At 42.5% G+C, this 72,089-nt stretch overlaps 1 pseudogene; it reads right to left on the reverse strand.

Moving 5' to 3' along the window:
• Positions 1-17,212: 17,212 nt before the first annotated feature.
• Positions 17,213-18,705, reverse strand: LOC147418435 (uncharacterized; annotated as a pseudogene).
• Between the last annotated feature and the right edge of the window lie 53,384 nt (positions 18,706-72,089).

Genomic DNA, 72,089 nt, shown 5'->3' on the forward strand with positions numbered 1-72,089 from the left:
GATGAGTGCATAAATAAAGCTATTATATACACAGTAGCTGATGAGGTGACTAAAATTGTGGACCTAGCACAGGATGAGCCTGAGGATGTCAATGAACCTGTGATTGCTACTAACAATATGCTTGCAGATGATGCTATCATGGAAGAGGATGCTATAATTGGTGAATTTTTGTCTAAATTTGAAGGAGATGTTTATGGCAGTATAGAAGAGCTTTTTGATTCGTATACCTCTTCAGAGGGGTTGCTAGATGAGCCTTTACAACTCTATAATGTATTTCTAAGTGAAGATGAGGAAGCAGAGGATGTCAATATGGATGAGTATGAAGATTTCTTAGATCATTCTGATTTTGAACAGATTATTGCCAGCTATTTTACATATACGCTTGTACATGGACTGCATGAGGATATAACTCCTACAGTTTTGATTAATGTTGAGATTTCTAAGAGTGATTTTCTCGAGGATGCTACAGATGAAGATCTATAGGATAAAGCTGTTTTTCATGATCAAGATAAAAACCCAACATGTGAAAATTCGTAGGATGATACAGGTCGAGAGACTCCCAAGGTTTTTCATGATGGCTATGAAGCTAGAGGGGGTAATGATTCTAAATCATCCTTGATACTGCATAAAGTGCACATGGTTTTTCATTTGCTTGGACAATGTGCCAGATGTGGCTGGATTTGGATGTTATTCCTATTGATGCTTATGTCAGGGATGTCTTGGCTACCAGTAAAAGGGAGTCAGATTTCTTTAATGCTTTCTGGTAACGAGCTTAAGTTGCCAACAGTTTATGGGATGTGGGTGTTGCACTATGCTTCAGGTGAAACTATAGTATATTGCGGAGCCCATCAATGCTATGTGATCTCAATGGTGTTTGATCCAGGGGATTCTAAGGATATTCATAAGCAAATTCAATATGGATGGATACTGATCAATATGCATAGTAATTGCGTGCTATTTGAACCAGGGGTAGCATATCTGCACCAAAAATGCTTGATGTTGATTGATACAAGAAATGTATGCTCATGTGGATATTATGTTGCTCCAATGTGTGGACAATTCCTTATTATCCCATTTGATCCTGGGGGTTACTAAAGTGTAAGTTGTAGATGCAGAGGATACCACATGCCTGATGTAATAGGCTGCATGATGCAAGGTTTTGTTTTCTAGATTATGCTAAGTTAGACGAGTGTTTGCTTATGCGTTCAATAAGATTACATGGTTGGCTTCCAACTGACTTCTTTGGACAATTGAGGAAGTATCTTCACATCTTTTGAGTTGGTTCTACTACTAGAACTTGAAGTAAAGGACTTGACGGCCATTCCGTGTGTAGACAGAGTAAGGCATACTTGAGCTTGACAGGGTTCCTTAAGAGAGAGCTTAATGGTCAAGCCGTGTACATCATTGACTGGAGCACTTGAGTCTGGCGGGGTTCACTAAAGAGGTTTTTCACAATTGAATGCTTTGAAGATATAACAAATACGGTTCATAGATTTCTGATGGGAAGCTACCTAATGATTAAGCTAGAAAATTGATGATAGGGTATAAGCCTTATTTTGTTTTTCATAATGTGAGTCTGATGATGGAAAGAGCTTAAGGTACCTAAAACAGATGCAGATTGAAGTGCAGTTGGCACAGACCGGAGGCTGTGCAGGTTCAGAGGGGGTGGATGTCGTGCAACTCCGCTACCATGTAGAGAAACAGAGCAAAGAAATGCAATCTAAGCTTCTTTGAAGCCTACACATTTAATGGTCAATGATCAGGGCTTGTTGATAGACCAAGTTTAATTATTAATGTATGCTAGATGCAACTTAAAAAGGCCAACAGATGCCTTAATGATGCTAAACAGGACTATGCTTGAAGTGAGAACTAATGGGATATTATGATCTAGAAATGTAGTGCTTTAAGTGCTCTACCGGCCTGTCTTTACGGCTTGTCGATTGGAGCTACGGTGAAGAAGTTATGGCAGTTTAAAATTCAAGTTGATTGCATATCCGTATCGGATTGGGCAACTGCAGCTGAGGTGACAAAGATGAAATGAATGCACGGGCCTAAAGTTCTCACTTTGTGGAGCGCATCGATCTTTTCAGATCAAGGATCGAAGTTACGGTTGCCAAGTTATGGGCCGTTGAAGATTCTCCGGGGGCCGATTCCGTGCCAGTCTAGTCGGCTCGGCCGGAGTGCCATCTGTGAATTTTTTAGCTTTATTTAGGTTTTGATATGCAAGAGCAGCAAGTGCTTTAGGAATATCATGTCCGGAATGACGTCTTTTGGAATCCAATGATTGCGGGGAATGCCCAACATGGCTGCGGTAAGGAGCTGGTCTATTTTCATCGAGTACCAAGGATTGTACAAGATGCTGGGCTGCCCAACCGATATGTATGCCAAATGTGACTATGGCCGCCAATGAAGAAGCCTGGCAAAGCCTTGGCCGATATGTATGCCAAATATGGTGCCCTCATAAGGCCTCCCATAAGCCATAACTAAAAGGCCGCCGAAGGAGATAATAAATGGCCGCCCATTAAGTTATGAAGGGATTTTTTTTAAACCCTAATGGGAAGCCAAGGAAAGAAAATGGCGTGAAGCCAAGCGACGGGCAGGCAGCGAGCGCCGACGGGGGAGGGAGCATGTTGTGCTCATGCAGGCCGCAGAGATGCTCAGACGGCGGTGCCCAAGAGACGCGATTTGACCGGCATGCCTACGCGCTCACACTCGGGGCGACTTGGGACGCTTTTGAGGAGGTCGAAATCCGCCATTGCCACGTCAGCAACGCGCGTTCCTACACGGAGACGCCGATGCTACTGCTTAGGAAAGGAAGAGAGCTATTAATAGGAGTTTTTTTTGCATGCGAGAGATAGCAAGGAATCAACGAAGGGCAAGGCGGGAAGAGCTCGATCTCTCTCGCTCTCGTCCTCGAGGCGAGCAAGCTTTCCTCTCTCCCTCTCAAGCTTGAACGAAGCAAGCAAAGCAAGGTGATCTCTCTCTCTCTCTCTCTCTCTCTCTCTCTCTCTCCAATTCAAGCAAGGAGTTTCCTCTCCCTCTCTCGGCCATAAGCAGCAAGGGCACACGAATCAACGAGTGGAGGAGGCCATAAACAAGGAGAACTTGAAGCGAGGGAAAGGATACTTGGCAAGAGCAGGTAAAAAGATCTCGGTAAGGGAAAGGGTACTTGGCAAGAGCAGGTAAGAAGATCTCGGTAAGGGAAAGGGTACTTGAAAAGAGCAGATGTCGGAGCCTGGCAAGCATTCAAGGAGTCTAGGGTTAAGTAATAAGATAAGGGAGCGGTAAGGCAACCAGGAGAGAGGAAAACATTGCTCTACCATAATTGGGAATTACAAGGGCATCAAGAAGGGAATTTCACCGGATATGTACGTCGTGATCCGCTTCAAATGGCTCTAATGACAGGCATAAGTGAGAAATTTACAATCATCATCTAGTTTGAGAGCATTAAACTCTCCTAACACCATCAGTGCCGTTAACGGCAAACATTTGTAATCGAATTTCACTTCGGCTAATCATTAGCAGCTTAAAACATTGTGGTTGTCAAATTTTAAGCATTTAAGGTGTTTTCAGAGTCTTTTGCTTTGTGTTTTGCATCTAGTCTCTCGCACCTCCCACAGCCAAAGGCCCGGTGCCTGCCCAGCTCACGTTTCGAACACATATCCCCCGATAGCGTGACCATTGTCTAAGTAGCTAGTTTCTTGTACACATTTCCAACTCATTATCATTGAATGCATCTTGTCAATTTATCATAATCAAGTTATGTTTTGAGTCTACACTCTCTGACTCTCTCTCTCTCTCTCTCTCTCTCTCTCTAATTACTAGTGTAATTAAGCAAAGCTATCACCATGAATGCTAGTCTTGTGGATCCACCCTAGCCCAACAATTTGAGTTTACAGTGCCATTGTTCAGAAAACGTATGCCTCAACTTAGCCTTGGGCCGATTGAAAAATAAAAACACTCAGTTGAAAGGAGAGGGAGAAGGAGAAAATCCACTTTGAAAATTGAAGAAAATAGAGTTAAATTGCAAAAAATGCCGGTTAGTTTGGAAAATTTCCTCAAAAGGAATTTTGTATGTTTATGAAAGTAGTTTTTTCCAAACACTAGTTTTAGGGAGCATTCACACGTAGTAGAGAGTGGGGGGTAGATTGACGTCAGCTCTTTTGTCAGTATTATTCTAACGAAGCCTTCGCTAATCCAACTCTATCGACAATGACAATGTTAACCATGGCAAGCTTCATTTGCAGCTACAAGACATAGGTGCAGGTGCACACCCCCTCCAGCGGTGCGTTCAAAAGTTTCCTTACACAAGTTCAAAGCAAGGTTGTAGATAAAAGTGTCAATTAGTGGACAAAGAGAGACCGATTCATACGGAGTCCTCTGGACTTGTTTCAACACTAGCGGCCAATTGTGGAGTGGTGAGAGGTACAAACATTGGTTGCCAAAAAATGTTTTTGGTGAACATTGTGAAATTTTAAATCTCAAGTGAATTGAGATATTTTTTTGTAAGATTTTTGTAAGCTTTTGACTCAATGGTCACAATTGTCAGTGGGACCGTGGCACCCTGCCTCCTATTGCTACAACACGTCGCTTTTGCGAAAGGTAAGCCCGACTCACGACACGATGAGCTTGCCCTTAAGAAAACTGGGAAATTTACACAAGTTAGGGTGTTATTACCGGCAAAAGCTTCTAATTTTGACCTGACAACAGGGAGAATTTCAAGTTTGTCCTTATTTTCACAGGTTATGAGAAATGTACTTTTCTAGCATGGTACAGTAGCAGTAACAGTTATAATCGTCTATGCAAACTTGATCCTAAGCATGCATACTACTTAACATGTGTGGACAATAAAGAAAAAGAGAGTCTTATAAGACAAAAACGTTGTTCAGTTTCAACATTTGTACATTTGCTTACTCTAGGGAAGCATTGTAAGCATTGACAAGGTTTAGGTTATCCTTTAATTGTATGCCTTGCATCCATCTAGCATCTTCAAAAGTATAGTTCTTAAACTTAATAAGATATCATCGGATAATCTTATCGCCTCTCAATACCTTGTCTTCATGTCGGAGGATGGACTCGGGCTGGAGCACCTCTTCTTGGTCCTCAATCTCCAATGGGTCTTCAATAGGTTGTTCTTGAGGTGGCTCTCCTTTGTCAGGCTTTAGTAGGCTCACATGAAAAGCATTGTGTATGAGCCAATGATTGGGCTACTTGAGTTGATACGCCATCTCATTGATTGGTCTAAGAATTTGGAATGGACCGTAGTCCCTTTTTGCTAACTTAGCATAGTACTTTTGGTGTCCCGTAGGATTCTTGCCCATCGTGTGTCTTAATTGATCCTTCGGAAATTTAAGCAAGACCCAATCATTTTATTTAAAGGCTTGGGCTCTTCTGTGCTTATCAACAGCAGCCTTTTGCCTTTGCTATGAGATAGAGATAGCATCCTTAATCTTTTGGAAAGATACTTGTAGGTCTTGGCTATACTCATCTGCAACAAATATCTTCTCGTGTACCTTAAGTAGCAGGGGACTTTTGCATCTTCCTTCAATTACCTCAAAAGGTGCTTTTCTTGTGGAGGTATGTACAATATTATTGTAGGCATACTCCACTAAGGGTAAGTACTTCTCCCATTGGGACCTTTGATCTACTTCTGTTACATAGGATTTTAGTAGATCAAGAATTTTTAGGTTAGCTATTTCACTTTGGCCATCCATTTGCAGGTGATAGGCTGAAGAGAAGTTTAGCCTTGTCCCTAAATTCTTGAAGAGACCCTTCCAGAAATTACTGGTCATTCTAGGATCTCTATCTGACACTATAGACATTGGCAAGCCATGGTACTTGAAAATTTATGATGTGAAGAGCGTTTCCATTTGATGGGCTTTGATAGTCTTTTTGACAGGTATAAAATAATCTTTTTTGTTGAACCTGTCTACTATCATCCATATTCTCGTATTCCCATGGATAGACTTAGGCAATCCAAAGATAAAATCCATGGATATGTTCTCCCATGATGAATTAGGGATTGGCAAAGGTTGAAGCAATCCAGGTTCCTTCCCTCTATCAAAATTCGTCTTTTGGCATACCACACATTTAGAAACATACTCTTGTATGTTTCCTTTCATGGCAGGACAATAGAAATATGTTTCAATCCCTTTTAAGGTAGACTGAATCCCTCTATGCCCCGCATAAGGAGGACTTTCTCACGTAGTGAGTTGGTAACGCATAGTCTAATACCATAGAGAAGATAACCATCTTGTAGGGTAAATGGTTCTTCTTTATTCCCTAGTGCAAGGGCTGAAATCACATCTCTAAAATCGGGATCAATAGCATACTCATCTATCATAGAAGATAGATCATTGTGAGTTGCTATGGAAACCGCATTCACTCTTGGCCGTCTTGAGAGTGCATCAACTACTTGATTATGCTTTCCAGCAATGTGAGCAATATGAAAATGAAATTGCGAAAGGAAATTTTCCCACCTCATTTGTTTTTCGGAGAGCTTGGCCTGCGTCATGAAGTACTTAAGGCTTTGGTGATCTATCCGCAGAATGAACGGAGTCCCCAATAAATAGTGCTTCCACGAGTCTAAGTCATGTAGAACTGCGAGAAGTTCCTTTTCATATATGCCTAGAGCTTGCTCCACAGGGTCAAGCCTTCGACTTTCATAGGCTATGGCGTGCCCTTCTTGGAGAAAAACAGTTCCAAGGCAACAGCACAAGCGTCACATTGGACCTCAAATGGCTTTGAGAGATCCGATAGCGTAAGCATAGGTTGAGAGATAAGCTTTTCTTTAAGCTTTTCAAAAGCATTGTTCTCCTTGTCAGACCATGTATACCTACCGTGTTTCTTTATTAGGTCATGTAATGGTTCAGCAATTTGTGATAACTTTTCTATGAAGCGTCTATAGTATGCACACATACCTATAAAGCTTCTTAGTTCATGGTATTTTTAATATCCATTTCACACCAAATTTTATAGGGCACTCTTTCCAAGGCATGTGCAAACTATCTGTACCAAAAAATTCAAGTTTGGGAAAGTTGGGGGTCATGGAGCACAATCCATGTTCAAAAGCAAAAATTTATGTGATTGCAGCATTGAGTAGACGCTTTCACCAACATGCTTTTGCATTATTTTGATTTTAAATTGGAAGTGGGGGTCAAGGATCACGATACATGTTCCACCCCAAATCCAAACTATGATTGCATAGTTGAATTCACTAGGGACTTGAGACTCCCCCATGCAATTGTTTGTGAAATTGGACCTGGTTTGCCCTCCCTAATGTGCTTTGACAATTTTCTAAACTCCCATCCCGAATCTGATTGGTTCTGTTGTTTTGGGTGTTTGTTTGCTCCTTTGATCATTTACGAATATTCATGTACTGGTAGGATCATACCTATGAAATCTATAGTAGAGTGGGTGTGGCCGTAGCAAGCAAAAACCCAATAGGTAGCTCTAGATCACGAAGGATCTCTCTCTGTTTTGGGTGTTTGTTTGCTCATTTGATCATTTACAAATATTCATGTACTAGTAAGATCATACCTATGAAATCTATAGTAGAGTGTGTGTCTGGTGTGGCCGTAGCAAGCAAAAACCCAATAGATAGCTCTAGATCACAAAGTATCTCTCTCTCTCTCTCTCTCTCTCTCTCTCTCTCTCTCTCTCTCTCTAAATGGTTTTCTGCAAATGAGACTTGATTTGCCCAATTTTCATATATGTGCTTGGCTTGTCCCAAGTGCATTGTGCATGCTTACCTTACTTGCCCACCTTTTGCATGTCATACCACTTGCAGCTTAGATGGCTTGTCATTTGGACACCCAGCCATTAGTTGGTCGTGGTTTTGTAATTCTGGTCGTTTTAAGTTGGCCCAAATTTCTTCAGATGCACAAAGCTCTTGATTTTAGGTTTTTTGTTTGCTTTCAAAACTTGAATCTAAATTTTTTGGCTTTTTTAATTAATTTTTAATCTTTATTAGGTTAAAAAGGCAAGAAAAATACTCAAAAATGATTATAATTTGACCAAAAATTTTGTTAAAATTATTCCTCACACTGGTATGTACATACTCTCACTCTAGGAATCTCACCCGTCGAAATTTATCAATATGGCTCCATACTATGCTTGATAAGAGAAAACTTTTGCTAAAATTCGACAAAAAGAAAATATTCAAGCATCAAAATACACCTTATACACTATACACATAATCTCTTAACATCTTGTAGCCTGATATATTGCACTATATTTCTCTAGCTATGGTTACTCTCCCCTTCCCATTCAAAGTTGCCCTAGACGAAGGTTTGTGCGATGTGCATGGGCGCAAACAACGTGTCTATGCAACGCCGTGAAATGTGGCCCTATTATGCTTATGGAAGAGATGCATTGGGTAACACAGTGTTGTGTAAGATGTGGGTATTGAACCAATGGCTCAGTGGATTTTGCTGGCGAGAGATCATCAATGTCGCGTATTCCAAACAAAACTTGTTGAAGGTGAACCGCACACTCTTTGATGGTTGGTTTGGTGAGTACCATTTGTTGGTCCGTTATTTGTTTTGGCTTGGCTTTAGGCACCCACTTGAAGATAGGATTATGAGACGGTAAATATGGTTGACTTGTTAATGTTTTTGGCATCCATTCCCATGTTGGTGTTGTGAAAGTCACTGGCTTGTCCAACTGATATTTGGGAATCCATTTGTATTTTGGTGAGCTCGATGAAGCATTGAGGTGCTGTTTGAATTCCGGCCACCATTTTAATTTTGATTGATGTTCTTTGGCAATTTGAAAACTTGTCTCTATTGAGTATGAAGGTTGATTGTTAATCAATGCTTTGGGTATCCATATCTATTGTGGTTTTTTTGTCATGATTGTCCCTTTGTCCCAAACTTGCATAACCAATTGTGCATAAGGTTGTCCACAAATGCTTGTAGATTGTGGAAATCGATGATATGATTGTGGTTGTCATATCATCAATTTTTTGGACTGATCTGTATATTCCACATATAATCTGTTGGTGCGAAGGGCGTAACATAAGATATGCCCTTGAGATTGTACTTCAAAGTGCCGTCCTGCCACTTGAAAATTGCTTTGTAAGTGTGCATCCATGAAACTCCCAAGATGATTTTCTCATTTAGGTCCATATAAGCCATGATGTGGAATTGATGTGGATAGTGGTTACTATCAATGTTAATGGAGACATTGGCTTGTCCCAAACTAACCATTGTCCCTTTTGTTGGGTATGCAAGCCCGAGTTTAGTGGTGTCTAAGCCTGTGGGAACAAGTCTCATAATACTTGCAGTTATAGACCATCGGTTTAGTGGAGTTTGCATGATACAAGTTTGTGGCTATATATGTAATCGAATTATTATCAATATAGAGAGTTATTTTTCTGCTGAGCATCGGCTTCTCTCTCTCTTTCTTGTTCTGCAAGGTCTTCTCTGCACTCGCCATGCCCCCAAGGTTGCATCCCCCATAGCCCATCTCCTATCCAGCTGGTATCAAATCTTGTGCTCTCGGCCTCGGCAAGCTTGAGTCAACATAGCGTGTGCAAGAACAACTGCTTGCAGCAAGGCAAAGCTGCCTGTTGACTTGGGCCAATTTGGGCATAACCTGCATCAATAGGGTTGCCTTGGCATACTGAGGAAACTTTGACACAGGATTGTCTGTTAAATGTCCCTCTACAGCCCACTACGAAGCAAAACCTCCATCTCGGTGCTGTGTGCTACAGAGTTCTCCATTATTTTCCCTTTTCACACTTTATAAGTGGCCATTATTTTTTAGCCTTGCTCCTTAGAGGGTCTTTAAACCCCGATACTCGATTTGCAGAATATAGGCCAAGCCTTTGAAGCCGGCATATGTTAGCAGCATAGCTCTAAAAGCCGGTAGAGCACAACATCGTATCAAAAGGTGTTCTTGGTATTATCGCATTTCTTCTAATAGCATATGAATATGCTCGTTTTTTGAGCTACATAAGCAACACGAAGACAAAGACAAAGCCAGTGCAATAACAAACAATGACCACCCTCGTTACCAAGTTTCTTGAAGGCTTTAATATGGCATCAAAAGTTGACAAGTTTAATGGATCCGTCTTCCACACTTGAAAAATCAAAGTGATCGGCTATTTGATGCGGAAAAATCTGTGGAACGTCATCAAGCCTCTGTCAAAACTGACGAATCTGACACATCGGTTGCAGTTACCAAAGCGTTATCTTCCGAGCAACAACGCAAGGACGAGCAGGCATTAGGTATTATTCTGACATCTCTCAAAGATGATTTTATTCATTATCTGGATGATATGAAATTTACAAATGTTGCTTGGATGGAACTAGAGAAAGTGTTTGGTCCTAAAGCCAAATACTCCAAAATGAGCCTTAAAATGGAGTTGTATTCTCTTTCAATGCGTGATGATGAGAATATTGAAGCTTTAGCTAACAGACTCAAAAGCATTAGAACTAAGCTAATTTATGTTAAAGCTCCTGTCCCAGATGAAGATCTTATAGTCATTTTTCTGAATAGCCTACGTACAGAATTTCGTCAAATTGTCACTATTTTAAAGGAGAAGGATCCTCTGCCTTCTTTGGATGGTATTGTTAATTCATTGCAGGAAGAAGAGAAATGAATACCACGAATTAGCTCTTTCGTACTGATTGCATATGCAGCTCATGGTTGCACGTCAACAAAAAATTCAACCAGGCCTACTACCAGCACTAGACCTTGTGCGATATGTGGATGCAACAATCATCAAACCAAGGATTGTTTCATCAAAAATCCTTGCACCCATTGTGGAAAGACTAATCATCCTCCAAAAAAATGCTTTAAGAAGAATAAGCGACAGATCAATGTGGTTGAAGGTGATGAAGATGGTGAAACACCTATGCTTCTCGTAGAAAGCGATGTCGTGTAGTTTTTAAGTTTGTCTTTATATTTCCTTTATGTCAGTCATTTATCAATAATTGTACGGGTTATAGACACTACCACAAATAAAAGTGGTAAGACCACCCTTTGTTGTTTGGTCGAGTTCTGGTATGTCTCACACTAATGGTTGTTTGAGGGAAGTGCACACACACACCTATGTTATTGTCAAGGGGGGGAATTCTACTCATGGTTTCAGTTGATTGGACTCTGCCATGGTCTGTATCAAGTCCATAGTCAGTGGTTTGGGCTTGAGGGGGGGGGGGGGTTGTTGTGTATGCAAGCCCGGGTTCAGTGGTTTCTAAGACTGTGGGAACGAGTCTCATAATACATGCAGCTATAGACCACCGATTTAGTGGAGTTTGGTTCAGTGGAGTTTGCATGATACAAGTTTGTGGTTATATATGTAATCGATTTTTAATCAATATAGAGAGTTATTTTTCTGCTAAGCATCGACTTCTCTCTCTCTCTTGTTCTGCAAGGTCTTCTCTACACTCGCCATGCCCCAAAGAGGCTACGCCCAATCCCCCATAGCCCATCTCCTATCACCTTTGTTAGTTGCCTATAGCTCAATCTTCATCGGTTTGATCATGGAGTTTGATAATTTAAGATATGTTGAATATTGCATTGCATTAATACGCGCCCCAGTCTTGAGGGGCTCACCTCTTAGACATGTAAGTTACCATGTGAGTTCAAATGAATGGGTTTTTAAATTGTCAAAATGTTAAAATTTTAACAAGATTATATTAGCAAAAGGAGTTTTTTAAATTGATTTTGGAGGAAAACCCGCAAGTTTTTGAAGAAAACGGGGTCATTTTATTACCTTAAGCATGTAAGTAAAGGGTTTTTTTTAAAATTGAAAGGTGCCACATTCTGTGGCATTTTGTATGCTATGCAATATGCCCATAAAGTTGAGTGTAGTTTCTGATCCCAATTTGCTCTTGATTCGTTGACAATTTTTGTGAGCACCGTATATATGATTTTGTTTGTGCTCTCACCTTTCCCATTTTCTTGTGGATGATACGGCACTAATTGAGAATGAAGCACCACAAACTCTTGCAATAGATACTCAACCATATCGTTGAGGAAATGAGTCCCTCGATCACTCACTATTTCAATCGGAAGCCCATATGTTGTAAAAATGTTCTCATACAAGAACTGCATTGTTATTCAGACATCGTTATTTTGCATTGCCTTGGATTCTATCCATTTTGTTAAATAATATGTGGCCACTATGATGTATTGAGCATGCGTTCAATATGCCGGTGGTGAGATAGGTCCAACAAAGTCTATCCCCCATTTGGTAAAATCCCTTGCCCCCATCATTGGTCTCAATGTAATTTCCTCTTGTCACAAAGGCACTTTTGTCCGTTGGCAATCCTCACATTGTTTGACATAATGCTATGCATCCATGTAGATAGTAGGCCACCATATTCTTGCAAGCAGTATCACTTTTGTGGTTTTGTCGACCAAAAAGTGTTCTCCTCCTGGTCTGGCATGTGCTTGCTCAAGAATCCATAAGTACTCGTGTTTCACCACAAAGATTCTCAAATTTTCATCTACCCCCCTTGGATAAAGGTTATTTTCAATAGTAACATAGTTCCCTGCTTCTCTCTAGATCAAGCGTAGTCTGGCTTTGCTTAGGTTTGCTGGCAAACCTCCCTGCTCGAGGTAATCAACAATGTATTTTCCCACTTGGGTGCTTCTGTTATCATGAAGAGTGTATCATGTTTGATTGGATTCTGAATGGCACAATTATCACATGAACTAACATAGTCAAGGACACTTTTTTATATATTAGGCCAATAAACCCCAAATCTCATCAGTCTTTGCCATATGTTTGTGTTTTTCCATTGTGAAACCCAGTCGTTGGTACGTAATCTTGTTTCAAGCAAAATTCTTTCTTTAATGACTCTATACATAGCATAAGTATCCCGTCGTTCCCCTGCTTATATAGCCGCCCAGCTATTAGCACTATCGAGTATGTTTGCTCAATGATTAATAGTTGTGTTTCAATCTGCAAAGATCTAATGGTAAGCAATGGTATCACATGGTCACTCCACCTTGGTATCATCTAGATGTTGAAAACGTAAGAATCTAGCAAGTCATCATCAGCCCCTAGAGGTGCTGCGTTGTGTATCAAACGTGATAGATGGTATGCCCTCTGATGACTAGTCCCTTTCTTGACCACTATGATGGAGTCAAACTCTAGCAATATTATAAACCATCAAACTATACGGTCAATATTGCATGGTTTGTTCACTAAATAAAATAGTGACTGATAATCCACAAAAAATGTTAATTTGTTTTCAAGAAGGTAATGTCTAAACTTTTTGACTGCATAGATCATTCCCAAGCCTTCTCTTTCTGTGGTCGTGTAATTTTGTTCCACACTATTGAGTCGTCTACTAGAGTAACAGATTGGAAAATCCATTTTGCTCTCTCCAAGTTGAGCTTAGATGCATATGATAGCATCGGCCAAAGCATCTACATGAATGCGAAAAATCTTGTTCCAATTAGGAGCTTTCAAAATCGGAGCCGAAACAAGTAATTGCTTCAATTGTTGAAACACTTCCTCACATTCCTCATTCCACTCAAATTCTGCGATGAGAGCATAGAGAGATTTTGCAACAATCACGTACATGTAAATAAACCTTCGATAATAGCCACAATGGCCCATAAAGGCTTGTACCTCTTTAATTTTAGTGGGTCTTGGAAGAGAAGCAGTCACTTGTATTTTCTCAAGATCTTTCGAAATGCAATTTTTGGACACGATATGCCCCAAAATCTTACATTGTCTTACCATGAAAACATATTAATCAGGATTAAGGAAAAGGAAATGAGTTATGCACTTCTCAAAGATCTTTTTTAAGTGTTCGACATGTTCATTTTTTTGGAGAGAATGCACACACAATTCATCCATATAAATCTCTAAGAATTGCCTTAGATATTCCTTGAATGCATGACTCATCATTCTTTGGAATGTTGCAGGTGCATTGGCCAGGCCGAATGGCATCACACAATAAGCAAATATGCCCCATTCTATGGAAAAATCCATTTTGTGTTGATTGTCTGGCTTAATGGTGAGCTAATTGTAGCCCAAAAAGCCATCAAGAAAGATATAATCTTCCTTGCCTGCCACTCTCTCAATCACATGATATGTGATTGGTAAGGGATAGTTATCTCTAATCATGGAAACATTTACCTATTTAAGATTTACACACACTTGAAATTTACCATTCTTTTTGGGCACTACCACAATTGACAATACCCACTTTGTGCTCTCTATCTCATAGATAAAATCCACTTCTTTAAGTTTATCTATCTCCTCTTTGTTTGTGTTGCTTAGCATTGATCTTAAGGGATATCGTATGCTAGCATATTCTAGGATCTACTCCCTTAAGATCTAGTACGACCAAGAAAACACAGTTCTATATTTCTTGAGATTAGCTATCAAAAGCTTCTCTTCTTCTTTGATTAGATTTGTGGCTATGTAAGTCAGTCTCCGTTCTTCCGCAAGCTCAACAAGATCAATTCTCTTTGCATTCTCAAGCCCATCATACAAAGCTCCTGGTCTTTTAGGCTCTCGCATTGGTTGTTCAATCAAAATGCGTCGGTCTTGAATTGTGTATTTTTTGTAGTGAGAGGGTGCATCAATATTTTCAGTGTTAGAATCCCCCTCACATTTCATTCCACTGGTCAAAACCTGCTATAGTGTTCGTTTTAACGTTTGGTACTCGCTTTTTTGCTCGGTTTTGGACATCTTGGTTGATGTTTTAGCCATGTCCTTTTTTTTCTTTTTTCTCTCCTTCTTTGAACTTGCTCAAAAGGTTGTTAACTTTAAGCGTATTCTAGCTATTTTGTCCTGAACATAGTCATGTGCTCCCGCGAGCATGAGATATTGCATTTTGGTCATCAACTTTGACATTGGTTTCTTGAATGTGTTTTTTTGTTTTTTCATTCGTCTCAGTTGATATTTCTGTTGTCTTCTCATTTTTTGGTTAGGAAACTAGTAGAAGTTATTAAGCCACGAAAAAGCTCGTCTCTTCGACATTGCTCCCAAAACCATTGATCCTCAATTCATGGAATTCATCCTCATCATTGTCACAGATATCTCGAATAGAAACTTCATCCACTATGAGTTTTCAATCAATTGTTTCTATTGTTTCTTTTTCCTCATCCTCTCGTGCTAAGATAGCCCTTACCGTATGGAAGTGCATTATGTCGTAAATTCAAATTCAATTTTTTGTTTTTTTTGTATATTGTTTCAAAAGACAATTGATGTTTCATTGTTTTATGTAGGTAAAAAATAAAGGTGCTCATTTGAACCACCCAATTTTGGGTGGCCCAAATGAGCACCTTTATTTGTGAATAGGCGTTTAGCGGTAATATATGCGATAATAGAAGCGACAAGGCACACGGTAATAGTAGTGTGTATATATCCGCAACTATTACCGCGTATATTGCTGCTTAACCGCTACCGCGCCTTTTGCTGTTGGTATTGCCGCATACACAATATATTCTCTTTCTATTTTCCTTTGTTTTTCCACGGCAATGCTAGCGGTTGTGGAATGCTCCTCTTATAGTGATTTATACACAAATGCACTTGGAGCTTGAGACTACTCTTGTAGAAACCATATGTCTTAGAACAGTTAGAACTAATTTCCTTCATATGGAAATATCGGGAATCCTCAAACTCAAATGTGCCGCTGACTGTCAGTTGTTTGTATATCCGATGAAACTCTACAAGTAAATGTCTTACAGAAGCTAGCCACACTTGCAACGTGAAGTCGTGGTTAAAAATTGGCTTGATTTCTTGGTCCCATTGCAAAAAGGTCTATTCGCTAAAGAAAGTGGAAGAGCTTGTCCTTGGGTGCCTCATTAGAGCAAGACAACTCCTCCTCTATCTTGATCTAGAAGGGTTCCATTTATGGAAGGAGGCAAAAAAATCTTCAAAGGTGAGGGTGGGAGTAAGAAATCTCTAGCTCTAGGAATGGGGAGTACAAAGAGGGAAAATAAGAATATCATATTTATAGACGTCGTAAGAACTCCATGATGTCATTTCAAAGACCCTAATGATTGCATTAATATCGATGCATTAAAGTGACACAAACCCCGATGCAAGCTCAACCACACCATATGACACATACCATTTGGGTGAGTATCGTAGTTATATAAATCACCTTGAGTGCACAATCTTCAACTCGCCTCTATCTACACATTGCAAGTATGGAGGACAAGAAGAAGGGAAAAGCAAATATCTCTTAATAGAGGGAAATATTGTTGAGTCACAACGCAAAATGGAAGTGCCTACAATCGAGCTGTCTCTATTTCACATTGTCGTGCAACATTTCTTTTGTCGGCCTTATTATTTATATACATAAGGATAAGGGGCTCACTTACTCTATTCCCATAGAGTGAAGCTCCACCCATATCGTGTGTGCATCTCTTTTCTTTCCCACCCTCTCATATGCTATTCTCACCCCCACATCGTCGGTACTATAAAAGTAAGGGAACTGCTATGTAGAATCCTCCCTCAATCCTCCTCCCTACCTCCCTATTTATAGGTCCTTGGCCTTGTAGGATTCCCTACCATTTAATAGTCAACACTTGGCCTGGGTCCATGACCCCCCAGAGTTTCCCTTGGTATGACGTTTCTCCCCCCTTGGAGAGGCGTTTTCAGTCTCAAGAACAAAAGTGGAAAGATCTTCTAAAAAACACTAATGTTTTCCACACCTCTTAGAGTTCTAGCTCACTATGGGAGAATGCTGCTATTACCGCACAACATTACTGCATAAGAGGAGAGAGAAAGGTTCAAGAAAGAGAGAGATTGTATGCTGCAGCCCCACCGGCGTGTTTTCCGACTTTTCCGCGAGTATTACCGCATGTATTATCGCACATATAGCCGTGTAGATTACCACAATAAAAAAAGAATCCACGCGGCCGGCTGCCCCCATTCCCCTCCCACTTTTCCCTTTCTATAAATCCTATTCTATTTTGTTACTTTTCAGAAATTGGTACCCCCTATTTGCATGGAGTGTAAGAAATCCCATTCTCATTGGGATTTTTAGTACCTCTCTTCTCTTTGCTTTCCTCATCTATTGGTATGATTCTCCTACTCTACTCATGTGTACTCCATGAGATTCTATATCAAAAAATATTTTGTTTCCACCTCAAAATCTTATGTCAACTATGCATTCATATGAAATGGCAAGCGAACGATGATCAAAATTGTATTGTCTTGCGTTCATAAACAAATAGCCCTTTTGTACAGCATAAGTAGAGAAAGAAGACAAAATCCAAAAGATATTGATTAATTTTCATCCTCTAAGAGATCTCTACAAGTGCTTACATCCATGTCCAACCCCATGGTAGCTAAATCAACAAATAAATCTATTGATTCATCCTCTACAGCCTCTCCTATTGAATCATCATCATCCTCTCCATCCTCGTCCTCCTCCTCACTATGGTTGGTTATTGGGAATGGTTGGTTCTCCTCGACCTCAACTGCATCATCGTCATTGGCGTCTTCTTGAGATGGTATGGTGGGATCTTCCAAAGTCTCTATGTTTGTATCTGCAAAGATTTATCTGCTCCATGGTGTGACTGGAATAACATACCAAAGTCGTCTTCGATACATACAAGGCACATAAAACACCTGTAGGTCACAGAGCAAACAACAACATGAATGTAGTTTTATATGTATCATACAATGTTTTAGTGAGTTGCACATGGACTTTACCTGCTCACAACTACTAGGTTGCACCAAGTTGTCGGTCTTCCCGCAATGAAATTGCCCGGAGTCTACCATATAGAGCCCATTCTCATGTCTCTTAACCTCACCCGCAAACCATCGGCAGTCAAAGAGATATTTGTGAAATGTTCTGAAATCCACTTTGATTATCCTCTCTATTGTTCCACATTCCCTCACCTCTTGTGTTGTTGTGTCAAAGTTGCCCATAACTCCACTATCGTGAGTGGTTCGACGCTCGTCTATCTTGCGGGTTCAAAAATGACGTCCTTCGGACCACATAGAGTTGAATGTGAAGGCCTGCAAAAACCAATCAGGATAGATGAGAGAGAGAGAGAGAGAGAGAGAGAGAGAGAGAGAGAGATGACACACATACACACACACATACCCACACACACATTCACTCGCACACTCGCACACACTAAACACATTGAGTATATTACCCTTGGTAGACATCCTCGCGCGTACTCCCATTCTTTAGGGCTTATTTGTTCTCCTTGTGCCTTGGCCTTGGTCATGGCATTGTGTATCCACCCAACTGGAATTAGATCAGGGTATTTGGCAAGCTCTTTAGGAAAGGGAGGTGCTCGCCTACCGCCATGCGACCTCTTTCATGCTTCCCTCTCCCTTTCTCTCGTTGTACGCACCTCCATATACATATCCACCCATTTGTCCATGATGGGAGCATTGAGTAGACAATGGTTGTTGACTATGGCTTGAAATTCCCTATCCAAAATCAAGAGAAAACCTTTCCCACTTGGAATGTTTGCGTGTTTTTTTGGAACCTTGTCCTCCGTCTTTAAACGAGGCAATGTTGGGTCTATTGTGAAAAGATATCAAGAGACATACACAAAAGCCTCTTGTACAATCCAACCCTTTGCCATGCTTGCCTGAACACATGAAACCATTAGTGATTAAAGTAACCAATAAAAATCGTTGTGAATACAATCCAATCCTAATAAGGTTTAAGGGTTAAGATTGATGAATACCTGTGGTTGTGATCATAGCCTTACAAAGTCTTTCAAGGTCTTTAGGAACCTCTCAAGAAAGAACATCCACCTGGAGTGAACCACACCACAAATGGCTATCTCCTCAACAAGATGGAGCAATAGGTGAGCTTGGCTAACAAGGATAGAACGTGGGAATGCATCCTCAATAGCACAAGTTGCTTCAATCGCTAGAAGTCAAGCTGTTGGAATGGCTGAAACTTCAATTTCTTTGGAACTCACAAACCTATAACCAAAAAACCCTTCATAATCTTCATAGTAAGTTAGTCTTCAAAGTAAAGTTTAGGAGGGAGGATCAAATGTGCTATACCTGACAACTTCTCCCACCTTGAATATTGCAGCCTTTACCTTCGTGTCCGCAAATCCACTAATGCTAATTGGAAGCACAAACTATTGCACAAACAAAAAGACTTATTAGTATCCAGAACCCTAAACCACATACACTCATACTCACATACACACACATACACACACACACACATTACCTGGAGAATCTTGTGCAAATCATGGGATTTGAGCCCATACAGTTGTGTGGATCCTCCTTTCTTAGTTTTAGTGAAGACACCCTTGAGCGAACGCATATAACCTGTTGGAGTACGGACGGATGCAATGACTTGTTTCATCCGCTCTTGATCCACCCTTGATAGAATCCAAGGTGCCTTTGGAAGAACCATCTTCCCCCGAGGCCCCATGCGAGGTGTGGCCAAAGGAGGGAACCTCCTTATGGCCCTCATGTCCTCTCTAGCCCCCAATGAATCTTTCTTGCCTACTATGTGATCCCATATAGCTTGCCCAACATTTTTGAACACATTCATTGGATCCAATAGGTGTTGGATTTTCAATGAAGCCCAATAGGGTAGTGATAAGAAAATCACTCTCATAACCCCATCGGTGGAGCAATTTGTCATATGCCATGTAAGAAGCTCACTTGTTCCTTTGGTGCTGAACATGTGCTTGATGCGGGGAATGAGGGGGAAATGATGAACAACCTTGTGAGGTATTGTGGTTACTTGCATTCCCTCTTTGTACCTTGATTCTCCACACTCGGGGCAAGCATCAAGCCTTGCATGTTCATTGCGGAATAGCACGCAATCATTGACACATGCATGTATGCGATCATAGTCCATCCCAAGCCCTATCACCACCTGTCGTGCCTTCCTTCGATTTTCTGGAAGAGATGATCGCCTTTAGGCATCATCTTACCTAATAGCCTATGACATAATTAAAGAACACTCGTTATTGCATATAACCACGAAAAAAACTCACAACTAACACTTATTACACTTAAACGTACCTCAATAGTGCATTGACCCCTGCATTGCTCCATCCAAACATTGCTTGAATATTCAAGATCTCAAGAGATGCTCGTAATATGGAGTAGGAGCATCCCTCGTAAAGAGCGGTGTGTGCTGCCTCTAGCAATGAATCTTTGGTTTTTTGGTCGGCTTCTTCACATGCACACTCAGGCTCACACTCATTCGCCGCCTCACGTGCAAGAAGATCCTGAACCATATTGTGCAAATGATCTTCCTCCACCTCCATGTGGGGCGGGGTGCTGGGGAGATCCCCATATGTGGTGGATGTAGGATGCGCATGCGCTCGTGTGGACCCACCCACATCGGACGGCGGGTGTGACCACCCTCCCATGACTTCTTCCTGGAGGAATCGCTCTTCCGTCGTCCTCCCGCCTCCACCCCGGATCACACTCCAATGGGGAGCGACATCAATGGATGCCAATGTTAAGTATGGAGCCTGATTTACCCTTGTAATTTTCTGTGGTAAAAGCGCACATTGTAAGGCCCCCATTATGAGGAGAAGCCATCGTGCATGAAGGAAAATCACTCACCGGAAACCAAAATTTTCACGGACAAGAATCAGGGGTAACTTTAGAGGCTTTTTTTTTCGCCGGAATATTATGGCCGGACGGTGGCCGGAAAGTGGTCGGAAAACAATCGGTCGGTTGGCCGGTGGCCGGTAGTCAATGGCCGATGGCCGGTGGTCGGTGGTCGGAAGTGGATGGCCGGTGGCCGAATTCAAAAGCGGACTTGTCTTCTCAAGGGCGGCCACACATGGGCGGATTGGAGGGTCCGATTTGGACTTATTTGCACAAGGGCGGCTACACATGGCTGTCTCTCATAAGAGAGGGCAGCCCTTTTGGCCTATAAAAGGAGGCCATTTCTACACACATTTTATAGTGTGAAGTTGATGCAACAAGGTGAGTGTGAGGTGGTGAGAGTGAAGCAAGTCGGGAGCTCTATCAAGGGTTTAATCCCTTTGTAAACTATTTCTTCTTTTGAAGTGCTAAAGCCATTGAGTGGTTGCTTTCCCGTGGACGTAGCCCACATTGGGTGAACCACGTATATCGTGTGTACTCTCTCTCTCTCTCTCTCTCTCTCTCTCTCTCTCTCTCTCTCTCTCTCTCTCTCTCTCTCTCTCTCTCTCTACTCTATAATCTCTTGTGTGTAAAATATATCTCTCTCCATTAAGTAATCTACTCAAAAAAAATTTTAGCTACGTCTTATTTCCTAACAGCTAAAACCCTCGGATTGCTAGTTTCCATTCGAGCGCGTTTTTTCGGATCGTCCCATAGTCCATAATCATCCACGTGAGCCAAGCATATACACCGAAGCCGTGCATCGCACGCTTACATCGCGTACATGGACATGATAGTCGCTCGCTCAACGATCGAGTTTGTTCCGCGCCAACCGGTGGACCCACGTCATCCCAATCGACCTGCACACACGACCACACACTAAATAAGAAAAAATAAAATAAGAAAAAGAAGAATCAAGAATGTTGGTACTGACATGACTGACACTCATTAAGGATAGAGGGGACTCTAAGGTAAAGAGGTGGGTACAAGAGGTCATCCAGTCGGCATAGCCTTAATGGCTCATCAGAGCTTTTTGCGATAATATACGTGGTAATACGCACGAAAACAGAAGCGGTAATAAACACGGTAAAATTTACAGAAAGTTTTTTATATAAAGGGGGCACCTACGTACCCCGCGAAATTGAATGCCAAAAATTCAAAAGCGAGCTCCTTCTCTGCGCCGGCCTGTTTCCCTCTCCATCTGCAAGCTCTCTCTCCTTCTCCCTCTCCATCTCTCCTTCTCCCTCTCCATCTCCAAGCTCTATTACTCTCTTCATCTCCATCCCCACCATATCCACATGATCGAGGTCACGACTGTGAGTGCTCGAACTCTCTCTCTTTCTTCTCGTTCTTCTACACACACACACACACACACACACACACACACACATGCACGCACACACAATGCATACACATTGCACACACACACACACACACACACACACACACACACACACAATGCATACACACACATGCACTAACATGCACACACACATTGTACACACACGCACACACAGACACAATTTTTTGCACAATCACACATTAATGCAAGCATTGGTATGTGCATGCTTTTTACACACACTAATGCTTGCATTAGTATGTGCATGCATTACAAGCACACACTAATGCTTGCATTAGTGTGTGCATGCATTATACACACACACTAATGCTTCCATTAGTGTGTGATTGTGCACAAATTAATGTGTTTTCACACACTATTTTGTGCACAATCACACACTAATGCCCGCATTAGTGTGTGCATGCATTACAAGCACACACTAATGCAAGCATGAGTGTGTGCATGCATTATACACACACACACACACACTAATGCAAGCATTAGTGTGTACATGCATTAGTGTGTTTCCACACACTAATTTGTGCCCAATCACACACTAATGCAAGCGTTAGTGTGTGCATACCTCTCTAGCACACACTAATGCTTGCATTAGTGTGTGCTTGTACACAAACTAGTGTGTCTACACACTAATGCATGCACAAGCACACACTATTGTGAGCATTGGTGTGTGAAAAAATTGCACACACTAATGCTTGCATTAGTGTGTGCTTGTGCACTAATTAGTGTGTGAAAACACACTAATGCATGCACACACACACTAATGCTTGCGTTAGTGTGTGCTTGTGCACTAATTAGTGTGTGAAAACACACTAATGCATGCACACACACACTAATGCGAGCATTAGTGTGTGCATGTGCTACAAGCACACACTAATGCTTGCATTAGTGTGTGTGTGCATGCATTGGTGTGTTTTCACACACTAATTTGTGCATAAGCACACACTAATGTAAGCATTAGTGTGTGCATGCGTTACAAGCACACACTAACGCTTGCATTAGTGTGTGCTTGGACATGCATTAGTGTGTTTTCACACTAATGCTTTCCCAAGCACACACTAATGTAAGCATTAGTGTGCATGCGTTACAAGCATACCAAAACATACCTCCATGTGGGTGTGCGATGATATTGATTGAGACCCCAATGGTCACCGAGAAGCCCAACGGTAGATTAAGGGCCAACACACACACACACTAGATTAATCTCTTTTCCACACACTAACGCACAAACACAATGGAATAATTAGAAGCACACACACACACACACTCTAAATGGATGCAAAAAAAAAAAGCACACAAACCATGTCTTAAATAGGAGATAAAAGGAATCCTATGCAAGGAAGAATCCTATACAAGGAGGAATCCTATGCAATAAAGAATCTCACTTTCACTAGAATCCAATGTTAATTAGGGTCCCTTTTTTTGTGAAATTGTAGGATATGTCATCCTCTTCCACGCTCGGCTATCGAGCCGTAGAGGACTTTCTCGTCGACGGCCTCTCTTACAAGGACGCTTGTTCCGCTTACTACTCGCAGTCTTCCTCCCACCAACCACAATCATCCTTCAGCTTTCGATGGTTCCAAGATGCAGTACATGACCCCGAACTCGAGAGGGCATACCGCGCCCAAGCAGAGTGGCTATCCTCGTAGTAGAGTCTTCTAGGGCGGTACACACCCGCACAGTTGGCTGCCTATGGGCTCTCACCGCTTGCGACACCGGGCTCCTGCACTCCCTACATGCAGAGTGTGCCTCCCACAGCGCCTCCCTCCACCTTACCCTCGACTTTTCCGTCACCCGAACCTCCCTCCACCTTGCATTCGCAGCGATCCACGCCCGCACCCTCGAGTTATCCGTCGCCTACACCACCCAACGGTTCTGGCTCGGGCCAGCGCTCTTCACGTGGCCAACGCTCTTCCCGTAGTGGTGGCTCAGGCTCTCCTCGAGGTAGTGGCTCATGCTGCTTTGGTGGTGGAGGGAGCAGTGCTACATATTCACCTCCTCTTACACCCCGACCTCCTCACTCACCCCTTGGAGCTCCACATGAGGATGAGGACCGCGATGCGCCCGCCCCGGACGCTCGTGGCTACTACTATTATATACATCGAGGGGGGAGGTGGATCTAGGTTCCTCTTTGGGGAGGACATTTTGAGGGCACCTTAACCAGCTGATCCACTCGACATACCAAGATTGCTTTAAATCTTTCAAAGATCAGGACCCAGCCGACTTGATGTACATTCACACGACATTGCTCATGCGGTTCCCTAATCCGGAAGTGGAAGAGTTCTCCAGGCAGTGGCTCGAGGAGCACGTCAAAAATTTCTTGAAAAATAAGAAGTCCAGTGTGCGGAGGGCGTCAAAGAGAACATTTGAATCTGAGGGTCACAACTATCGCCTTGGAAATGTTCACGACGAGGAGTGGGAGAAATCCCAGGGCGAGCTAGAGGATGAGAGAGTGGCAGGTGCTAGGACGCACACTCGGCAGGTGGAGGCGAGGACGCAGCAAACACCCACGCATTACAGCTCGGGCGAAAAAGTAGCATGGAAAGATAAATTTGTGAGTGCGCGTAATTTCATTTGAATTGATTTAATTTGTGGTAATAAGGTTAGGTTTGTGATATTTTTTAATTGATATATAGCAAAATATTACTCTGACCCGCCCAAGCCAAGAGATCCAGAGACCCACTCCGAATATCAGCTGGATGTATGAAAACAACAAAATCAATCGTGACGAATTTGAAAATGCATGTCGTACACTACAGCCTGTAAGTGTGAACTTTTTTAAAATATGAGTGCATGTAGAATTATGTATCCATTTGTATTAATTAAAGATTTTGTTGTTTTTTTTCTTTTCCAGAGTCAGGGAATCCCTCGTGAGGTCCCAGGATCCGAGTAGCTCAATCCTCCGAATGTTTTTGGGCCCGTCTTCTTTTGGCCACAGTTGTATAGCCCCCATGCATCGCCTATTTGGGCAATTTTGTAATATCCAATATAATTAAACACTTGATTTTGGTCCAAAGTCTTCTTTTGGCCATAGTTGTATAGCCGCCATGCATCGTCCATTTGGGCAATTTTGTAATTAACAATTTCTCCAATATAATTAAACATTTGATTTTGGCCCAAAGTTTTTGTGCAATGAAATTGTTTTTTTTTAATTTATTAAATGTATAGGAAAAAAAAGGCAAATGACCATTTGGATGGGTCCTACCAAGGACCATCCAAATGGTCATCTGCTTTTCTTTTAAAATACTCACGCGTGCGGTAATTCTTGCTGTAATCTTTTGTGCGGTAATGCTTGCGGTAACTCCTGCGGAAATAAGCGCGGAAATATAGCCGGGCCGATTACCGCGCGCATTTCTGAAGGACCATTACCACGAGCATTGACTCTAGCATTACCGCCTCCAAGATTTTTTGACTTGAACTTTCCTTTGTTTTTGTGCGTCTATCTGAGTGGTAATGTGCTCCAAATGTCATAGTGGCTTTTCGTGTGACAAGTACATAGTTCAGTAGGAGATTCCATGAAACCAAGAGAAACATCTCTTAAATCCTTGTTGCTTAAGAGGGAATTGGGGATAACCGGTTGTCATCAAATTTAAGCTTCTTTTGGATTTTTGGCAAACTCCCATAGGATTGGTCCCTTGCACACATGTAAGCCTTGCTCTTAACTACCATCTAACTACACTAGATTGTTGTTGCCAAGTTGGTTGCCAAAGCCTTGCAACCACTTTTGTCTGCCTGCTTGCGACCCAAAACATCCTCTACTAGTCGTCATCACTCCAACCTCGCTCGCATGATGCCTCCTACAGAGCTTGGTCGCTACCTCTCTTTCATTGCAGACTCCTTTGAAAATGAGTGGCCTTCAATAAAGTGATGGTCGTTGATCGTCCATCAAGTGTCAAGGACCATTCAGTTTAAGAGTGAGATCATCCCCAAAAGAAGTAGTGAGTTCTCGCCTTGCTCATTAGTGGTCAGTTGATTGCCAACCGAGATATATATATATATATATATATAAGTTTCTTTAAACCTGGATCTCTAAAAACCTCACATAAAAACTCCCAAAATTTTATTCCTTAATCCACAATTCTTGCAAGACGATAAATTTTTGTTTTTCTTATTTTTAATAAAGAGAAGTAGTCGACAACTAGCTTATTATCTCTATTGAAAATCCTCAAATACGTCATTGAAGAGTGCTTCTGAAAACTTTATGCTTATTCCAAAGAAAAACAGAATCAATAGAAAGGCTTTCACTTTCAAAAAAATTGATGACACTAAAGATACTAGTACTGCTTTGGCATTGGTTTGGCATGGGCTAGTCAATTAAATAATTATTTTCATAATGGAGACTTTTTTCAAATATGTGAAATGGTCAAATGTGCATCAAATCAAATCACTAGTAGAACTACACTTTGATGGAATACAGCCAAACAACATTATAGACGATCACGGACTTGGTCTCATTTAAAAAGCTATATCTACCCAATTTTTTCCACACAATACAAAGCTAAAGGAGGACACCAATGTGATTTAATTAGTTAGGGTAAAAATGAAGATGTGCATGCCTTTAGTGATCGTTTTTAGAATTGGCTCATTCAACTACAAGCCAGTGAACATGTTATCTGTAAACAATGAAAGCATAAATACATATCAAGGTAGCACTTTCAATTGGTGTCGAGGTCTCCCTAATCTCAAAAAATTTTAAAAAAATTAAAAACATCTTAAGTGCATAAGTGAAGGGTGAGATTAGGAAATGAAAATACCCATGCAAATGGAAAGTCAAAAGACTTTTTGTGTCCTTGCTCGACATAAGCGTTTCTTATAGCAGGGTCCCAGTATGCTCTAAGGGTATTAGTAGAATTATGAAAATGTTACTTAAATGTGATCATGCAATGTTTTTTTTTTTTAAAAAAAATTCCGAGAAAAAGATCCTTCTATTAGTTACTGAAACCGCCCATAGGACTACAACCACCTCTTCAAGAGAGGGCTACAACAACCATGGTGGGAGACTCTCCCAATGAAAAAACCCAGAATATGTACAATGGGGCTAAATCAAGAAATCGGGGGAGGGAAGAGCCACACAGGTGGTCGGTAGTGCCATCGGAGTACTCCCTGGACTATGGTGTAGAATGGCCCAGGGCGCCAGAGTCGAAGGAAAGCCTCCTGGCGCTCCCACATGCAGTCGGAGGTGCCCTGTAGTCCCTCAAGCTATCCTCTTAGAGTACGAATCAACTCTAGCCAGAAGTCATGAACAGTCTCTGCTGGTGGCACAGGCCGAACCTCAAAGATGCGGAAACAGCGGGCCCGCCAGATGAACCAGAGTGTCAGTCCGCTGATGAGCCCCCAACACTTCTCTCTCTCACTGCACCACTCCTATGGAGTAAGCTCTGTAACAGGCTGGAGTGTAGGTCGCCCCTCCTGCATCACAATCATCCTGCTGGTGGAAGATAACTCAAATTGCAGTGCCCGACCCATGAGGGTGGACCAAGCCGCTGCCTCCCAAGTGTATTGTCGAGCCGTGGAGAGAGCAGGCATCAGCCGAAGAACTCGTAGCCACACCTGCTGGGCTGAGGGACAGTCCCAAAGACAGTGACGCTAACTCTCCACCAAGTGGTCACAAGCTGCACATGCGGCCGAGAGACCACTATGCACTAGCCAACTCCCTACTGCTATAGCTGTGTGTGCCACCAGCCACTGAAACAAGGTGACTCGCCTCGTCTATCTAGAGTCCCACAACCTCTCCCAAAAGGCTTCCAAGAACTCAACTGTAAGACCCTCCTCCTGCCAATGAGGTGCTGCAGCGGGGAGGGCCTCTCTCTGTGCTGCCAGTATATGACGTCCTAGTCGAACAGTGTACTGAAAGAACGGGACTCCTGGGTGGTCTGTAGAAGAGACAGGGTCCCTCCATAGCCACTCACCAGGATCCCACTGTACTCGTGCCAGTGGACAACACTACCAAGCCCACAGCCTCTAGTGTCCAGTCTCAAGAGCTGCTGGGTCAGGGTCAATGACGCAAGTCCTCCCACACATGCCCACTACTCGGATCCTCTGAAAACAGCACTCTGCTACTTGCAGGGCCTCTACTGCAACTCGCTGTAGTCGTCCCCCACCCTGAAGCTTAAAGAACAGGGATGGGACAGTCTCTGAGCAGGCCCTGACTGAGATGAGAACCTCCAGTTGTGTGAAGGCTCCCATCCACCGTGGTGCTACTGGCTCGAGAGGCGTGAGCCACTCAGTTGGAACTGACTCTGTGATGTCCTGACACATGCTCTGCACCTCTCTCATGCCATGCAGCTGGAGCCCCCGCACCTCCTCTGACAAACCTGTGAACTCTAGCCAGTCACCCAGAGAGCGTGATGGGCCTACTACCATGGGACCCCATGAAACATGAGGCCGACTACCAACCAAGTGGCCTCTCTGAGTGCTAATCATGGGGTTCCAGACAAGGGGCTGGCGTAAGCGCTCCTCCGTGCACGTCGGCTGTCTCTGCTCCAGGCCACGTCGTAAGAGCTCCCAGGATCGAAGCAAGCTCATAGCAAAGCGGTCCTCCAGTCTCCTGCTCAAACCAACTCTGCGCATCTCTTTAAAGATCCATCTGGTCGAAGGTTGCCAAGGGCCTCCGGACTGAGGCACCCTAGCACTAAGCCGCTGTAGCAAGAACTCCTTCCAGGGCTCCTCGCCTGGAAGAAGTCCTCTGGCGATGAACTTCCCAAGAAGGGCTCTGCTCTGCTCTACTGTGCTAGATCAATGATCCCAAGCCGTCCCTGTGAACAAGGAAGAGTGATGACCTGCCAAGCCACCTTGGCTCGGGAAATCTGAGTGTCAAAGGAAGTTCTTGATCAGCCTCTCTACCTGGCTAATACAAGAACTCGAGAAGATCCAGCAGTGAAGGAGTGCGAGCGGAAGTGCGACGCAAGAGAGAGTGCGAGAAGAAGAGCACGACGATATGGTGAACTCGCTCTACTGTAATGTGTAGAGCATAGTGAGTTCTTATTAGGTTTTTACAAAAGAATATGTGTACATACCTGGCGGCCCGCCCACTTACCTGGGCGACCACATTGGGCTTTATACCCCAAAAACCTCCCACTTAAAGTCCAATGTGGTACTTTAAGTGTGAGAGAAGCTACTATACAAGCTAATATACAAGAGATGTAGAGAAGTGATGTACTACCCTACACCTAACTGCTTGCGAAAATGCGCAAAGCTCTCTGAGGGAAGTCCTTTTGTAAGTAGATCAGCAAGATTTTCTGTGGTGTGAACTTTGACAAGCTGAAGTTGCTTATCCTCGAGCATTTCCCTGATGAAATGATACTTCACATCCACATGCTTTGTCTTTGAGTGATAAACTGGATTGCGAGCCAATTGTATAGCACTTTGACTATCACAATATAACACAGGCATCTCTTCTTTGATTCCCAAATCTGTTACTAGTCGATTAAGCCAAATTGATTCTTTGCATGCCTCTGATGCTGCAACATATTCAGCCTCTGTAGTAGACTGAGTAACACAATCTTGTAATCTAGAACGCCATGATACTGCTCCACCAGCCAATGTAAAGACATACCCTGACGTAGACCTTCGGTTGTCTAAGTCACCTGCATAATCTGAGTCTGTAAAACCCTTTACACTTAGCTCCTGACTCCCATAGCATATACCCATACTCTTTGTAGCTTTCAGGTATCTCAATATTCCTTTCACTGCCTCCCAATGTTTCTTGCCTGGGTTTGACATGTATCGACTTACTACTCCCACTGCAAATGTAATGTCTGGGCGAGTAGCAATCATTGCATACATCAAACTACCCATTGCAGACGCATATGGAATCTTATCCATTTCAGCCTGTTCTTCCTCAGACACAGGACAATCTTGTTTGCTAAGTTTCACATATGGTGGCAATGGAACACTCAGTGCCTTTCCCTTCTCCATATTGAAACGTTGCAAAACCTTGTCAATATACTCTGTTTGAGATAACCAAATCAACTTCTTTGATCTGTCTCTCTCAATGCGCATACTAAGTATATGACTTGCCTCACCCATGTCTTTCATGTCAAACGAATTTTGCCATCTTTGACTTCAAAGCTGAAATTTCTTCCAAGTGCTTGCCAACAATCAACATGTCATCCACATACAAAATAAGGATCGGCCAACTACCATCCTTAGCCTTCTTTGTATATAGACAGTGATCGAACTCACTACGTTTGTAGCCTTGAGAAAGCATAAACTTGTGGAATTTATGGTACCATGCCCTCGGTGATTGTTTTAAGCCATAAAGACTCTTTAACAACTGGCATACCCAATCTTCCTTGCCTTTCTCAACAAAACCTTCTGGCTGCTGCATGTAAATTTCCACATCTAAATCACCATGCAAGAACGCTGTCTTGACATCCATTTGGTGCAACACAAAATCTAATATGGCAACCAATGCAAGAAAGCATCTCAATGTAGTCATCTTGACCACCGGAGAGAAGACTTCATCAAAGTCAATGCCTTGTTCTTGCTTAAAGCCCTTGGCAACAAGCCTTGCTTTGTACTTTGGCTGACTATCATGAGCGGTGATCTTATACCTGTAAACCCATTTACAAGGTAGAGCCTTTTTTCCCTGTGGTAATTTAACTAGCTTCCATGTCTTGTTTTTATGCAGAGCTGTCATCTCTGACTGCATGGCCAATTGCCGATTCCTGGAGTCCTTCATTTTCACTGCTTCCTTGTAACATGATCTACGCACAATAGGTGGCTCAGGCTCAGCCACAACCTGTGGTTCCACTCTATCCTGTCCTTGCTCCTCTTGAGCCCTGACATTTTGTCTTGCACGTGCAAGTCCATCTTCTTGGAAGACAACTCTTCTAATCTCCTCAACCCTCTCTGGTTTAGAATGATATTTGGATTCATTAAAGTGAACATCATTGCTGCGGACAACCTTTCTGGATTCGGGATCCCAAAGTCTGTACCCCATCTCACCAGAATTACCATAGCCTAGAAAGATGCACTTTCTACTCTTTGGCTCAGGTTTGTTCCTAAATTACTTTGGAACGTGAGTATATGCCCCAGAGCCAAAGACTCTGAGATGCTTGTATGAGGGCATTTTGCCTGACCATACCATCTCTGGCACTGAATCCTTCTGCAAAACCTTGCTAGGAGATCTATGTACAAGATGAACAACTGTTGATATAGCTTCAGCCCAAAACCCATTTGGCAGCTGTGCATTAGACAACATACTTCTGACCTTCTCTTGTATGGTCCTATTCATCCTCTCAGCAACACCATTTTGAGGAGGATTGTAAGGAGCAGTAAGTTCACGTTTTATACCTTTTGACTCACAAAAGTCCTGAAAGGCCTTTGAAACATACTCTCCACCATTGTCAGTGCGTAAGCATTTAAGCTTCATGCCACTCTGATTCTCCACAAGTGTCACAAACGTTTTGAAAACACTAAACGCTTCATCCTTGTGCTTGAGAAAGTAAACCCATACTTTCCTCGAGTAATCATCTATAAATGTCATAAAGTAAGAAGATCCCCCTAGAGATAGCTTAGGCATAGGTCCACACAAATCACTATGAACAAGTGCCAACTGTGTATCTCTTCTACTGCTTCTATGCTTATGTGGCTGCTGTGTTTGCTTACCATACAGACAATGTTCACAGAATTCAAAATCATTAAATGAAAAGCCAGGCAAATAACCAGAACGAGACAAGATTTCCATTCCCTTCTTGGACATATGTCCTAACCGGCTATGCCACAAAGAAACGTTCGGCTGCTCGGTTACATTGATTACATTTTTAGAGACATTTGATACATAAATCATGTAAAGTCCTCCAGACTTTACTCCATGTGCTACTGTCATAGAACCCTTGGATATCTTCCACATGTTCTGTCCAAAAGTGGTGACGTAGCCAGCATCATCAAGTAAACCTGTGCTGATCAAGCTCTTTGTAATTGCGGGAACATGTCTCACATTCTTCAGCGTGAAAGAAGAGCCATTTTGAAACTTCAATTGAACATATCCAACACCTAAGATCTCACATGTCTGCCCAATGCCTAGCCGAACATGATCTTTAGTGGTCACATAAGAGGTAAACCACTCCTTGTTTGGAGACACATGAAGTGATGCCCCTGAGTCTATAATCCAGTCACTCAGTGCATTTCCATCAGATGCTGTAAGAAGAGCTGAGTCCATTGTATTCTTCAAGAAGTAGATGTCTCCTGACACTAGACTGTCATCCTCTGCAACAGTGTTTGTCACATTTATTTCTTGAATCTTCACTGAGGACTTGTTCTTCTCACCATGGTCTTCAGCTTTCTCTTTGCCTTTTTCTGCTTTCCATTCTCTGCAGTCTCTTTTCATGTGACCCTTCTTGCCACAATGGTAGCATTCTATGTCACTCTTGCCTTTAGCACTGCGGGACTTGCTACGAGACTGATTCCTCTTTCCACCTTTGTACTTTTCTTTGGTCCTTCCCCTGACAACTAAGGCTGTTCCTTTGCCTTTGTCCATTGTCTTTCTATTGGTTTCTTCAGTAAGCAGACTTCCTTCTACACCTGCTATGTTCAAACCATCTGGAGGTGCAGAATTACTCAAAGCTGTGAAAAAAGTGTCCCAACTTTCCGGCAATGTGATCAACAGGAACATAGCTCTAACAGGTTCATCAAACTTGACACCTTGAGCTGACAACTGACTATAGATTGTGTTGAATTCATTCAGATGATTGGACATAGGTGTCCCTTCTTTCATCTTCAAGTCAACAAGCTTCTTAAGCCAGTATACCTGTGAAGCTGCACTCTGCTTCTCATAAAGATCACTCAGCTTTAACCATGCTTGATAAGCCGACATCTCGTCTGCTACATTGAAGTAAACGCTTTCTGCCAAAGTCAGCATAATGGTAGAAAGTGCCAATTCATCCATTTCGCTCCATTCATCTTCGTCCATATCTTCTGGTTTTATCCCCTTGAGATTTATAGGTTTTATCTGCTTCTTTTGTACCAGCACGTGCCAAATCTGCTTCTTCCACAATGGGAAATTGGTTCCATCCAGCTTCTTGATATTGTAAAGAGCAGTGTCCTGTGATCCAGCCATAGCTACGCTTCACAGTAGTTTACTTTCCTGGGAAAAATTCGGCAGAGTTTCCCTTGTAAACTGACCTCTGAACCAATATCAACCTGTCAAATGAACCAAGAAAGCTTCAGATTCTGCAGAAATTTTGGCAGAGGCTCCTTTGTAAAATGGCTCTGGTGTACTAAAAACAGACCAAAAAAGAGCTCAAAAAACCACTGTCTCTCTAACACTGTAAGCTGTGGGTAAACCTGTCCTGCACCTGTACTGTCTCTGACTGCCCTATCACTGTCCTGTAAGCATAGACTGCGACAATGCCTCAACGGCAGTAAAGCAAAGATGCAATCCCAACTGTCTAACTCACAGTCAATACATCCTAGCTGCCTATCTAAGGGTGCTCGAGGGATCGCTCCAAGACCTGTATCACTGAAAGGATCTCAACATTCGAGAATCCCCCAGCTCAATAAAACCTCACTCGACCCTCAGCAAAGGCTGCAGTAAATCTGACAGTACATAGACTTCCCACAAAGTCATACATCCACAAATTTCCCACTGTATGCTGTAACCGCTGCGGCGGTTGTTTTCTGCGTGACTCACAGCCAGCAAACCCTCAACAGACATACATCATCTCTGACAATACATCCCATGTGGAAGTACGTGCAATGTCAGGATGAAATCTGGAATATCAAGCAGCAAACACAAGCTACCTGATGAACTAGTGGATGTCGCCTATAGTCTGTGTGTAGATGCGCCCGTGTCGTATATGACACGCTTCCAAGAACTGTGAGCCGTCCTTCGATGTGTAGACAGCCACAAATCAACACTCAGGGAGTGTCGATATCCTCCGCACCAACAGTCATAGGCCGAAAACCCCAAATTTGTAGAGTCGGATATGCACCCGCTGAGACCACGTAGTCGAAAATGGCCTGCGCAGAACTTTGTCGAAGCCGAACGGTGACCGAGATGACCTCAGAATGATTTGGGGCCGTGTCTTTTCCTGTCGAATTTCACTCCAATCTGAGCTGGTGACTCTAGCCTCCTGCAGTGCTGCCCCGAGCCTCGATCTGAGCTCTGATACCAATTGAAGGAGTACGAGCGGAAGTGCGACGCGAGAGAGAGTGCGAGAAGAAGAGCACGACGATATGGTGAACTCGCTCTACTGTAATGTGTAGAGCATAGTGAGTTCTTATTAGGTTTTTACAAAAGAATATGTGTACATACCTGGCGGCCCGCCCACTTACTTGGGCGACCACATTGGGCTTTATACCCCAACAAGCAGGAAGTGATGTACCACATAGTCGCCAACAACACCTGGTTGGCAACTACTACTCTGCCAGCCAAAGAAAGACGTGCGGAGCTCCAATGTAACAACTTTCTCCTGATAGACAGTAGAAGGGGAGCAATCTGCTGCTTGGGAGACAAGTCCAAACCAACCTGACAACCCAAGTACCAAACTGCAGTCCCTGGGGGAATCCATCTGAAACCCACTCCTGGCATCCAAGCTAGCACAGGAACACTACCAACCGAGAAATCCACTGTCTTTCTCCAGTTGATCAGTGCCCCCTACGCACAATAGAAGGTCTCCAAAGACTACTCACATCTGTGAAGGTTGGCCTCCTGGCCATCTAAGTACAAGGCTGAGTCGTTGGCAAACTCAGCGTCTAGTAGCTCCTCTCCCCGAATAGGGAGTGCTAAGCCCCGTAGACCAACCTGCAGTGACACCAAAAACCTGCTCATCGCCTCCACATAGAACAGAAAGAGGAAGGGGGCAAGAGGACAGCCTTGTGTGACCGAGCGTGTAAGCATGAAGCGATCACCTCTAGCTCCTGCCAAAAGTACCTGACTATGAGCCTGTCTATACAAGGCTGACACCCCTCTAATCCAAGCATCTGAGAAGCCCATCCTGCGTTGAGTGCCCTCTAGAAAGTCCCAGTCAACTTTGTCGTATGCCTTCTCAAAATCGAGAAGAAGAATCACGAGGTCCTCACCACGGAGTTGTGCCAAGGCAGAAGCCTCCCAAAAAGTAAAGATGTTGTCAAGGATATTGCGTTCCTTGACAAAACCTGTCTGGGTCCCATGTATAAGGCTCTTGAGAAGTGGCTGAATCCTCAAACTCAGAGCCTTGGAAAGAATTTTGTAGGCTGAGTTGAGGATGGTGATGGGGTGCCACTTTCGAATCTCATCCAAGGAGCCACCCTCCTTGGGAATGAGGTAGATCAGGCCCTCACTCATGCTGTCAGGCATCACTCCTGTGTGCCAAATGTACTGAAAAGCACTACAGAGATCTGGGCCAAGCAGATCCAAGTACTCCAAGAAAAAGCTAGGAGTGAACCCATCCTCACCTGGACAGTTACCACGGGGGAGGTCCCTGAGAGCCGTGTGCATCTCCTCAAGCTGAAGTGGTAGCTCTAGCCTCTGACCCGTCTCCTCAGTCACAAGACAAGGCTTCTGTGCCCAAACCTGCTCTCTGCATGCATCGTGATGCTCTGACTGGGGCTCTGCCAATAGTAACTCACGGTAGAAGTCAGTAGCACCTGTACGCATATCCTTGGGCTCAGAAGCAACTGACCCATCGGGCCTCCTCAACTGACTGACCTTGGCATGCAAATGTCGAGGTCCTACCACCTCAAAGAAAGCACCAGTCACTCTGTCGCCCACCTCAGTCCACTGAGATGCCTGTCGGTGGAAAGCAAACTCATGTCATCTCTCCTCTGTGCTAGCAAGCTCCTGTCGAGCCTGTTGCAACTGCTCCTCCAACCAAGGTCTGTCTGGATGTTGCTCCTGCATCCTCTGTAACGAAGCAATGCCCCATCTGAGACGTTGCTCCGCCTCTCTCGCTATAGCCCTGTGAGCTAGAGACTCATGAAGAAAAAAATGGCTAATCTGAGCTAGGCCTGAGGCCACTCTGTCAGCAGGAGAATCCTGCATGTCCATGCCCTGTGTCCAGAGAGCCTCTACCCTCTCTCTGAGTGCTGAGTCCAACAAGACCCTCTCTGGGATGCGAAGCATCGTGCTCCCACTCCTCTGTCTGTCTGCCACTGTGAGGATCACTGGTGCATGGTCCGAGAAGGAGGTCCATGCCAGGATGTCCACTGACCCTCGCAAGTCACTGAAGTGGTCACTAGTGTAGAAGAGATCTATCCGCGATAGATTCACTCCTCCCACTCTGCGGTCCGATCGAGAGAAGGAAAGACTGTATGGCGGCCTTACAAAACCAGAGTGTTGCCACGCATTCGAGACCCTCAGAGTCATAAAAAACCGCTCCCAAGCTGCCATCTCAACTCCATGCACAGTAGCATGGCTGCCACCAATCCTATCAGAAGGGTCCTCCAACATGTTGAAGTCCCCTCCTATGCACCAATGTTCTGCCTGCGGGCAGAGACTCAACAATCTGTGACCAAAACTCTGCACGAGCACTTGCCACATTGGACGCATAGATGTTCAGGAAACCCACGAGGCCACCCTGAACCTTGCATAGTAATCCACTGAGATCTGCCTGGCACAATAATCCCTCTGCCCACAATGGCCTGCCTGTAGAGACTCCACAATAGTCATACATATCCAAACCTGGATGCCTCCAGGTCCAAAAGCACCTGACCAAAAGGTCTCATAGCGACCACGCAAAATCTGACCACAACGCTGAATGCGGCTCTCACAAAGATGATGCTCCTGCAGGATAAGAATGTCAATCTCACCACCCACAAGGAATCTCTGCAACTCCTGACGAAGCCGACCCCTCTGTCGCTGAAATTGGGGCCCTCCTAATCCCTGCACATTCCATGAGATGATCCTCATGGATTCAGTGAGAGAAAACAGATGTTGCAGCAGCAGCAGCCAACCTCGCTATCATTGAGGCTGGTTTGGATGGGGAGTAATCCGCATCTGAACGACCTCTAGACAAGCGCGTAAGGAGTGACTGTCCCGCCCAGGCCCAAGCCGAGCGTGCAGCCCTAAGGGCTACATCCTCTGTCCAAGAATCCTCATGCACAAAGACATAACATGGGGACACTGAGTGTCAGCAAACAAGTGTATCACAATGTGCCTACAGCCTGCTGCATTTGGAGGTGTCGTGCTGAACTTGGCAAGAGGCCAAAGTGTCTGTACCAGATCTGTCACTGCTATGTCCCCTGTGTGATGTGAGAACTCAATAGCCTGAGTCTGGAGCCAGTCCAGGACTGTGTGCTGGGTCCACTCTGTGGTATCCCTACCACACAATGGGAAGGAGAAACCCACCGCTGTGTCCAAGGCCTCACTGCCTCTAGCTGCAAGAAAGAGGACGTGGACCCGAAAGCTGGCCTCCTCCAAGTCGGAAGAGGAATCACCCAGAAACCTAGTGAAGCTGTAATCGAAGAAGTCCCAGCGTCCGTGAATGTCGAAGCTAGTCAAACCTCTGGGGATCGCTGCAAAGGGAGAAGTGAGCACCAGAAAAGGCGGTCTCAAGTGGGGCTGTCCCTCACGAGCCATGCGGTAGCGAAAGCACTACCAAGCGAACGCCTCGCGGCAGAAGCGTGGCCAGTACCCTGTGTCTGAGAAGGAGTGGCGGAGGGGTCCGGGGGTCGGGGGGCGAAGGTGGAGGTGGGAAGGGGGGGGGGGGGAAGAGGCGGGACAGCAGCAGCTGGGGGGGGAGGAGGCGGTGGTGGAGGAACAGAAGAGGACGGGGCCTCTTCAGGCAGGTCCTGTTGAAGGGGGTCGAAACGGTTCCCAATCGGAACCCAGTGCTGCTGAGCTGCAGTAGGTCGGCCACCAGAGGGAGCAGTGGGGTGAGCTCTCCCTTGACGACAATGGCCAGGCACTTGCTGCCAACCATCAGCAGTGGCTGGTCACAAGTCTCTGACGAAGTACCAGCTTGTGTATCCTGTGTACCTGGTTGCTTGGCCTGCTCAGCCTTGGGTGGCTGCGCATGCGCTGTGGGTTGAGGTCTCCTACGAGGACAGGCCTTTTCCATATGGCCCATTTGTCTGCAAATGAAACATTGGTTCGGGAGACCCGAATACTCCACACTCTGGCTAATTCATCCCCCACTCATCCTAGGCAACAATACCACCTTGGGGAGGGAGTGTGTGTCACGAACAAGAACCCGCACAGTAGGTAAGCCTGCGGCCTTGGCCACAACTGAAGCTCTCGTGCGTGGAGACTCCAAAACTGTCCTGAACATGGAACCAATTCTGGGTAGGAGGGGATGGTACTCTCCCCTCAAGCCAGGAAAGCAAACCGAAATCAGCAAGTCTGCCTCCTCCTCGAGCACATCTGTAGTAGGGTCGAAACCGTGATGCCAACGTCGGAAGTAGGCTCGAGCTGCTTTGATGACGAGTGGGCTCATCATGATCACTTTGGTCGCCATGTCCGCAGCCTTAAACTCGACCTGGCAATACCCTCTCCCAAGGATCGTGACATCTGTAATCTTGCCCACATCGGAGAAAAGACGGGCCTGTAGTAAATCCCGAACTTCGCCCCGATTGGGCCGAGTGCCAACGATTTTACAGATAACCAAAGTGGCTTGCAAGCGTTCCACTTCGGCCATCAAGCTCGCTTGCTCTTCTGGCGAAAGAGCAAGTCGAAGGGTCGGCTCCGCGGTGTCGGGCAAGGGGGCTTCTATGGAGTCCCTTTGAGGTGGAGCAGAGGCCGCCATTCTGTGTCTGCTGCTGAAAAGACATGGGCGTAGGTGTCAAGGCGAATACCAGCAGGCGGAAAAAACAGCCTACAGGTGAGAACGCTTTGAGTCAATGAGACGTGAGGGGTGGGGGTGGCAGCGCGATGCGATTGGGGGGGGGGGGAGTGCGTTGCAGGAAGAAAACTATAGCGGGCAGCAAGGGCTGATGGTGGGCACAAAAGGCGTGGCTGGCGCGATAGGGAGGACAGCGCAAGGGGAAGGCGGGTGGAGTGCTGGCAGCGCGCGCGCAGTAGGGAGTGCTGGCAGCTGTGTGGGGGGGGGGGGGGGGGGGGTCGCAAGCGATGGCGAAGGGGGGGGGGGGGGGGGGGGGGGGGGCGACAGGTGCAAATGTAGAGGGAGAGTGCGGCAACAGCAGCGAGCTCTTTTTTTTTTTTGAATTTAGTGGGATGTAGGAGCAAACCCCTTAAGATGCGTAAAAGGACTAATCCTCTTTGTTGCCTTGGCTTTGGGAAGGGTACTCTCCAATGAAAATTCACGCTTGAGCTCTTGGAGGATGCACGATCCAAATCATATGTGCCAATTTTCCAATTTTTAGAGAGATTCTCCAAAAATCTCTTCTTAGTAAAGGTGAAGTGGGACTACTACATAAAATAAATATTGCTGATTCTATTAGCATAGTGGGACTTGGCTCTTAGTGTCCTTGCAATACATAAGTAGTGTTTTTTTTTTTGGAAGCCATTACGAATACCTTATTATAATAGGTGATCGCCTGCTGGCTGCCAGTAAGAAGAAGCTTCGATCAGCGTCGCCTAGCTACTACTACGCAGCCGAGACAAGCTGAATAAGTTGTGAATAGTCTCTGTGAGAAGAGCCTCCCTCGGTAAAGGCACGCCATGCTTCCCTTTTCACAACAGCTGCTCTCTCTCTTATTCGGTCGCCCTGCTCCGATCCCTTGTGCAAGAGGCACGTAACCAGCTTCTCCACCTTCGCCCTGTCCACGGCCTGCCCACCCCACTCTCGCAAGGGCAAGCCCACCTTCCAGCTCTCCACAATGAGCTGCGAATTTCCCTTCTGATCAAGCATATAGGGCTAGGTAAGCATGGGCACCCCCATGGTGATGGCCTCAAGCACAGAGTTCCAGCCACCGTGAGTGAGGAAGGCGCCCACAGAGGGATGGGAGAGCACCAACATCTGTGGGGCCCATGGCGTGAAGAAAGCCCTCTCTTTAGTTCTCTCTACAAACCCAGCTGACGGCAGGCCGGTCCCCCCCGCCTCCCCAGCTCCCATCACCAGGTCTGCCCTCAATGCCCTTCCCCTTCATCATACACCTTCTGGTTGTACTCTGTATTCACAAAGGTTACAAGGCAGCCATGAGAGCTACTTGCCAGCGCCTTAGCTAGCTGCAACATGGGGTTGGTGTGGCCTTCAGCCGGGAAGGGCACAACAACGACAAGCATTGGACGGTCGGCAGGAATGCACATTCCACCAGACATTTTTCACGTCATGCTCTGCAGAAATCGAAGGCTTTCTATAGCTTTGAGTTGTGGCACTCATTCATAAATGCTTCCAAATGACGCGCTCCTCACTTCGTTCCACGCAATGTGCGTGGGGGCACATACACTTTTTTAGTATTGTTTTAGCTTTAAGAGCCTCGTCCCACCTAGCTCTTCTGGGGGTTGCAGCGGCAGGCATTTGTCATGCTCTGTAGGTGCATCTGCTAGCCACACGATGCAACACAAGATTACTGAATTCGTGAAAATTTACCTTCTTTCTCCGGTTCAAAGGGTCATCGCCTCTATTTCTAGCTCCAAATTAGCGCACACTACTCTTTTGACCTGCAATACCTTGTCGGCAATCCCATGCACACATGATGCGTTATAAAAAATCAGTTCTGAGCTGCTTTTTTTACGGCACCTTGGTCGTGACCCTGTAAGAGCTACAAGTGCTGAGCGAGATAGCTTCTTCGAGTATTTGTAGCGCCTTGAGCCGCTATAGAAGCCAGGTGGCTCTAAATTTATGGCGAAACACAACTATTTCAAGAAAGCGCACACGAGTTAAGAGCCTCGTCCCACACAGCGCTTGTGGGGGTTGGGGAGGGTTGTGCCAATCATGCGCTGTAGGTGTTGATTGCCGTCACACCAAATTTGTATTTTGGAAGAAATCTTTGTTTGTGCGTTGGTTAATTGGTTGCAACTCGTGTATATACTATTTTTTTCATCCGATATCAACGCCCAAGTCATGATAAGGTACTAAAACCAACGATTACCCATTGGCGAGGCTAAGCACTGTAAAATCTCGTTTTAAATCGGAAACTTGCAATTGTAGCGCATTGGTCGATCCCCTCTAGATGCTACAAGCATCAGGTGGGACCATACTGCTTAGTGGTTGCAGAACGACGAGCCCCCCCCCCCCCCCCCCCCCCCCCCCCCCCCCCCCCCAAAGCATTGGGTGGGACGGGGCTCTAAGGCCCTTGACTCTTAAGCTAGTGGTGAGGGTTCAAATATCGGTTGGGAAAGTGAGGGCATCCCGAAATTAGGGCCCCCGTGGACAGCATGAAAGGCCTAGGAGAGTGTGATACCGGATCCACCGCCCTACCACCCTATGTATAGATCGGCTCCTAGCCCTAGCCATAATATGGATCTCCAGTCCACACTGGTCCAGTCCAAGCCCCTGGCGGCTCAGGTCCATGACCCCCTAGGCTTAGGATCCTTGTCCTGACATTACTCTCCTCTTGGAGAAGCGTTTTCATCCTCGAAAACACAAGTGGTAGTATCTTCGTAAGAACACTGATATTTTCCATGTTGGCATCCCATACGCGAGCCAACTGATACTTGATGCAGTGAGGAGGTTCAATGAAACCAAGAGCAACATCTTGATTTTCAACATTGTTGTCCTTTTGCAAGCACTTGGGTCTAAATGGTAACTCCATTTATAACTCACTTGAGTACTGTAAAGGAGTAACCACAACCAAGAGTTGTCCAAAGGCATAACCAGTTTTCAGGTCTTCTGAAGGTACTGGAATAATGGAAGAAAACCTTGGCGCAACTTTCCATGAAGTTGTGAGCCAGATTTCCAACTCGCATGAGTATCTTAAAAAGCTCATAGCTACTAAGAAGTAGAATAGGGTGTGTCCTTATGTCAGACTGATGAACATTTTGGAACACACAGAACTACATGTTCACCCCTAATGAAGGTTACATGCCAACATACTTTGTCAGCACACCTATTAAGTCCTTGACTTATGAAACGATTGAAACGGTGTCCAACCCCACCACAACAGGTGTTCAAAGTTGAAAACCTTAGTTAAGAAAATTCTAGAATAGGGAGAGAATTGCCCATTCAGAATGCGTTGTGCTAACGTATGCTCTTAGCAGATCCTTTAGCAAAAAATACTTGTAAGATGCCCATCCAACATAGGATGAATAGCAGCAGTAAGAGTGAGGTGCTTTCCCCCAACCACTTACAGAGAGTCTTCCACGACTGGCGATAAACCATGACTCAAACATTGAGTATCCAGCCATATACTCGTTATGGAATGGAGACAACCAACTAGGTGAAAGCGGGTTGGAGTGGAATAAACTCTTAGAGTTTAGACCAAACAACCACAGACACCCATACTGAGCCATTACCTTGTATGGCAGGGTATAAACTCATACTAAATCTGCAAGAGAGATTGCATTGGCAGTGCAAAAGTGTGCAGAAAGAATAATATCCATGAATTTGCATGCCGCTCTGAATAAATTTGTGTTAAACACTAGGGCCCATAACACCTAGTGTGCATGCATTTAACACAAACATATCTGAACCGCAATTCTATGACGAGACTTTCCACGATACTTATGTGAAAGTCTTGCAACAAAAGCTGGACCACAACAGAATGTGACAACCCAGTCACACCTAGGTACCAACCATGAGACATTCTCATGAACGTAGCATACTTGGCTATATGTATAAACGACCCTCCATTAAGGTGGTTTCACAACACTTGTAATCGCAACAAGTCTATATTTAGTAATTTAGTACCCGACAATTTCTCGCCACTGAAATTGTTCCTGATACTGTGTGCTTCAAATGGTATAATGAACGGATGCGACCAACACCTAGGGACTTCGTCGCGACACATCATTAGGAATTGGGCACCAATGTTAGTCCCAGAAACTCATATTCGCCACTTGTGGAATATGTCTCAAATAAGGATGTCCGAAAAAGTGACATCCAACAAGTACAAACTGTACTTGTGTGTGGAGGTAACTGCAAACACTCCACGACAAGAGTGAGAGGGACCCTCATTATCATTGCTCCACACTAGCTAAACCGAACTCCTTGAGTTCCTAGACCATGTTGTATCCCATGTGACAACATGTGCCAAATCGAACCCGACAAGTGGGTCCATAACATCATAATGTATAGTAGACACTATGGCCCAAAATACTTTGTTCCGACACGCCCTTGGCATGGCTCTGAAACATTCAAGCGTATTTATACTACTTGAAATACCAAAGAAACATTGCACTGGAAACCTTGGATGTTGCCTTTGCAATCCAAACCCGTTGGTTAGAATCTACGTAGTCAAACCACTTGGTAAGACCCTTTGTAGAAACTGCTCAATTAGCAGGTAACGATAACCAGCATAGTCAACCGTGTACAGAATGATTGAAATCAACTAGAAAAGTTAAATTTGTCTGCTACCACGTGGTAGATTGTGGAATTCTTTCCTTGAAAATGTAATGGGAATAGATAAAATTGTGATCCTCAATGTCGATGGAGTGATTTAGTAATCATCTGCTGGGTCTTACCCCAAAACTGTATGTCCATAGACAAGCCGTAGTGCTATAGAGGGAGCCGGAGACCACACAAGTGAAATGCCTAGAAATTCCTTGGATTAGGCCATCCTTTTTTTACCTCTAGCTTTGATGGATCCATTTGGATGCCATCTTGAGAGATAATGTGACCTAAATACTGAATCTCTTGTAAGAAAAACTCACTTTTCTTTCGATTAATATAAAGTTTATTCTCTCATAAGACTTGAAATATTACTGGAGGTGTTGCTTGTGTTCGTCTAGTGAATTAGAGTAGATGATGATATCATCAAAGAACACTCCAATAAAGGTTTGGTGAGGCCTGAATAGCTTCTCCATCAAGTAGTTAAATGTGGCTGGTGCATTGGTCAAGCCAAAAGGCATGACAATGTACTTGTAAAGACCAAACATAGTGCAAAATGCGGTCTTTACAATGTCTTGATCAACTATCCTTATTTGATGGTAGCCACTTTTTAGGTCAATCCTACTGAAGTAGGTCGACCCTTGTAGTTTATCAAATAGGTCTTCTACCCATGGAACGGGAAACGTATTTTTGATAGTGATCCTATTTAGTGCTCTATAGTCGACACACATACGATATGTGCCGTCTTTCTTTTGCACTAATAACACGGGTGAACAAAAATGGAGATGAGCTAGGCCTAACCATGCCTTTCTCAACTAATTCATGCATTATTAGGCGGTGAACTTCCTGGAAGAAGTTCAATTGCATGGTCATCATTACCTCGTTTAGGAGGTAGTTCACAAGGGATGTCATCAATAAAAACATCTTGAAAGCCCTTGAGAAAATTGGATAACTCTAATTCCTTGTGATTATTTATATTTTCTTTTGCGAAAGCATTAGGTTCATTTTGAGGATCTTTAACAAAAATCATGTACACGGAAATAGAGCTCTTTATTGACTTATTGAAAGCTTGCATATGTACAATGGGTATGGTGTTACCCAACTCCTTAGCATCTATGTACATATCTTTTTACCTGAACCTAAAGTAGATTTGCATTTCAGGGAATTTAACATTGGCATCCATGCGATCAAACCATGGTGCCCCTAGGATTACATCCCCGTGCTTGAGAGGAGAGATAAAGAAGTCCTCTTTGTGCACATAGCTTTGGACATGGAGCCTCAATTTCCCAATTAAGGGAGTGACTGAATCTTCTTGCCCCTTGAAAGCACCATCGGTGGGTAGGACGTCGCCCATCTCATAGGCTTGGATGCCTAGCTTGGCGGCCAACTCTGTGGATATGAAATTGTGAGTAGAACCAGGGTCAAAGAGAATAAAAGCATCATGTTCTCTTACCTTTCCCCAAGCATGGCATAGAGGATATCCTTTGTGTTGAGAATTCTCTTCTTGGATTTGGACCAAGGTAGCTCTAGGAGGCACATTTCATGTATTCTTGTGGGGGCAAGCACGATAAACATACCCTTGCTCCCCGCACTTGAAACAAAGGTTAACTTTACCATAACACGCTCTTCAGGAGAGAGTTTATTTTTGCCCTTAGAGACTCCCTTCTCCTTAGCTTTGTTGCTGCTGGCGTTGCCTTTAGGAGACTTTTGGACATTGTCCTTCCCCTTAGGCTCATTGTTACGATCCTTGTTCTTTGCGGGCTTAAGATTTCTCTTAGCCCCTATTTGGAAATTGATTCGTGAAGCCACCATGGTATGGTGTATGACCATAGATATGGTGCGTGGAATTTGGGAGTTGACATACTCCGTCATATCTTCACTTAAGCCTGCACAAAATTGTTATTTTTGCTCTCCAAAATCCATCTTTTTGCCTTTTCTTTCACCTCTTCTGGCAGCTTGAGGCTTTGCATCATCTTCAGATAGTCTTTGACTTCAGGTTTAGCATTCGTAGGGGCTTGTACAAGGTCATGAACCTGTTGATATTGGTTATCATGTGCATCTTGATATGCATATGCGAGCTTGGTCTCATGCAACTGTTTGAGCACTATGGGATTTTTCGTCTTTTGACTTTGATTCATGGAGATGAACTGAAACTTTTGTCCCTGATGATCTTCATAGAAGAATTTTTTTGCAGATTTTGATGGGATCTGGGTCAGTAAAAAACCTCCAACAACCATATGATCTTCCAATGGTTTTGGCTTGGAAGGAGTTTGTTGGCTAGAAGTTCTTGGGCTTCTAGTGTAGTATTTCCTAGTACTAGAGCTGAGCTTGATGAATTTACAGCTCCCCCCTTCCTAGGGTGATCACTATAGCCTACTTCATTGTAAGAGTTCAAAATTGTTTGGCTCCGATTGAGTCTCACCTTTTGGGATTGCTAAGGTACACTTTGGGTAGCACTGTTGATGTTTGGTATCTGTAAACCTTCTACATAGTTTCCTATGTATCTTCGTGAAACATGACAAATTATTCCCCAAGCCAAGCTGTAGATAGCATTATCTTTGCCCTGATATTGTCTATCCTATGGGTCTCCTATGATATGAGCTTCTGTGCTTTCAGGACCAAAGGAATCATAGATGCTAGACTCTCGTCTATATCTACGACTGTTTTGGTCAAAGTATATGTTTATTTGGTCACAACATCGAAGCTTGATTTTTGATGGAGGAGAGTTTGGCTCTGAACAGATTTTTGGGTTCACTCGGGTAATATCCTTCAGCTCTAGAGAGGATGGGCTATAATAGATTCTTTCCTCTAAAATGAACCATCCTTTCTGATCTATCACTGGACGCACTTCTATGAGCTGGTATGTGGGCCGTTCAAACACTGGTTGATCCTTTTTGTACACTTGCCCTTTTTGGTCTTCATAGTGTGCATATGAATGATGTGTACCATACAATGCTAACATCATTCTGTTTGATGTGTCCCTTTGACTGGTGAATGATTGCACACTTGTGGCAGTGGATGCAAAATCATTTGCAAACCTAGCAGTCTTTCCAAAATTCGGTGATATCTCGACACCTTGACTAAATTCATGCAAGAATTTGTTGTTCAAAGGATCAATTTTAAGCTTTTTAGGTATTTGTGCATCTTTATGCTCATTTTGAACTTGTAGTGTTTTTACTGGTGCTTCTAATGGTAATGCAAAATCATTCGATTGCATTAAAACTGACAAGTTAGATGCACTTACATTGAGATTTGCATTTCCAATTTGCTTTGTATCTTGCTTGTCCGTTGATGTATCCTTGTTGTCAGGATTTCTTGGGCAATCTTCATAAAAATGTCCACCTTTTTGTCCAAAATATGAGAAATACGCCATGACTGGTGGTATTTCAACTGGCTTTGTCGTGTCAAGCTCTAGCTGAGAAGTTTCAGCTTCTATGTTGGCCAAGTTGTTGGCACATTCTTTCAAAACACTGAGGATCAAGCTATAGATTGCTCCATCTTGACCTTTGTACTGTCTTTGGCTTGGTTCTCCCATTAGACTGGCTTCTATTGGCTGATCTATTGGATCTTGCAATTCTGGTTCTCGATTATAGATCTGACTACTGTAGTCGATGTACAATGATCCTGATTGCATATGCACTAATGTATGTTTTGCGGACTTATGAAATTTTTTGGATAAACACCTGGGTTGATTTTTTGCACCTCTATCTGCACTTCATCTTTGAGCTTGCAATACCTGGCTCCACTGAAGTCTGTGAGCATCTGGGAATTCTCTGAATCTAATTTAACTTTGATCATTAGGATCTTGGCTCCTGTGCTTCTTTTGCTGTTCATCAAGTATCTATGGCCTTTTGAATCTGTATACAAGACTTTATCTCCATTGTAGCCATAAAGCTGTAAAATCTACTCTATTGCACTTGTACCTGTGTTACCACTACTACTGGCTTGCTCTGTTGTACTTGAACTCTCAGCTCAAGATGAGTCCATGTCGACTGGTTCTGTAAAAACTGTTTCCTAGCAATTTTTGGTATTGATTAGCAAAAAAGAAAATCTGCTCGGGTTTGATAAGACTGCTTTTGCCAAAGTACTTTTGGCAGTTGATTTCTCTTAGAATCATAAGAGTTGATTAACTCTAGCTCGAAAGTGTCAGAATTGATTGCAACCTTTGAAATGATGAAAATCTAGGCCTTGAATAACCTAACGTGCAGATTAGATTGTTATCCGTTTTTTCCACTTGACTTGAATTCAGCTCTTGTCAAGCTCCCAGTTCTTTGGCTGCAACCTGGTTCTTCAATCTGAGCTAAGTGAGTCAACAAATGAGATTTCCAAATTCTATCCTTGCAAGGAGCTAAAGGAGTAATCTGCAACTTGAAATTGAGTTAACAGGTACCAGTTTGGATCTGATGGAACCCAAAATTGACCAGTGGCCTCATATTATGTTGTTCTAGCAATGTACAAGCTCAAAAGTCCAAAATATTGTTTCTAGGACTCAAAAGTAAATAATCAAGAATTTGGCTTTAGTCTCAATTTTATGATCCAAATTTCACCAAATTTGATTTGTGGAGTCTACTTGATGTGCTTGACCCTGTGGTATATTCAGTTGTGCAAAATTTCTCAATTTTGGAGCAAATGTAAATAATCGCGATTATTTACTCCAGGGATTTTTTTAAATAATAATAATAATGTGTTTTTTTTTCGAAAGTCAATAATCGCGATTATTTACTTTTGGAAATTTTTACATATTTTTGGTCAATTGAGCATGTACACTTGTTTAACACATCAATATAAGCCTAAGAGTCAATTTTCAATGAATTTGAACAAGATTTACCAAGTCACACTCAAGTTCTCGACATTCAGTACAGATTTCAATTTTTATCAAGGTTTTGGTCTGTTTTGTGATCCAAACTTCATGAGCCTTCACAAAAGATGTTTGCAATCATGCTTAGAATCTATGGTATCGACCTTGGTCATTTTTGAGCCAAAAGTAAATAATTGCGATTATTTACTTTTGACCTAAAATGAAAACGTTTTTCAACTTTTTCAGTGGGCAGTCTTTTTATGCTCTATTTTGAGCTTCTGAGTCAAGTTAAAACTTAATCTGAACAAGATTCATCAAGTTAAACACAATTTCTCGACAATCAGTACGGATTTCAGTTTTTGGTATGTTTTGTGATCCAAACTTCATGAGCCTTCACGAAAGATATTTGTAATCATGCACATAGAGTCTCTGGTATCAACCTTGATCAGTTTTGAGCCAAAAGTAAATAATCAAGACTATTTACTTTTGACCTAAAATGAACAATTTTTTCAACTTTTTCACTGGACAGTCTTTTTATGATCTGTTTTGAGCCTCTAAGTCAAGTTAAAACTTAATTTGAATAAGATTTGTTCAAGTTATCAACAGTTTTCTGTCCGTGATCCAAGAATCTGGCTTAAGTCTAACTTTTGTAATCCAAATTTCATCAAAATTGATTTGTGTGGTCTACTTGGTATGCTTGACCTTGTGGTATACTCAAATATGCAAAATTTTTCCTTTTTGAAGCAGATGTAAATAATCGTGATTATTTACTCTAGCTATATTTTTGCAATTTTTTGTCCCAACTTTGACACAGATCTGTTAAGCACCTCAACTTAAGGTCTCTAGACAAGTTTCATCAAGTTTTGACAAATTTTGGTCAAATGGTCATCAGTTTTCTGTCCGCAGACTGACTTTGTAAATTTGGTCACAATTTTCAATCCAATGATCCAAATCTTACCAAATTTGGTTTGTGGGCTTATTACAACATGGTAAAACTAGTGGTATGTTGACTTGGTCAAAAAAGTTGAAAAATGGGGCAGATATAAATAATCACGATTATGTATAAATGACAACTTTTTGCATTTTTTTGGTCAAGTGATCATGTACACATGTTATCACATCAATATAAGCCTATGACTCAAATTTCATCAAGTTTGGATAATTTTTTCCCCAATTTACACTGAAGTTTCAAAAAGTCAATACAAACTTTAGTTTTTACCGAGTTTTTTCCAGTTTGGTGATTCAAATCTTTTGTGCCTTTACAAAAGTTTCTTGTACACATGTAATGAGTCATTAGTATGAACCTTGGTCAAATCTGAGCTGAAAGTTAATAATCGCGATTATTTACTTTAGGCCCAAAACTGACACTTTTTTGAACTTTTTCACTGGACAGTCTTTTCATGATCTATTTGGAGCCTATAAATCAAGTCAAAACCTAATTTGGCCTAAAATGTCAAGAAAAAGTAAATCTGAGTTTTGGCCAACTCTTGAAATTTTTACCTCAAAGTGTCCTTGAGCTTACCCACTCGTTCATAGAACTTTTAGGCTTACTCTCCAGTCGGATTGAGTGGTTTGGAGTCTTTTCGTGCTATTTCTAGCCATAGACCTGAAATTATGCAACTTCCAATAACAACTCACAATGATTCTCATGCAATGGGGTTGTGGAAAGTGTCCACAAACACTTGTTTTCTTGTTTTTTATGGTTTCTTGAGCATTGATCTTAAGACTTGTCTCACCTTTCAATCATTCTCCAAATCCTAATCTAAATCTACAATCCTACAATCCTAATGGCACTCGGCAAGTACAACTTACCTCCAAGCTACCTCTACACAGTAAAAGACGACAATCTTAGGCTATGCAGTTTCTAAAAGAGAAAGTTTCACTCTAGGTGAACCTAGAGGAAGTTAATGGACAACTACACAAGACGCTCGTGTTTTCCCTAGTTTATGTCTCTTAGATCCCCGAAAACGGCGCCAAATGTGGGATGCATGTCTAACCTCACCACCCTATCTTATTGAAGTATTAGTAAGAACCACGATTAAATTGTCAATCCATGAGACGAAGCTGACTCGACTAGTGCATAGAGGCTACAAGAGGTTGTCAATCTCTCGGAAAACAACTAACAACTTGCATCTAACTCAAGCTACACTCAAGTGACTGAAATCACCAAAAGCCAATCGCTCATCGACAAACAAATCACATCCGTTATAGCATCAAATGACATCTAAACATAACGAAACTTCTAGGACAAGTTTAGAAGACCTAAGCACACATGCTTACGGTCTCAAACTTCACTTTAGGTCAAGTGCCAAAATCGCAATTATTAACAACAATGGATTTTTGACCTAGTCGTTTTCGACCTAGAATTCATCTAAATGCTTAGCAATGATGCCCCAATACCCCGTCTATGCTTAGTTTTTGATTTGAAAGTGTAAATTCCTTGTTATGATGAAATTATGCCATGAGTCGACGATGCCAAAAGCTACGAATTACTGTGAAGTGCTTACAACAATGCGTAGAGCTCTTACCTGCGATTACAATGCAACAAACGCGACTGCAATGTGATAACCGGGTAGGGAGTAGGAATCGCGATAAGGAGAGGAGTGAGTGCCGCTAGCTCAGGCTATGTATTTCCTTATTTAAAATTTAATCAAAACTTTACAAAGTTGGCTTTTATACCTTAGCCAAGGTCTAAAATGTGTAATGTTCGGCGCCCAAGACCTTTGAGACTCCACACTCATTGTATCTGCAACCCAGGTACACTAAGTGACCTATTCTTTACATCTTGGAACTCTTATTGAGCCCGTAACATGCTACAATTATCACAATGGCTAAATAAATCGGGAAATAACAATACATGGCCATTTTGGAAAAATGTGAAAAGTGTGTAACTCCATGAAGATCTTCATTGCTTCTTCATATTCATCTTCGATGTGCATTCATAAGGCTTCGATCTTTAGCAGCTCCTGTTAACTGACGTCGGCTCAGTTAACCAAACTCTTATAGGTTTCCATGTTAGTGGGGCTTCACCGTTTTCCTGTAGGCTAGACCACCATTGCCTAGTAAACATTTGAAAATGCATAGCTACATGGCATAGCTTAGAGGACTCTGTGAAGACCTCATCTCCAAATGCCTCATCAAATTGTTGAATGAAGGCCAAGATTTTGTCCGTAGCACCAAAGGTGCTATCGTAGGTAAGGAAAGAGATGTTCTTTCCTCCCTCTTTGAACTTTTTGAGTTTGGACAACCTCTTCCATGCAGCATAGGATTTCCTATGGCTTCTTCTTTTTGGTGGTTCAAGCACCATCACTTTCTTCAGAAGAGGAAGAATTTGAGGAGGATGGAAAAGAGGGTGGCCTCGTTCTCGCCTTTTTCTTACCTTGGTCTTCCTTGTTTGCACCATCACTTTCTTCATAAGAGGAAGAGGATGAAGAAGATGGAGAAGAGGGTGACCTCTTTCTCACCTTCTACTTCTCATGTTTTCTGTCCTCCCTCTTTGAATTATGGTGTGGAGAAGTATGCGATGGTCTTCTCCATTTAGGGGGTGTTAGAGAGCATTTTTCCCGCCGTCTTCGTGGAGCCATCTCCACCGAGGTGGAAAGAGACTCACTTATTTCTCATTCTTTTGGGTGGGGACTCTTGAGTTCTCCTTTGGGAAGGAGATGCGTCATCAAGTAGTAGATTTTTGAGCCCTTCGTACGGATCCTCTTCTTCTTCCCGAATCGGAGAGAGGCCTCTTTTGAAAATCTCACAAGGAGGCTTCCTAGGTACTCTCTCTTTATGGTGGAGAGTTTGCAGAATCCCATGAGCACAAAGCTGCCGTTGTACTTCACTTTGGAGGGATGGATTGCCCATGGCTTGTTGAAGATTAGAAACAAGGTAGTTAACAAGCATTGGGGCATCATTAGTAGCCTGTTTATTAGCAAAATCAAAGCTATCAACATTAATTTCACTCTCTTTACTATTGTCAGCCATTCTAACAACTTTTAGGTGTACTTTGGTACTTCAAGCCCTAGGTGCTACTTCTCTTTACCCCTTTAGAAAATCACTCAAGCTCTTGTACCCGTGGCTTGAATATCATTAATTGCAAGGAATAGAAGAGAGGGTCTTTCAACACCAAAACAGTACCGGCTATTGTCAAGCTTCTAATAGCTCAATAGTAGAACTCCACTATTAAGACCATAGCTCTCCATGGTGATGCCCCGTTATCTGCACGAAGCAGGCGCTCTGCATGGTTGAAAAATCCCTAGTATACTAACTCAATTGCAATTAACAATACCAACCATTTATAGTTAGCTTGAAGACCTCCCTTCTTGAGCAAGAAAAGAGAAACCTTGTGCTCTGATACCAATGTAACATTTAATGGGCTAGTAATTTGTGTGTAACGGAAAATAGCATAAACATAGTGAGCATTTCATTAGAATAGATTCTTAATGAGAATAACAAGAGTGCTTGTATGGAGAGAGCAACAAAAAGCATAACAACTAGTTAGATAGGCATGAAAAATACTTCAAAAGAGAGAGAAATTAAGCTATTGACAACAGTTGAGGACCGGATTTACATGGAGCCGGTCCCCCCTCCAAAAGGCTTTGTATTATAGGTATCCCCCATCAAGGGAGACATTTTACAATACAATACTTTGTGTTCCTTCAATAACTTTCTTGTGCAATGAAGATGGAAGCTTAAAACACCATGCACACACTTATAAAATACAACATCAATGCCCTCATGGTCTCAGACCCAAGACCTCACACATCTTCAAAGATGGTGAGAGCTAGTCGGGTATGAGAGTAGATTGAGAGGAAGAAGGAGTATTCTTACGAGAAAGAAGTATATCTCCTCACATAATCACTCATAAAAGCTTAGCATAGCTTAGTAATTAGCATGGTAGAGGAGATGAACATGCATTGAAGCTTGGCTCTTGGTTGGATTTTCATCACAAAGCCAAGAGTTGTTGGTGTAGGCCTCCCTTCTCTCACAAGCTTGGAGTAGATGATGAGATTTCCATTAAAACTTGAGAAGGAGAGAGAGTCTTCTTTGCTTCACACATGAGATTGTGTGAGTGTGTGTGTGATAATGCCTTGCCAAAACCAACCCCCTCTCTCTCTTGGTCGACCCCTCTTACATTTTACTCATGCTGGCATCCCATTGGACCTTACAAAGCTTAGCCAATGATAATTGAGAAGCATAAGTGATAACCTTGTGAAATGTGTCCCCCTTTCCCCTTTTGTGAGAGCTTTAGGTAATTAAATAATGCAATTAAACTCTCATTGGACCCCTTTGTCTTCTGGCCAATAGGAATTAGGCAAGCCATTGGGCTGATGAATGCTCATTGGACCCCTTGGGAGACTGTCAAATAGTCTTCTAGAGAGCTTAATTTCTATTGGTTCTTTTATCAAGTGTTTTTAAATGAATTAAACTAAATGTACTCTAGCCTAATTCTCATCGGTCCACCTCTATGACCATCCAATAGGATTTCAATGCACCTTGGGGGAAACTGGGCTAGGGAGTTGACATGTGTCCCCTATTCCCTTTGTGTAAAGGGAGCCTGAGAGGTTGTGGGTGTGATTCTCTCTCACCCCCTACTAAAGGGCTCGCCCCCTCCTCTTTAAGAGTCTTTGAAGAATTTTTGTACACTACCAAGTATCCAATTTTCCTAAGCAATGACTATTGGACTTAACCTTTGAATTTTAGAACCTAAGCATTTTGGAAGTCCTTTTTTTTGTGTGGCAAAACTCCCAATTGTCAGTGGATAGTATTAAGAACATCAAAAATATACACCAACCTCGAGCTCAGACCAAGCCTTGAGGGTCATAGGATTACAAGTTTTCTGCTTGACAGAGAGACCACAACTACTCCTAGGCTTTACTTATTACAAGATGTCATGTATTGTTCCAGGCCAGTCCTCTGAGGCTTTTTTTCCTCTGATCATGTGGATCGTCACTCTACTCTCTTGTATGATTTCACAAAAGCTTGCCACCACAGCCAGATCCCGCTCAAACACGCGGCGGTTCCTTGCTTGCCAAATATGGTGAAAGAAGTAGTACCTGATTATTTGAGTGCAGACAAGAAGAGTAGGACTTCCCAACCTGCTACTACCAAAGAACATATCATTCTTGAAGAACTTAATTTTCCATGTCCTTTGAATCCACTTGCATATTTTCCTAGCCATGCCACTGATTGCCTGACATCCCATGAAAAGGTGGGCTAGGTATTCACTAGATATTCTGCACCCGGAGCACCAATCGTCACCCGATTCCTCTTTCTTGTATCTTCACACCCTTCGGCAGAGCACCCCATATCACTTTCCATAGAAATATAAATATCTTCATATACTGAGGCCACCTTGGCTTCTAGATGTTCTCCATGACTCCCTCCCATCTTTTTTCCGTCCAGTGCCTCTTCCATAATTTGTTGAGGGGGCTACACCAATTAGCCTCGTGCATTAATGCATGGTAAGTGCCTTTAGAATGTGGTTTCCAAAAGAGGCTACTCCCGGGCCATCTCCAAGCGTGCCATTCAAAGTTGGATGCACAAATTAGCATCACCACCTTATCAAGATCTTTCATCACGCTGTAGACTAGTAAGATCTCAAAGCCATTCATTTGAAATTGAGTGCCTAAAGAGTCAGCAGTTTTCCAACACTTTCTTTTGCCATCCCAAAATTGCTCAAGTCGAACGAGCCCCTTATTATTCACATTCCTGGCCATTTCTATCCAATAGGCGCTTTGCGACGGCCCCAATATTTTAGAGAGCCAAGGGAACCAGTGCAAAATGGAGTTCTTAAAGTATCTGGTTGCTTATCCCCATTCCAAAACCTCAGCTGCACTTTTTCACTTCCTCATTAGCTCCCCTGAGAATCCACCAGGTCTAAGATAAGACCACTTCGGGGCGAGAAGTTTGTCGTGCATCACAACCACCTTCCACTTTCCCCCTTTCGATCCCAGTTTTACTGCATCAAGCATCTCCTTGGTCATGATAGGCCAAGCTTGGTCCTGTTTAGCCAATGATACCATAAATTTGGCACAAAGGGCCTCAGCATGGGATACAAGGTTAAGAATTTCGAGCCCTCCTTGGTCTACCGGGAAAGAAACTACCTCCCATCTAGCCCACTGCCATGGCCGGGAGGTTTTCGTGTTGTTCTTCCAAAGAAACCTTTTCACTAGTTTTAAGAATTCTTTCCAGTTACACTTAGCCATCTTGAGCACGAGGCTGAGGAAAGCAATATACGGGATCATAAAAGCATTAATCACTCTAATCCGGCTTTGGAAGGGGAGGAGAACAAACTCCCATCTTCTCATTTTCAAGCTTATTTTTTCAAATACCCGTTGAAATCTTTGCCTGTGGGTTACGTCCACCCCTATGGGGGCTCCCAGTTGTCTGAATACACTCCCTTTTGAGATAATCTCTCATGTCCAGACTGCAGGGTCAAAAGTGTCATTCTCTAACAAGGAGATAAGCCTTGACTTCACTACTTCAAGAATAGGAGCGAATCATCTTTGAACATTTTGGCCAGTAGGCTAGTCGTTGCCCAGTAATGCCAGACCTTGAATCTCTCCCCACGCAGCACTGGCTTCGAGCATCGTAATGAGAGGATGCGACCCGATTGCAAAAATCAAGGGGGCCATGGGACATCCTTGCTTAATAGACCTTTTAACCTCAAAAGAGCCCACAATTTTGGCATTAAACAGGAGCTCTGATTGGCAGCCAATGCCTAGTGTGCATATGAGGCAACAAAGGCGAGGCCCAAAGCCCAGAGCTCCCATGAATTCTTCTATATAGGACCATTATATTCTATCATAGCCTATAGGCTTTGTCGAGGTCCATTTTCAGCACGATGCACTCTTGCTTGGAGAAGGATGCATACTCTATTCCTACCATTGCTGCCAAGATATTGTCATATATAGATCTCCCTTTAATGAACCCGTGTTGATGGGGAGAAATGATCCGACTCAGGAGGGGGGCAAGTCTGAGAGCTATTGACTTGGAAATAATTTTGTATGCTACTGACATCATCGTAATGGGACGCCAATGTTTAATTTGAGAGTAGTAGATCTGTTTGGGGATGGGCTTGATAAGCCCTCTCTTAACACTTGCATCCAACGACTCTTCGACGATTGGCCATCCATGTGACTAGACCCTTGAGATCATCCCAAAATTCCTTGAATAGTTCAGCCATCAGTCCATATCCCAACTGGGGGACTTTTCATTGCCAAGAGCTTTTAGTGTTGCTGAGCATTCCTCCTCAGAGAAGGCCTTTTCCATGCGGTTGGCTTCCTCCTGGGGAACCTTCTTTTCAAAAATCCCAAGTAAAGACGCTCGGACTTCTTCCAGTTCCTGAGATTGGGTCTTTGGCTGACCAATAATCTGGCTAAGATACTTGAGGATAAGTCCAGCCATATCATCTTGGTTTTGTATTGTATTCCCTTTCTCATCATCGAGCACTTCGGCACGCGGCCTTGACTCTTCCTCACTTTCAGAGACATAAAAAAATGTGCTTGGTTAGAAGGCTCTGGTTGAAGGAAAGTTTCCCTAGAGAGCAATCGCGCCTTCTTGATTTCCTCCAGCTGTTTTTTGGCCAGGTGAGATTTAGCTTCAAACCATCGCTTGTGCTCATCCTTGGTAGTCACTCCGGCAGCCTTCCTAGAGGCTAATTGCGCTACCTCCTTTGTGAGATGTTTGATATGTGCCTCATTGGATTTTTTAACCCGAGGACCTAAAGTTTTGATAGATTTTTGTACACTCCAAACAAATATATTCCAAGCACTAGGTTTATTCATCCCCACATCTTTCTTGAGCTTTCCCAATGCTTTATTGGTGATGTTTCTGAAGAGAGGGTCTTTGAACAGGTGTGTCTTAATGGGCTGAACCTTAGGTCTTTGAAGCCCATTGCTTGCACATTGCTCTTCTACAGATGGTACCCCTTTGGATCCCTATTTTCTCTCCTTTGGATCCCTATTGTGACTAGTCTGCTAGCCTTACCAATAATCTAGCCTTTTCTCCCCTGGTACTTCCCCATATTAAATGATCAATTTAACATAAGAAAATCATTTGGGAGAATTAGGTATTAGTTATTATGACACCCCCGCTATTTATTGGTCATGACAACGAATTTTGGTAACTCTACTTATTTGGGCGGAGTTTCAAAGATTTGGCACAGTCGACCCTTTCCTTTCATGCGAACAATCTTTCTGTCCGTAGGCTGTGATTAACCTACGCATCCGAACGCCTCAAATTCTCGTGTGGCGTGCATTGCGAGCACTGACTGCAGACGGTGGACAAGTGACACATGGTGGGTTTGGTAATATGTGCGAATGCTTTGCTTTTCACAAGTAGCATGGATTGTAGGAGTTGAGCTAGATTGCAACCGACAGAGGTCCTCCCCTAGTGCCACGGGGTCTTAACCATGGGATCAATGGTCTCAAGTGAAAGGCGAAACGATGATTGATCTTGACCATCAATCTATCGAAACTAAACTCGAGATTTGGAGTGTAAAATTTTCAAATCTAATCTCGAGATTCCAAGTTTAGTTTTTGTTGTGTCAGGACAAGGATCCTAAGCCTAGGGGGTCAGGGACATGAGTCGTCAGTGGCTCGGACTAGACCGGTGTGGACTGGGGATCCATATTATGGCTAGGTCTAGGAGCCGGTCTATACATATGGTGGTAGGGCAGTGGATCTGGTATCACAGTCTCCTAGGCCTTTCACTGGTGTCAGAGCTAGCAGAGGGGAGAGCTATGGAGGAGGGAGGAAGGCAAGGTGTTGCATGCTCTCTCTCTCTCTCTCTCTCTCTCTCTCTCTCTCTCTCTCTCTCTCTCTCTCTCTCTCTCTCTCTCTCTCTCTCTCTCTCTCTCTCTCTCTCTCTCTCTCTCTCTCTCTCTCTCTCTCTCTCTCTCTCTCTCTCTCTCTCTCTCTCTCTCTCTCGATTAGGTAATGGGAATCTTGATGACGAGTTCTCCAAGGCGAGGCTTGTCATGGCCGAGAGGACGTGGGAATGGCCGCTTGCATGATGAGGCGGGCGGCTTCAACTTGCACTTAACCGCACTGTGTTAAGCTTGCTAAGTTTTCCATGGGCCAAGGAGGGGAGTTTGTCACAACAACATGTCTCTGTTTGGTCCGCAACGTGCATCCTCTATGTTTTTTTCCCTGCGCAAACGACAGTGCTGCCATAGCCAGGTTCAATTTTTTTTTAATTTTGTTTTTATTTTTTCCACTATTGGGCGCCCTTGCATGGGCAACCAAGGAACACCCAAGCGGAGTGTCACATGAACATAGTAGCCATACAACAACCGCAAGGGAAAGCTGCAGCAAGATATTGTGAATGTATCGGTTGTATGATTTTCTCGACATCAAACATAGTCGGTACGGCACGGCTTGCAACTTTGGCATGCCAAGAGAATCAACCCAAACGGTAGCTTCTCAAAGCGACGAACAACTATCCACAAAGACAACCAACCAGGCATGGCTTGGCAAATTATCAGAGTTTGAAGTCTTTGGAAAACGTAATTTACATGATTCAACATGATTCACCGTGATTCCAAGATAATCATCAATGGATATTCGGCAACACAGGTATGGCTTGTCTGTGAAATCATTACTGATTTTCTGCTTGACCAAGGTCGAACACAGATGGGGTAAATTGGTCTCGACTTTGAGTATGATTTCAAGTAACTTTCTACCATCAGAAACATTTCAGGAGCAAGGCTCACTATAGCCACACTCCAATAAATTGATTTGTGTCTTATGTGAGTTGTTAATTTTGGATCTCTCCTTGTTGTGCTATCTCGAGGCGGAGGAAAGCAAGATTTCTAGGAGCACGACTCCATGCATGGGATGCATACTCATTTCCAAGCCATTGCAGCTTGCTAGGGAGCAGGCAATATAGGTACATGAAGCATCATGGAAAAAACATTCACATCCACAGCTAGGAGTTGAATGCAATGTTGACCACCATATGAATTTTCACAATGCCAACTTGTCAAGCAGTGGACAATCACTGACATTTGATAGCTCAGTTGTAGATGATATCTTTCTTACTATCGGGCAATGTTATGATTCTCAATCAGTAGCAAAATTTGGCAAGGCCATTTCCCTATGAAATTTTGACAAGGTCAATCTTTTTCTGCTCAGACATATGTGTGTCACCAAGAGCATCTGTTAGCTATGAGCACTCAAGTTACATTCTTGTCTCATCCATTTGATGAACTTATGTGAAGCAAGGCTTCTATTTATGCATCTTGCATTGCGACTCCCCACTTCAGCCTATGCTATGAGCATATAAACTTGGGATGGACTTGGAAATATGCTTGCAAGTTATTTCATTACGTGACAGACAAGTGTATATGATACACGGAACGTTTCTGTACATACGACAGCTCCCACTCGTGCAACAGATATGGCTATGCACCATTTTTAAATCAATTTTCTTCCACAAAATCTCGAGCCAACTGGTTACAGAAACGACCAACTTAGCCAATTCTACGTTCTTCTTATTTTTTCATGTTTACATCTTTGATTGGAAATTATTTCTTTAGTGCAAAGCAATGTGCTTTGACAATTTTACATGAAGCACGACTTATCCCTTGCGCCAAGGTACTGCCCAATGACTTGGCATCAAGGGCAGTGGCACACAAGTTTGAAAAAACTGGCAAAATAGGGAATATCACTTCATTGAATCCCTACCGGTTTAGACTGTGCAAGGCACTGCTGGTTTTGGTTCTCACATTTGAGGCCATTACTTTTGCCAAGTGCTTAAAACTATGTATGCACGGCATGCTAGCTAGGTGGATTCAATTCTACCAGCCTCATGAAACACGTTTCTGCTATAACACCAGACACTTTGTCAAGGACAAGATAAGTTCTGGATTGTTTAACAGGCTTGTTGGTTGTTGTCAACACACAACAACACTAAAAGGAACCTAAAATTTTGACTTCATTCATCGGCAAAGTGCCAATGCTAAGTCATTCTCATACAATCACAACCCCCACACAGTAGGTAGGTCAAGATGTGTATTTAAGGAAATTTCCTCAGCCTAGCATGCTCTTTTTGTCTCTCTTTCTTTTTTCTCTCTAAGAATAATGAAAACTTTCAAAGAAGCTTTTGATACATGTTTCGTTGGTGAGTCAGCCTGAGCCAAGGTGCTCTAACTCTCAACTAGAAATTGGGCAAGATGTCATCCAAATTAGTCTTCATCGGTTTGACAATTGAACACTAATTGCCATGAGGTCTATGAGCCACACACGCTGGCTAAGAGCCATTGTTAAATATAGGGTAAGACCCAATTGTTGGTATTCCTTGGGTGATTGTTCTCAAGATCGAACAGATCCACCCAGTGGAGTATACATCGACGTTAATGGACAAGCACGAGTCTTGTCATTACGGATGTTTAGAGTGTCATTTTGCACTACATGTTTTCAGTGCGATGCTCGAGTTGAGTTTTTGATAGCCCTAAACTCCCATCGATTGATCTCTACCACAGAGTATAGATGCCGCAATCAGTTGAGACAGCATGGCTCTCCATAAGAGCAAAAAGAAACCCCTTGTGAGCATTGTGGAGGAATCAAATGAAGTTGTTGAAGAGACTGATGAGCCATGGGGGATTCACTAATATCGAAGAGGAGATTCCACTTGCATGCATCCCATTAGGATAACCTCCCTATATACAATCCCTTACATGGTAGCCCAACCCCCCATATGACCTTTCTACCTTATATGTACAAACAATTCAATAGCTTAAAGAAATTTCCAAGAACTTCATGTATAGAGACCATATTTTCAAATTTACATGTGCCACCTATGTTGTAGGATTGTCACACAGTGTCGTGCTGCTTTGTGGATATAGGATGAAAGAATCCGAATACATTTTTGAGCTTTCATAAATGATGTGAAATCAAAATTTCAGTCACCAAATGGTCATTTTGACCCAAAGATGGAAAAATTTGTCCAAACTTGGAAAAAATTGCATTAGCAGCTTGGAAAACATGTCAGGAGACTACTCATGAGCTTTTGTCAAAAATGGGTGCTGAACATGGATCGCAATCCATGACCCCTACACGTAGATTTTGTCGCAAATTAGTGCAAAGTGTATGAACAAGCTAGGGAATATGTGATTTACCGTTATTCCAATTTTTGGGCCGAAAAAGTGTCTCATTTATCAAAGTCCAACAATATCAGAGAGTAAGATACTAAAAGTGTGATTTTTGGTATAAGTGCAAAGTTAAAGAGAACATGTGAACTTATAGCACAAGAAATGTCAAAAAATGTTTGGACAATGGTCTAGAAATTTTGGGGAGACTAAAGAGGTCAAAGAGACACCAATTGGGCTATAAATTACCAACATTTGAAATTTGGGCAAATCTCAATCCCAAATCATCAAAAGATCCCAATACAAAACAAATTGATCACCATCAGTGGATCAAAGATGCCAACAAAAACAAAATATAGCACAGTCGGACCAAACTGGGCCATAATCTAGGAAACTGGAAAAATTTGAGAGAAACTTGTCCAAATTTAAAAATAACTTCACTAGTGTGTTAGGATATACTATAGGAACATGTTACCCAAGGTTCACCTCAAATGGTTGCTGATGAACATGGATCGCGATTCATGACCCTCTACAAGATTTCTAGGCCAAAATCATACCCTTAGGTCCTAAATGCTAAAGATGACCTAATCCTAGAGTTTCAAGTCATTTGAACTCAAAGTCCTTGCCAAAATGCCAAAATTCTCTATCTCTGAGGAAATTTCCAAAAAGTGGCATAACTTTTCACCTAGTGATCCAAATTAAAAAAGAAGTGAATAATATCATCCCCAAAGCATGCTTTACTAGATGGTATCACTAGAAGTTCAATATGTGTTCCAAACATGGATCTCGATCCATGATCCCTTGAGCCAAAATTGACCTATAGCCACATGACCTAGTGCCTAGGGTTGTCCTAGATGCACCGGTGATGTTTTATCAAGTTTGGACTTGTTTTGATCATGTTATGCTCATTTTTCATTTTATGGTCAAGTTTGCGCTTCTTGACTTCCTTGATAACCTTTTTGGCCAATGTTTGGAGCTAATTACACGATTTTATGGATGATAGAATTCCTCATAGACGACCAAGGATGCAGTGGGAAGCTCCACCCTACCAGGTGACAGTGATGTCATCAAATGAGAAAGCCCACATATCAAAGGAGGAGCTCGCAAAGATACCAACAAACATCTTCATTGGGAGGTTCAAGGTTGCGGAACCATCTTCCCAAAAGAACTATGGACATTGCACCAACAACAGGAAGTCCTGAAAGGGTCCATATATCTACAAATGAATACCTTCTTCAAATTGCTGCCATGGAGAACTTATTTTTAGAGTGCCCGCAAGCTGATGAGCTTGATTCAATATAATGGTGAGGCCACATAAACTGAAAAAGACAGAGAGACTGTGAAGTTTCGGATCACCACATATCTAATCAACCAAGCTCTCCACCTACCTCCTGGAAACCACAACTTACTGCTTAAGACAAATGCCATCAACAATGACAAAGCATTCGTCAAGCAACAGGTGCACAAATTTATATACAAGGAGTTGGTCTACTCAAAGACGAAGTTTCCATTTCCAATAATAGCATAGCATACCAAGGTACAAAAGCCACTAAGGTACACGCCGAATCTGCACATTGTGGTAGTTATGGAAATGGGGCTTTCTGAGTAAAGAGTGGTCCGCTGCGACTTGGGGAACTATATCTTGGAAAATTTGGTCGAGGCCAACCTCAAGAGAAGTGAGAGAAATAAAACTTATATGAACAGAGGACTAATGCTTACCAACATAGCATACCAGGAACTTGGGATGATCAACCAACTACCATCGATCAATTCCCAAATAGATATTTTACACAAGTCAAAACATGCAGTCAGGGCTATAAGTGGGCCATCATCATCACCTGGCACAAAGCAGACAAGGAGATAGAGCTCCAAAAAGAAGACCTTAGATAGTGAAAAAAATGGAAAATGACATCGAGGTCAGTGGGGTGAGATCAAACCTAAAAACAGAGACACACCATCAAAATTCCAGACCATGACGGATCAAGATGATGAAGAATTAAAAAGACCATTTAAAAACACTAAAGTTTCAGCCATGAAACCTCAATGCTCATACAAGCACAAATCTCAATCAAAACCCAAACCTCTTTCATGGTATCATGTAACCTCGCCCCCAATTACATAGTCGTAACATCAAACGATTGAAAGGAATGCTCGAGCTTGAGGGCTTCACGACGATGATTTTCTGATTTTTCAAAGATTGAAGAGATTCTAAGTTGAATCCCACAAACCATTTTGATAAGTGGAACCCCTAATTCACTTCCTCACAAGCTCAGATTCAAGATTGCGAGGCGGGACTACAACACCCATAGATTGGGAAACCACAGAAGGTATTACACAATAGAAGAAAATTGCAGGTTTTTTCTGTAAAAATCAGACCTCTCTCTCTTCCCCATGGAAATATAAGCTGATGTGTAAATGTTTGGGCCATTTTGCCACTTTGGACCAAAACTAGGTTATTTTCAGCTCATTTTTTACCCAAAAATGCCATTTTTAATGCAAAAAATCCCAAACAGAGTTTAAAAAATCCCTACATTTGTGGGATCAGTCCCATGAGCATAAAAAGCATATTTAAGCATCAGTTTTCATCAACATACCATTTTGGGTCACTTTCCATGCAATTCTGCAACGACGCCTGTTAGCTGCTATTTTCCACAGTTTTTGCCCGCATCAGTCTCTTTATAGGCGAGATGAGTATGCCATTATGAGACTCTTGAAATATTTACATTTTCAAACCAAATTAATCATCTCATCAAGTGGAAAATCATGCAAAAGTGCCACATCTAGGGCCACGACTCCCCGGATAGGTATGTACATGATAGCGACTGCAGTAGCCGGGATATATCACAAAATGTACATTATTCCTTTTCTTTCCATGCATCAAGAAGTGTCAAAAGTGAGGTGAATTTTTTTATTTTACACTATTTACGTGCCACAACACAACATCCACCTCGTCTGAACCTGCACATCCTTCGGTATGTGCAACAACAACATTTGTTAAGCATCTAGACTCATGGTGAAACACCATATCTTCACTTTCATCCTTAGTTTTCATATAGTTGGATCCATCATCCTCTTCACTTGATAGTGCATCAAATGGATTAGCATCCCCTCTTATTTTGAATAGTTTAATTCTTTTTTCCGCAATGGGAATTTTCATTTTTGTCCCATCTAGTTCACGCTAGGTGTAAGTTGCATTTTCATGCACATGCTTGACAACATAAGGGCCAAACCATCTCTTTGAAAGCTTCCTTATTGTAGAGTTTTGGTTTTCAATGCTTTTATCATACACCAACACCCAATCACCTTCTTCAATGTCTTTTGCTATGAGCCTATGCCTCTTGTCAAATCTGTCTTTGTTTTTCAACCTTGCATTCTTTAGAGAGATTTGGCAAGCTCAATGTCTTTAGGCCTTCTTTCCAATTGTTGTATGTGCAATGCAAGAAGGTATTTTCTACTCACTCCATCTTCCCATTGAAATACATTCCATGTAAGAACTACATCCTCAATTGGCATCACAGGTTTTTTACCATACATCAATTCAACATGCATATATCCAGTGACTAAACTATGTGTCATACGATCAGTCCACAATGCAAATGGCAGTAATCTTGGCCACTCTCCAAGCTTACCTTAACAAGACTTAGCTAAAGCTTTGATTATTGGAGGATGCCCTTTTTCACTTTTGTCATTGCTCTCTGGGTTATAAGTACATGCTAAAGCTAGTTTGATGCCCATTCTAGAGAATAATTCCCTTGCTTCATCAGCATCCAACTTTCCTCTATCTGTAGTTGTCTTTCCCACACATCCATAGCAACATATCACATATTCAAGAAGGAATATACATACATCTTTTGTATTCTTTGTCCTTAATGCAAACCCTTCAACTTGATTAGACAAATATTATCTTGCAAGCACCAAATATCTCATTTTACAAAGTCCCAAAGATATTGTGACCAAGTCCACAACCCATTTGTAATGCATGGCCAGTGGATAAGTAGGATGTATTCCATCATGATGCCGTACATTTGAATACATGTGGCATGTTACACAAGACTCCACAAACTCAGCCACATCCTTATACATCCCTTTCCACCAATACATTTCTTTTACCTTTGCAAATGCTGCCCATACACTTTGATGCCCTGCCCATAAACTTTCATGGAACTCCTTGATGATTTGTTGTTGAGTAACCTTATTGCATACTACCTGAAATGGTATTCCATCTCTTTGTTTATGATGATTCCATAAGTAGCCATCCCTCAAGAAGTATCCATATGATTTTCTTCTTATCCTCTTAAATTCTTGCTCAGTTTAATCATCCTGCTTCTGCAAAGTACTTAAGTAGCAACCTATCAAGATCCATTCATTCTCATATAGCTCCTCTAAAAAGGACTCAAGTGAAGACACAAAACATGCATGCCTACTCTTTGTATGATCAATTGTGTAAAATGTTGTGCCTACATCATATCTCTCCAAATCATGTCTTGTTCATCTTCATACCTTGCCCTAGATAGCATATCTGCCATTGGATTATCCTTCCCTGCAATATTCTTGAATTGAGAATTCAAGGACTTTATGTAGTCTATCCATCACAACATTGCAATATCAGGAGTCGAACAGTTTGTGATCATTCCAAGAAGAGGCAAACAATTAGTTTCCACAACCACTGATGCCCCTATCAAGTACTCCCTGTCACACCTCAATGTTGTAACCACCCCCATAGTTCTCTTTTTACTTGTGCATAATCTTGTTGGCAAGAACTCAGAACCTTATCTCCAAACCTCACCACATAGCTTTTTCCCTGGTCATCATCTTTCCCTACTGGATGATCATATCCCTATGGGACTCATTTCCACTGTCACAATGATAAGTCTCACATGCATAATCTACCTTTCTCAAGGTTGTCAATGAAAGAAGTAGTTTCTTTAGCTTCCTCATGGATTTTGTGTGCTCTTCTTCCCATCAAAACTTCTGATTCTTTCTCAACAACCTATAAAGAGGATATGCTACATGTGCATAATGTGGTATCTAAATAAGATAGAAAACACAAGCACCAAGAAATATTCAAACTTCAGTTATAGTTGTACATGGTTTTGGTTGCATCCATCTTTTTTGGAGAAGGCCTTCTACCATAAGGACCACACATATTCCCCACAATTAGCACTTCATTAACTCCAAATATATATTTTTGTCCTGACAAGGTAAGATGAACTTCTTCTAACCTTGACAAAATCTCCTCACAGTCTATGGGCACATCATTAAGAAATGGCATTGTGATTCGAGGTATGAAGTCACGTAGAACCTTGTTCATCCCATTCATCATATGTGCAATTGAATTTGTTGCTCCTGGAGGTAAGGTACACATCCTTACCATCCCCAAATGTGTTTTCATGGTTGTCAAATCTCTACTCTCAACATCTAGCTGAAATTGATCGTACCGTTGATGGAGCGAAAGACGCCGTGCGCACACTCACACACCCAGAAACCTTAACACAATACAAGGTATTCCCTTAATTTTCTCACCTCACTCACCACCACTCAAAAGCTCAATGACAATACTACCCAGAAGCTTAATTCAAACCCCAAACATCAATTTAGTGAGTTTGGGAATTTCCCAGCTCCCACTTTAATTATGAGCTTAAGATTTGACCACATGGCCAAATATTAGCCAAAGTTTTGAATGTGTCCGTGTGTTTTGGGAGGTTAAAGAGGGGGAAGTGAACAAGGAGGTGAAGAGGAATTGTGCCACTATGGCAAAAACTCGCTCTCTGCATGCTTTTCATGGTCACAACCCTGGGGATCCAACTGCCCTTGCAACAAGAGACTTGGCATGCTCCTGTGATGCATGCATGCACATAAGATGGAATCGCTACATCAATAAAGCTCACGTGAAGCCTTGGGATTATCATACTCTACTGCCATTACCTGATGAGGCTATGTCAGATTCTGAAGCAGCCACCTACGATGACTTCACGTACGAAGGTCATCATGATGTGTTGAGTAGCGCTCTATGTGTTGGCGACACATTTTCTGTAAATCCAGATGTTTCGACCAATGTCGAGGATGAGAATTTCTACAGGCTGGTCAAGTGTGTTGCATCAAGGGGATAAGGTGGAGAAGGGGTACCTTGATGAGTGGGGCAATGCGATTGATAGAGGCTCATATGTTCTGCAAGGTCTGTATTACAAGCAATTGGATTCATACACCTTCAAGCTAGACCACAAGTAGCCCATCGTCCATGTACTTTCACATCTGGTACAATGTATCAAAATACCCATGGAGCACATCCCAAGGAGACGACAGGTGTACACAATCAACCCAGAAAGCTATGAAGCAATCTATAATAGCATGCCCTTAAGCTTTAAAGTTGTAATCACTGCATCTTCAATATACTTCTTCAATCTATAATAGCACGCCCTTAAGCTTTTAAGTTGTAATCACTGCATCCTCAATATACTTCTTGCTCGGAGATAATGTAGTTTTATCAAAAACTTGGGTATCTTGTGTCTCTTGTGTCTCTTGTGTGCTTTGTGTATCCATGGCTTTGGTGTCTATCAGAGAGGGGTCTCAATTTAAGAGAGATCATTTGTAAAACCTATCTCATTAAACCTAGAGGATTTGAGCTCATCAAGAAAATTTAGAACTCTAGAGAGGTGGTCAAACAAGCTCAAAGTCCGCCTCCTTTGGTGTCTTACAATTTACTCTTTTTACAGCAGGACTCCATATGGTTTGGGTAGGTAGCCCACAAATATAAATGGAAACTATAAAAGAAGGCACACCCAGCTTATAAGAAAGGCATCAGGGTTTGGAAAGATGTGTACAAAGAAGGCCAGTGGCTTGCAGAGTATGATAATAAAAAGGTATGCTAATTGTGTTCTATGGGTATGCTAGTTAGCATAAATGGTATGCTAATTAGCATATTGTTTATGCTAGTTAGCATAAACAATGTGCTAATTAGCATACCTTTTTTTGGTTTTCAAGGAGAAGAGATGACAGCTTCTTGTATACTGTGTATGCTAATGCTAATTATCATACTGTTTATGTTGATTAGCATAAACTTATATATTCTAGTTAGCATAAACAGTATGCTAATTAGCATAACTTTACTAGGTTTCAAAGAGAAGAGATGGAAGCTTTCTGTATACTGTGTATGCTGATTAGTATACTATGCTATGAGTGGAATGCTAATTAGCATATTGTTTATGCCAACTAGCATAAACAATATGCTAATTAGCATACCCTTGCTGGTTTAGGGGAGAAGAGATGGCAGCTTTCAGTTCACTGTGTATTCTAATTAGCATACTATTTATGCTAGTTGGCATAATCAATATGCTAATTAGCATACCTTTGCTGGTTTTAAGGAGAATAGATGACAAATTTTTGTATAATGTGTGTTCTAATTAGCATACTATGCTCTGAGTGAAAGTTAGCAGAAACAAAAATGCACAGTGTGCTAATTGAAGGTATGCTAATTAGCATATTGTTTATGCCACTTGGCATAAACAATATGCTAATAAGTTTATCTTTGCTGGTTTGAAGAAGATGAGATGACAGGTCTTTGCATCCTGTGTATTCTAATTAGCATATTGTTTATGCCATTTGGCATTCTGTGGGTATGCTAATTAGCATAGTTATGGCATAAACAGTTTACTGATCAGTATAGTGTTGTTGGTTTCAAGGAGAAGGGATGGCAGCTTTCTGTAGACTGTGTATGCTAATTAGCATACTATACTGAGTGGAAGTTAACACAAACAAAAATGTACAGTATGCCAATTGAAGGTATGCTGATTATCATACTGTCTATGCCAGTAGACATAGACAGTATGCTAATTAGCATACCTTTGCTAGTTTTAAGGAGAAGAGATAACATCTCTCTGTATATTGTGTATACTAATAAGCATACCATGTATGCTAATTAGCATACTGTATGCTGGTTTCAAGAAGAGATGGCAACTTTATATATACTGTGTATGCTAATTAACATACTATGCTATGAGTGGAAGTTAGCAAAAACAAAAATCCACAGTATGCTAATTATCATACCATGTATACTAATTAACATACTGTTTATGCCAGTTGGCATAGAGAGTATGCTAATTAGCATACCATTTCTTGTTTCAAGGAGAAAACATGGCAACTTCTTGTATATTGTATATGCTAATTAGCATACTATGGTATGCTGTGAGTGGAAGTTAGCACAAAAAAACCCGCAGTATGCTAATTAGAATGTATTCTAATTAGCTACTGTGGGTATGCTAATTAGCATACATGATATGCTAATTAGCATACTGTTTTTGCTAGTTAGCATAAACAGTCTTCTAGCTAGCATAAACATTATGCTAGTTAGCATACCTTTGCTAATTTCCAACGAGAATGTATACAAATTCAATGTTTATGAGACAAAAAAGAATGCCAATAGTACACATATTATTGTCTTCAAAAAAAGAATAGTACAGGATTTGATCATTACTATCTGAAGTGAATGTCGAAATAGTTACAAACATTGGAAAGGCAATTTACAAATTTCCCTCATAATGTTACAAAACTGTAGAGAGCCTCCTACTCTGGATAAGATCATGATTTAGCGCGCATGTACACTCGCTTTTTCCCAGTGTCCGTTTGCTTCTTTGTTTGCTGAGCTTTTGGGTCTTGCTCTCTTTCTTATTCTTGCTGAGATTTTGGTTCTTGCAAATCTCTTTCTTCTTCTTCTTGCTACTGCTTCTGTAAATTTTCCCACTATAGCCTCTCTCTCTTATGTATTTCAGCTTCTTCATTAGCCTCCCTTTGTCGCCTACTCAAGGCTTCCTTACGCTAGGCCTCATTGCGCTTTTGCATTTTTAATTATAGGTTCTTGATCACTTCTTGTGAAAACAAATCTGGGATAGTATCAAACGCATTTTCAGTTGTATACGCTGCACGATCCTCTGATTGCAGCCATAGGAACAACCAACTGCTCAAAGTATCTATCAGGAAGTTTTGCCGCTATTATTTGGTACGGTCCTCTATCTTAGGAGTAACAAGCCAACTTTCTTCAAGTTTTTGGCACACTTTGTACATACTATTGTCAATAATTAGATTGTTTTGGGGCCCAAAGTTGCAGTTCTTCCAAAACAATCTCAAATCCTTCAAGAATACAGGCTTATTATATATCTGCCAAGGCTAGCCACTATAATGATTCTGTGAAAAAACACTTCTCAGCTTAGCCCACTGCTCTTTGAATACTATTTCTAATATTTCATTCACTTTAGGTGCCATGCTGGTGCTCCATATATACACATGGAAAAATCGGAGGCACCAATCCAAAAATTTGTGGTTGTCTCTGCGACAAAATACATACCTCCTATCTTGCACATTGTCCTTTATCATTTCCCCTGCATGTTTAGGGGGAATGTCACCATGCATTGGCTCTACAACTTGAACAAGTAGGCCATTTAAATCAAGAACCAAAGCGCATCCCTCTTCTGGCAACGGCTTTGGCACGCATAATGGGTCTGGCAGTGCATAGCACTCAATAGAAATAACTTCCCCCGAGGGATGAACATAACTTAAGTACTAAAAACGTTTTGCTAAGCATTTAGGATAGCTAGCCAGGCGCTTCTCAATCTCGGCTTTTTCTTTTTGTAGTTATCTCGCCTTGGCAATACATTGCTTTTGTATGGTTTTGCATGCAATTCCATAATTCAAATCATGAAGGGAAACTAACTGCAGTTTCTTTTTTCTTGTGACACAAAAATGGTATCAAATAAAGACATCATAAAGGACAAGCAAACTACTGAACTGTTGCACAATAAAATAATATTGAAAAGAATTTCTCCATTATAAATATCTAGAGAGATACATGCCACATGGTGTGGAGCTTGCTAACACTACATAGCTTGGACACAACAAGGAACATATTCAACATAATTTCTTGCAAGCACGTGAGCGAGTGGCTTTCTTTTCACCTCTACTACATTTGGTTATTTCATCTAGGGTGCTCGGAGGGACAGCACATATATCATCCCCAGGATCTTCCAGAATCTGTTCCAAGCCACCTTTTCTCTTTAATTTCACTTTGTTTACAAAACCCTACAGGGGGATGTCATCACCGGCATCTTGCACAGTCATCCCACTGTCAGTCCTGAAACCTCCCTCTTGAGCACTCCTACCTTCCTCTTGCACACTCCTAACTCTTTTCTCTGAGACTCTTGTTTGATCATTTGTAGGGGGCTTGGGTTTCGGATGAGTTAGCATGATAAAATCTTTGTCATCATCATCTGTTTATTTACCATCTGCAGAAGTAGCCTCGTGCCTTGTGACATGTTGTGGAATTACACCTACCCTTTCATGCTATCTATCCACTCATTAGATTCATCATTATAGAGCTTCTCTTCTATCCTTTGATTGAAACGTGTCTTGTCAGGTTTTCATCCTGCATCATTGATACTTGTGTATTCCATTCACCCGTTAATTTTCATCGATACCATTATGATTTCTTGTATGCATAGTGTGACGAGTAGAATTCCATGTATGGTAGGCATCTATATCCTATAGACATTCATATTGTCTATGCTAACTATGCTAACTAGTATACAAAGTGTGCTAACAACCATGATCAATATGCTAACTAGCATACAAAATATGTTAACAAGGAAGTGTGAATATAGTGTGTATGATAACTAGCAGAGTGTGTATGCTAATTATCATACATAAAATGTTAATTTTTAAAATTGTGTGTATGCTAATGGTATGCTTACTACTGATGGTGTGCTACTTAACATACATGGTATGCTACTTAACATACATAGTTGTATGCTAATTAGCATACCATGTATAGATGGTATGCTAGCTAGAAGATAAGTTATTCTAATTAACATAACACGTCTCTGCTAATTAGCATACAATCTTTGTTGGTTAGCATACTGTGCATGCTAACTAAAATATTGTTAGACAAGGGGAACTAGAACCTACGAGTCCACCACCTAACCACCCATTATATAGCATAGCCCCTTGCCCTTTGACCTAGTTGG

This window comes from Adiantum capillus-veneris, chromosome 30 (assembly GCF_014529385.1).
Source record: "Adiantum capillus-veneris isolate H3 chromosome 30, ASM1452938v2, whole genome shotgun sequence".
Classification (NCBI taxonomy): Eukaryota; Viridiplantae; Streptophyta; class Polypodiopsida; order Polypodiales; family Pteridaceae; genus Adiantum; species Adiantum capillus-veneris.